Source organism: Oryx dammah, unplaced genomic scaffold (assembly GCF_014754425.2).
Source record: "Oryx dammah isolate SB20612 unplaced genomic scaffold, SCBI_Odam_1.1 HiC_scaffold_10, whole genome shotgun sequence".
NCBI classification, from domain to species: domain Eukaryota; kingdom Metazoa; phylum Chordata; class Mammalia; order Artiodactyla; family Bovidae; genus Oryx; species Oryx dammah.
The window spans coordinates 25,940,891-26,010,341 of record NW_024070194.1 but is presented as its reverse complement, the minus strand read 5'-3'; the positions used below and the strand labels follow the sequence as shown (position 1 = coordinate 26,010,341).

Genomic DNA, 69,451 nt, shown 5'->3' with positions numbered 1-69,451 from the left:
TATTTTAAAATATTTCTGGTTAATTTTTATAATCCTGAAAGTAAAAGCATTTCTCTGTCATAAGGGAGAATATTTAACTTATTTATTCTGAGCCAGTATCCTTGTTGTTTATCCTTTAGGCTGACAGTTTTCATCTAATCTATAGAATCAGTTGTTCAAAATAGCTTGGAGAAGAGTGCAAGAGTATTCTTGAACATATTTCGTTTCTAAACCATTCTAAATCATTGCACACTCCAATATAATAGCTGCCTACTTATCATAAATGTATTCTATGCCTCTGAATCCTTTCAGGAAAAGAAGACAGTGACTGTCTCTTCTTCAGTGTGACACAGATGTGGTTTCCCTCTGAGAAGTCATGAGATTTTATCTGAAGAAACAATTCTTTTTCATCCCCTGGGGCCATTTACATTATCTTTATGGCAATCGGAGAATTAGAGTCATAATGTCCAGTTCTAGAGTCAGAATCTTTACCTTTCTTGATATCCATGTGATTTTCTTTGAAAAATATAATGAAGCCTAAAGTTTTGTGTTTCAGGCTCTTTTCACTTTGCAATTCCCAACTCAGGTTTCCATGACAAAAATTCCATGGACAGAGGAGCCTGGAGGGCTACAGTCCAGAGGGTTGCAAAGAGTAAGACCCAACTGACAACTGAGTGCAGGTACACACATCTTCTTCTTCTCTGTAGATGTACCTGATTTCCCTAAAGCCTTGTGCATCAGCGTTTACTGATATAAATTACTAGAACTGTAGTCAACAGCACAAACTGATCCTGGTAGCGATCCCTTATCTGTAACTCCTTGATAGTACTAAGCACAAGGAGGGAAAATAAAAGGTAAAATAGAGCATGCTTTATTGACTATGTCAAAGTCTTTGGCTGTGTGGAGCACAACAAACTATGGGAAATTCTTCAAGAGACAGGAATACCAGACCACTTGACCTGCCTCCTGAGAAATCTATATGCAGGTCAAGCAGCAACAGTTAAAACTGGACATGGAACAACAGACTGGTTCCAAATCAGGAAAGAAGTATGTCAAGGCTGTATATTGTCACCTTGCTTATTTAACTTACATGCAGGGTACATCATGAGAAATGCTGGACTTGATGAAGCACAAGCTGGAATCAAGATTGCTGGGAGAAATATCAATCACCTCAGATATGCAGATGAAACCACACTAATGGCAGAAAATGAAGAACTAAAGAGCCTCTTGATGAAAGTGAAAGTGGAGAGTGAAAAAGTTGGCTTAAAATTCAGCATTCAGGAAACTAAGATCATGGCATCTGGTCCTATCACTTCACGGCAAATAGATGGGGAAACAATGGAAACAGTGACAGACTTTATTTTGGGGGGCTCCAAAATCACTGCAAATGGTGAGTGCAGCCATGAAATTAAAAGATGCTTCCTCTTTAGAAGAAAAGTTATGACCAACAGATAGTATATTAAAAGCAGAAACATTACTTTGCTGACAAAGGTCCATCTAGTCAAAGCTATGGTTTTTCCAATAGTCATGTATGGATGTGAGAGTTGGACTGTGAAGAAAGCTGAGTGCCGAAGAATTGTAGCTTTTGAACTGTTCTGTTGGAGAAGACTCTTCAGAGTCACTTGGACATCAAGGAGATCCAACCAGTCCATCCTAAAGGAAATCAGTCTTGAATATTCATTGGAAGGACTGATGCTGAAACTGAAACTCCAATACTTTGGCCATCTGATGCGAAGAACTGACTCATTTGAAAAGACCCTGATGCTGGGAAAAATTGAAGGCAAGAGGAGAAGGGGATGACAGAGGATGAGATGGTTGGATGGCATCACCGACTCAATGAGCATGAGTTTGAGAAAGCCCCAGGAGTCAGTGATGGACAGGGAAGCCTGGTGTGCTGCAGTCTGCTGCTAAGTCACTTCAGTCGTGTCTAACTCAGTGCAACCCCATAGACGGCAGCCCACCAGGCTCCCCGTCCCTGGGATTCTCCAGGCAAGAACACTGGAGTGGGTTGCCATTTCCTTCTCCAATGCATGAAAGTGAAAAGTGAAAGTGAAGTTGCTCAGTCGTGTCCGACCCTCAGCGACCCCATGGACTGCAGCCCACCAGGCTCCTCTGTCCATGGGATTTTCCAGGCAAGAGTACTGGAGTGGGGTGCCATTGCCTTCTCCGTGCTGCAGTCTATGAGGTCAAAAAGAGTCAGACACAACTGAGCGACTGAACTGAACTGAACTGAGAGCATGTTTACTTCCTGTACCTTTTTGCTAGTATAATATTTAATTCTACATTGATGTTTTGTCATGTGGACAAAACGTACATGAAAGGAAACAGGAAAAATCAGGGTGCTTCACTAAACTACCATTTCCCTGTCATCTCACAACTTATGGCCCCAGCTTGATGGTACACAAAGACTAACAACAGAAACTGAAATTAATTTTTGTCCCTAAGCTGCATCAGTCTAGTTAAGGGGGAAAAAAAAAATAGGTCCTCTAGTCTCTCCTACTATTTATCATTTAAATATTAGAGCTAATTTTAGAAAAAGACTAAAATTTAAATGCTACTTTAAAGAACTATAGGGTTTAATTATTGGTCTTGCTTGGTTTTTATGAATAGAACATGTTTATTCTGTAGGTAAATCCTATTTTTGCACTTATTACCACAGGCTTGTGAATCACTAAAAGAAAACAAAAAACCTAATTTTCACAGGTGATTGCTTTTATTATTAATGTCACAGAATAGATTTTTAAATTTAGAACCACTGATACGGTCTGACTCGTTATTTGTGATTTATTAAATGCCAGCTTTGTGTCAAAAATATTATTTTTGTGATTAAATGCTTGTACAAAATCATTCACTAAAGAACTTAACCACCTCATGATAGAGATTTCACAAAGACTTTCCAGGGAGGGGGATAATTTGGAACAATTGCTAATACATTTCTATTTTCCATCAAAAGAGGAAAATCAAATTAAAGCTGGCTTGGCCCTTCTTCAGGTTGAATCTGGCAGAGTAGGTAGATGAAAGTGAAGTGAAAGTGTTAGTCGCTCAGTCCTGTCTGAGGCCTTGCTACGCCATGGACACTATAGCCTGCCAGGCTCCTCTGTCCATGGGATTCTCCAGGCAAGAATACTGGAGTGGGTTGCCATGCCCTCCTCCAGGCGATCGTCCCAACCCAAGGATAGAACCTGGGTCTCCTACATTGTAGGTGGACTCCTTACCATCTGAGCCACCAGGGAAGCTTGTAGGTACCCAGATGCCAGTACGCAGCCTGGACTATTCAAGTCTGGGTGTCTTATGTAACCCTAAAAGACTCAGGTTCTTTCCTCTTTGGGGTTAACTTCAACAATTCAGGCTTTGTCATCCACACCCACTGATAACCCCATCCTGAATTCTCTCTCTTAAGGACCTAGCAGAGACATGCTATTTGCCCTAAAGCAGAAGCCAGTTATTCCACCCAAGCAGGTGACCCCAGGGGAAGGGGGAGTAAGAGAGTCAGGTATCTCTCTCTTCAAGACTCTCCAATCATCTTCACTTGTACAGAACACAGTAAGTTCACTCCAACTCTTTTTGTTAAGTTTCTGAATGCTTAAAGCACTTCTGAATCTATTTTGACTGGTAACTTTTGCTTGTCTGGAGGTCAAGCATAAATTACTTTCACGAAGCCACAAAACCTAACATCGTCCATTTAGTTGTTGTTGTTGTTGTTTTTCTTTTCCCCTATAGAATCATTTTTATTCACAGTGAATTTTCACTATTTTTAAAGCCCGGCTTCGGGCCTGACGTCAGGATTCCTGACCTGCGTTCATCTCCCGCGGTGCCAGAGCCCTTTTCATCCTCGCCCTCCTCCACACTCCCCCTACTCTCGGTGACTCACGCTGCCATCACGCAGCATCACTCAGCGCCCACGCGGACGCGGGGCCTTGCTCCGTCCCGCGCAGAGCTGCGTGCCTGTCTCCCGTCTCCTGGGAGGTTAGGATCTGCTCAAGCAATTTCAGAGGCCGTGCAGGGAGAGGAAGATAAAGCAGCCAAGCAACACTTCAGATAAATTACCCACCGAAAAGAAAGCACTGTGAAATTACAGAAGGCGTCAGTGTTTGCGGTTGGGGAGTTAGGATGGCTGTGAGAGGAATATAGAAATGAGTATTCACATCTTGGAAGGACGCGGCAGGGGAGGATGAGGGCAAAAAAACAGGACAGGTTTAGGCTTCCGGTTTCCAACTTCCTTCTCAGACTCTCTTCTTTTCCCAGACCCCAATTTGGGGCGGGGGTTGGGGTATAGCATTTGAGGGTCGTATTTCCAGTTGGATTTGTCTGTGTGGCTTTGTTTATCCTGCTGGAAGGAAAACCTAGATTCTACAGCTGTTTTGAGGGAGTCAGATTTGTACTTATGCATATTGTATGCAATCATTCTAAAGGGATCTTCCTCCATTTGGGCCATTTAGTGTAAAAGGGAAGTCTGCTCACATTGTTTTACCTTGGAAAAACTGTCAGCTTCTGACCTCCATCTGAAAATGGGCTTGAGAGTCTGTGCTCAGTTCACTCATTTTAACAGTTCATCTCCACATTAGGATAGTTTCTGCAAAATAATACCAACCATTAGTTTTCTGTCCACCCCACAGTACACACAAAAAACCATTTTCTCCTGTTTATGTCACCCACTATTAATGTTCTGTAAATGACCTGAGTGGAGATTAAACAGCTGCATATGTATGCAAAATAATACATATGTAAAAACACTTAAAAGCACTTACTCTTTGTAAGTTTATACCTCAACCAAAAATTAAGTAAAATCACCCATTTTTTTCCTCTCTGCACAGCAGCCGTTTTCTTTCTCAATGTTAGTAATTCTATTGCTAAAATAATATTTGCAAATAATTAAAAAAGAATTTTAAAAATCCACCAGTAACTCCTGACTATAATAGAAATGTTTGTTTTTCAGTATCTGCTCTCATTTTGGACCTATAGTTGTGACTGGGAAATAGATGTTATTTTGTATTCTCTTTGTGTTCCCTTTGTAATATTATATCAAATATTTTCCTGTCTTTCATGACCCTCATGATTTTCCATTTTAATGGCTGCAAACTCTTCAGCTAAGTGATTACAACATCATTTGCTTATCCACTCCTCTTGTTTTGGACATCTAGGTGACTCCAGATTATTCATTAAAACAAATTACCCTCCTGTAAACACATGCATGCATGCATGCATGCATACATCCTCCCAGTGGATGGAATATTAAGTGAAGTCCCTGTTCTTTTCAGAGGGTGCAAAAAGGGAATGCAAATGTGAAATCCCCTCTAAGGAACCCTGAGTGTGGTCTGCACCTCAAAGCCAGAACTGCTAATTAATTACAGTGTGGTCCTGTCTGTTGAGAAATGCAGCATGGGACAAAACTATCCCTGAACTCAGCTCCAGCTGGACATGGAATGGCCGATTGGGTATACTTGGCCCACCCAAGTGTGGCCAGCATGAGTCAGCACCCTGTAACTACTCAAGCCTGGCAGCTAAATGAATTAATGCATTTATCTGACCTCACTATCCCAACAAACTTGTTGAGATAGGCATCATTACTCAACAGATAAGATAAGGAAACTGAGTCTCGTGGACAGAGGTACAAATTGTCACAAGAAGAACACAGGGCTTTTAGCTGACGCACATGATTGCGTCGCTCAAACCCTCGGAAGAAACGGAGCATCAGAGAGAAATTAAACAGCTTTCCCAGGGTCACTCAGCCTTCAAGTATTAGAATCAGAAATCAGACCTAGAATTTCCAACTCAAAATTCTGCATTCTCTTCTGATACTATGCTTTTTCTCAGATGTGGGATCATGGAGTTAAAAGGAAGAAGCATTTTTATTATTCTATTTTTAATGTTGCAAATATTCTTTTTTAATATTGCAAATATTCCTTTTATTTCTGTTCAAAAGTATCACCTGTAACATATACAGTTTTCAGTATACTAGCAATAGGTATTATCTTTTTAAATATTTTTGCTAATATAAACTGTTTAAATAGCGCCTATTGTGCATTATTTAACATTTAATTTACATGGAAGCCCAGCACTTTTTCATATCTGTTCTTCTGTACATTGTCTCCCTATGAACTTTGTCTTTTTGTTTATTGGACTCATCATTTCACTGAAGTGTATTGAAGTGGCTTCTTTAGATATTAACCCTTTGTCTTATTTGATTCCTACATTTTTTCCCAAATAGTTGTTTCCTTTTTTATTTGGTTAATTTTTATTTTATAAAAGTGGTCTAGCAGACTTTGCTGGTGGTCCAGTAATTGGGACTTTGCGCTTTTACTGCAGAGGGCACAGGTTCAATCTCTGGTTAGAGAGAATTATCCTTCTTAGGAAATTTATTATTTTCCACAACAGATTGCTCTATCTTCCATTATATCCCTTTATGTGCTGTGCTGTGCTGTCTCTTCAGTCGTGTCTGACTCTTTGTGACCCTTTGGACTGTAGCCCACCAGACTCCTCTGTCCATGGGATTTTTCAGGTAAGAATACTGGAGTGGATTGCCATTTCCTCCTCCAGGGGATCTTCCTGACCCAGGGATTGAATCCATGTCTCCTGTGTTGCAAGAGGATTCTTTACCCATTGAGCCATCAGGGGAGTCCTTATCTCCCTTTATACTTTCCAGTACATTCTTTATTATTTTCATACATCTATCCCTTATTAAATGTATCCTTGAGGAATAGACTTGTAATTAATTTTCTTTTTATAATTTATTTCTTGTTATAATTAAAGAGATATTAATGCTACTACACAAGAATATTATTGACTTTACACATTTCTTCTATATCTGGCAACTTTTTGCAGGTTTACTTATATTTCTAATCACCTGAAATTGAATATTTTGTTTTTATGGGCCCAATATGTATTATTCTTATGTTTTAATTTTATTGAAGAGAATAAAACAATATTAAACCAAGGCAGCACCTTAATTTAATTCTGCTTTTAAAGAACTATCTCTAGGATTGTCCATTGATTTAACACTGTGGCTCAGCTGGTAAAGAATCTGCCTGCAATGCGGGAGACCTGGGTTCGATCCCTGGGTTGGGAAGATCCTCTGGAGAAGGCAAAGGCTACCCACTCTAGTATTCTGGCCTGGAGAATTCCATGGACTATATAGTCCATGGGTTGCAAAGAGTTGAACACGACTAAGTGACTTTCACTTCACTTCACTTGATTGAAAAAAAAATTTTTTTTCATAATATGTTTAGTCCTTTTAAGAAAATATGTGCTTGGAATGTGTATTGAATTTTTTCAGATTATTTTTTAACTTCTATGGAAATGACCATATGTGAATTTTCATTTAACTCACTGATGTCTTAGATTTTGCAATTGAACCATCCTTGAATTCCAGGAGTACATTTTCCTTTCTAATGCAATCCCCTTTTAAAGGGCTTTGTTTCTGATTTCCCCATCTGTATTTATGACATTGGCTATTTGTTTGGAGTGCTTATCCTTATCAGTATTGTATTAAGTGTCTCTAGTCAAGAACACACTTTGTAACATAGTGTCATCTATTTTCTAAATATTTTAAAAATTCAGTCATATTCAGAGACTTTATTATGAAATTGTAATTCTTCTTTGATGACTTACCTGGTTTTCTCTTCTCTTACCAATCTGTAAAGGTTATCTTTGTCTTGCATCAACTTTAGAAATTTTTATTGTATATGGAATTTCTTTGAGAACTACAAATACAGTGGCATACTTTCAATATTTATTTCTTATGGTTTTTATTTCAATAGTTTCTTTTTCCTTTCTAATTTCTACTTTTCAGAGATTTTTCCATTTTTCTTAATTAGAATTATCAGAATTTTTTTTATATTATTAGACTTTCAAGGAATCAGCTCTTGTTTCTGTTCACTCTGTCTTTTGCTTTCCAATTTATGACTTTATCTTTAATTTCTTTCATTGTGTGTTTTCTTCTCTGAGATATTAAGCTGAATAATTTATTTGCTTTATCTTTTTAATTTTAGCAATAAAACATTTAAAACTATTATTGATGTTTTCTCTAAGCACTGATCTTGGTATGCAGGATATTATCACTATATTTTCTAAATTGTCTTCTACTGAGTTCTTGATTTTCCTATTGTCCCAGTTGTTCTTTAGGAGATTATTTTAAAATATCAAAATAATTTACAGTTTTGGGTTTTTTTTATTCTTAGGGCTTCTAATTTTAAGTTTTAGTTGTATTTTGGTTAGAATGTAGCCTATAAAACCTCTGATGAATTTTATTCATTTAATTTTATGTAAACCACCAAGAGGTAAGATTGATAAGTGTTCTTTGAGTAATTCTTTAAAGAATTATATCTTATTTATATATGACAGAATTTTGCTTACTTATTATAGTTTTGGTTATAAGGAATTTAATTCTTCCCTATAACTGAATTTTTGTTTCTACATGAAATTCTTATACTTTTTGCTTTGTGTGTTTTGTTGCTATGTTAGTTGGTGCATATGAATTCACAATAATTACACCTTTAACTATGTACTATGTTTATCTTTGTATAACCACCCATTTATTTCACTTAATATATCTTATCTTAAATTATTTGAAATTATTATTCCAAACTTTACTGTACTTATTATCATTGCTATATCTTTGCAGACATTTTTAATTTTAGGTTGTCCACATTATTATTTTTTTTTCACATTATTTGTTATATGTATGCTATTTGTGAGCAGGACAATGCCAAACTATTTTTTAGAATTCCTTCTGAGCATCTTTGCCTTTTAGTGAGGGTTCCACTTGATGTTTTCTTTTTCTTTTAGTTTCATTCTTTTTCCTTCTAGAAAAGTTTTTAAACCTTTAATTGAATTTGTTTCATCTGAGTGATCATTTTCATCGCTAATATTTTTCTTTGTTTTAAGTCACTTTATAAACATTTTGAAGGAACTGAAGGAGAGAAGATCCCTAGTGTTCCTTATATCATCATTTCAAAAGAGCACAGCATTGACTAATGAAATGTAGGCATCTCCAAGTTTCCAAACTCCCCACCACCACAAGTAGCTCTCTTTTTGTACTGAGATTGTGCTTTCTTAAATTCTATAATTGTAATTCTTCTTTGATGACTTCCCTGGTTTTCTCTTCTCTTACCAATCTGTAAAGGTTATCTTTGTCTTGCATCAACTTTAGAAATTTTTATTGTATTTGGAATTTCTTTGAGAACTACAAATACAGTGGCATTAAAATACCACCTCCATCTTTTCCCCTAGTACTTTCCCACATATTCTTATGGAAAATTTGTCCTGAGTAAATGATAAACACAATTTAAACTCTTCTCCTTATGGCACTAATTTTTTAAAATCTTCCACTTACCTGTAACAACTATAATCAATAGCAATATTAAATTAGCTCTTTTTAAAACCCAGTTTTGTAACTGGTGGTTTTGAAGCATTATTCATGTAATAGTTATGTATGTATGTGATAGAAAAATTGTGGGGACAGGAACACAGAGGAAATAGAGTGTAACCAGGATAAAAAACCATAAGATTAACAAATAAGCATTACTCTGTATTAATATTAGAATTTCCAGCATCTGTGCACCCCCTACTGACTGAAGTTCAAATAAATTTATTTTAAAATATCATTTAGTGCATGTAATAAAAATAAATCAATAGTTACTTAGGAAGAGTTTATCAATTTTCTTCCCAAGAAACTTTGCTGTATCTTCTTCACTGTTGGTAGAGTAACACCACAACTCAGTAACGTGGAACTCAAAGTCACTCATCATCTGAAAGAAGTTTATTTGTAAACTAACAGACATTTATTAAGCACCTAATAAGAACTTGGGAGGACAGAAAGATGACTAACATTAAAAAAAGAAAAAACACTGGAAAGAAAAAGATGACCGACATGGAATCCCTACGTCTTAAGTTCTGGCAGGTAAGAGAATACTGGAGTGAGTTGTCATTTCCTTCTCCAGGAGAATCTTCCTGACCCAGGGACTGAACTCAGGTCTTCTGCATTATAGGCAGGTTCTTTACGACTTAAGCCACCAGGGAAACCCATGAGAGAGAGGGCAACTGCATGAGAGCTTCTGAGCCTCACCCCTTCCTACCCCTCCACATGCCCCATGTTTGCCAGGACACAGCACGTGACAGTCTCACATTAGCCATGCACTGAATCCTCACACACCCCTGACACCGGCCAAGCTCTTTTTTCTCCCTAGAATTCCACCTCTTCTTCTTCTTCCCTCCTCTTGAAAAGCTTGTGTTCTTTCCCAATCCAAACAGGGAATAATTGTATGAACATTTAAGTTTTTCCAAATTTACATTATCACAAATAATTCTGTGATCTAGATCTTTGTGCAGTCTTGGAATATTTAATAACAGTAGTTTCCTGCATTAGGAATCACAAAGAACAAAGAAGAATGTTTAAGTCTCTGAAGAGATGTTGCTAAATTACTCTCCAGAGAGACTGTACCAATTTATACATTCAACAGAATCAGATAAAAGTGCCTGCTTTGCTTCACACTCATCACCTCTGAATAAGAGCTATATTTTCATCATTGTTCATTTCATAGGCAAAAATAATAATAATAATAAAATTGTATACTGTCTTAGTTTCTGTTTCTTCAATTACCAATAAAGCTGAGTATTTTTTCGCATCTTGTTGCTATTTTATTTTTCCACCAATTGTCTGTTTGTAGTGTTTTTATTTTCCAACTTCATATGAAATAGATGGGGAAACAGTGGAAACAGTGTCAGACTTTATTTTTCTGGGCTCCAAAGTCACTGCAGATGGCGACTGCAGCCATGAAATTAAAAGACACTTACTCCTTGGAAGGAAAGTTATGGCAAACCTAGATAGCATATTGAAAAGTAGAGACATAACTTTGCCAACAAAGGTCCGTCTAGTCAAGGCTACGGTTTTTCCTGTGGTCATGTATGGATGTGAGAGTTGGACTGTGAAGAAAGCTGAGCGCCAAAGAATTGATGCTTTTGAACTGTGGTGTTGGGGAAGACTCTTGAGAGTCCCTTGGACTGCAAGGAGATCCAACCAGTCCATTCTAAAGGAGATCAGTCCTGGGATTTCTTTGGAAGGAATGATGCTAAAGCTGAGACTCCAGTACTTAGGCCACCTCATGTGAAGAGTTGACTCATTGGAAAAGACTGATGCTGGGAGGGATTGGGGGCAGGAGAAGAAGGGGACGACAGAGGATGAGATGGCTGGATGGCATCACTGACTTGATGGATGTGAGTCTGAGTGAACTCTGGGAGTTGGTGATGGACAGGGAGGCCCGGCGTGCTGCGATTCATGGGGTCGCAAAGAGTCAGACACGACTGAGCAACTGAACTGAACTGAATAGTTTATGTGAGTTTTTTTGCATATTAAGAAAATTAATACTTAACCCACCATATTTGTAGTAAATATTTCCATACAATATTTTCCTCTCAGTTTTGTTTTTGATGATATCTACTTTTGTGAGTCTGTGCTATTTGTAGTTGAATAATTAGATTTTTAACATTTATCTCTTTAGTTAATTAAGAACTGATTTAGCTGTGTAGCCTGAGATAATATAACTTATTTTTCTGAATACTTAATTAACTGTCCCAGCACCATTTATGTACTAAGCTGTCCTTTCCCCTTGGGTTTGAAATGCTGATTTTAATCAAATGCTAGTACTTGCCAGCAGCCCAATGGTTAGGACTCCATGCTTCTACTGCAAGGGGCACAGGTTCAATCCCTGAATCCCTGGTCAAGGAATTAAGATCTCACATGTCACAGAGTTCAGCAAAAAAAGAAAAGAAATCAAATGTTAAAATATCATATATACTAAGGTTAATTTCAAAGCTCTCCATTACTTTCCACCCATTTTTGCCCAGTATCATGCTGTTTTGGCTACTGTAACTAGATAATATGTTGTAATACCTGGTACATCAAATTTTCCTGTTTGTATTTTCAAAATTTTCTTGGCAGTTCTCAACTCTTTCTTCTTCTAAATGAGCATTAAAATCACTCTGTCAGGTTAAGCTTCCTGTTGGGCTTTTGATTGGAATTTCATTAAACTAATCTTCACAACCCAGATAATCACAATGGTGTGATCACTCATCTAGAGCCAGACATCCTGGAATGTGAAGTCAAGTGGGCCTTAGAAAGCATCACTATGAACAAAGCTAGTGGAGGTGATGGAATTCCAGTTGAGCTCTTTCAAATCCTGAAAGATGATGCTGTGAAAGTGCTGCACTCAATATGCCAGCAAATTTGGAAAACTCAGTAGTGGCCACAGGACTGGAAAAGGTCAGTTTTCATTCCAATCCCAAAGAAAGGCAATGCCAAAGAATGCTCAAACTACCGCACAATTGCACTCATCTCACATGCTAGTAAAGTAATGCTCAAAATTCTCCAGGCTTCAGCAATACGTGAACTGTGAACTCCCTGATGTTCAGGCTGGTTTTAGAAAAGGCAGAGGAACCAGAGATCAAATTGCCAACGTCCGCTAGATCATGGAAAAACCAAGAGAGTACGAGAAAAACATCTATTTCTGCTTTCTTGACTATGCCAAAGCCTTTGACTGTGTGGATCACAATAAACTGTGGAAAATTCTGAAAGAGATGGGAATACCAGACCACCTGACCTACCTCTTGAGAAATATGTATGCAGGTCAGGAAGCAACAATTAGAACTGGACATGGAACAACAGACTGGTTCCAAATAGGAAAAGGAGTACATCAAGGCTGTATATTGTCACCTTGCTTATTTAACTTATATGCAGAGTACATCATGAGAAACGCTGGGCTGGAAGAAACACAAGCTGGAATCAAGATTGCTGGGAGAAATATCAATAACCTCAGATATGCAGATGACACCACCCTTATGGCAGAAAGTGAAGAGGAACTAAAAAGCGTCTTGATGAAAGTGAAAGAGGAGAGTGAAAAAGTTGGCTTAAAGCTCAACATTCAGAAAACGAAGATCATGGCATCCGGTCCCATCACTTCATGGCAAATAGATGGGGAAACAGTGGAAACAATGTCAGACTAAATTTTGGGGGGCTCCAAAATCACTGCAAGTGGTGATTGCAGCCATGAAATTAAAAGACGCTTACTCCTTGGAAGGAAAGTTATGACCAACCTAGATAGCATATTCAGAAGCAGAGACATTACTTTGCAGACTAAGGTCCGTCTAGTCAAGGCTATGGTTTTTCCAGTGGTCATGTATGGATGTGAGAGTTGGACTGTGAAGAAAGCTGAGCGCCAAAGAATTGATGCTTTTGAACTGTGGTGTTGGAGAAGACTCTTGAGAGTCCCTTGGACTGCAAGGAGATCCAACCAGTCCATTCTGAAGGAGATCAGTCCTGGGATTTCTTTGGAAGGAATGATGCTAAAGCTGAAACTCCAATACTCTGGCCACCTCATGTGAAGAGTTGACTCATTGGAAGAGACTCTGATGCTGGGAGGGATTGGGGGCAGGAGAAGAAGGGGACGACAGAGGATGAGATGGCTGGATGGCATCACTGACTCGATGGACATGAGCCTGAGTGAACTCCGGGAGTTGGTGATGGACAGGGAGGCCTGGCGTGCTGCGATTCATGGGGTCGCAAAGAGTCAGACACGACTGAGCGACTGAACTGAACTGAATTTGGGGAGAATTGACCATATCAAAACATTTAGTCTTCCTGCCCAGATGCATGGTAGATCTTCCTGTATTCAAGTTTCCTATTATATTCTTCTGCTTCATGATTCTCTCTATATAAATCCTATACATCTCATTAGGATTTCTTCCTTGGGATTTCATATTTGGTGTTATTTTGAATGGAAATTTTTTATTATTGCTTATAAGTAATCATTACTGGTATAAAAGAAAGCTATTGATTTTTCTATTTTTTGATTAGTTATAAGTTAAGTGTAAACAATTTCATATTAAAATGTAAACAATTTCTTATTAGCTTTTCAAATAAATCACAGTTACCTAAAGTATAATTTTAGGGTACCTACAACCAATTCTACATGCTGATTGACACTGTTAAAAATGTAAACATCTGTAGGTATTTGTGCTGAGCACCAGGTCGGCTGATGGGAATAACTAAAGCTATATGAGGATTTTGTCTTATTTAGAGTTAGTCAATAAAGAAATGTGAAATCACTGAAATGACTTCTTACAGCAGGCTTTTTCTACATTATTCTTTAATGAATAGACACGTCAGGAAAGGAAGAAGCCTGGACATGCCAATATGGTCTCACTCAAGTGCATTCCAAAGATTCTCAACACAGGGCCTCTGGTGCCTCTGTTTCCCATCTGTTAGGTGTCTGATGAATCTAGAATGAAGATCTACGTAAATGTAAGATTCCATCATGATATATCAGTCTGCAGGCACTCATAAACATTTTAACCTTGTTTAGCGTCAAGACGTAATCCGTAAAAGGGCATGTTTTCTGCTGGAATTGATGGTTCCCTCCTGCACCCCACCCGGCCCTTCAGAAACTGTCTGACTTTCCTTTCTTCCCTGGTGGTTACAGTATGTGCATTTGTCAGACATTTCTTTGATGAAAACTGGAAGTGGATGAAGTTGAGTAGGTTTTGGTGCAGTTTGACATTAAACTACCTCATAGCACACGAGTAAAGTAATTCGCAGGGGCCAAATGATTATTTTCTAATCAATCATTTGGGCACTTTTTCTAAGTGGACTGGCACTAACTTAATAAGGACACATGGCTCAGCATTTTTCACCGACAGCTATTCTCAAATGACAGCAGATTGGGCTGCAGGCACATCCTTCCCTCCAGGCCTGCTCTGAGCACTGCCCCTGCTCCTCCCTGCTCCAGCCTCCAAGATCATGCTCCCCCAGTTGACCCATCATAGAGCACTGGGGAGCACTGTTCAGACTCAGGCACCTGCTGGTTCTCTCCCAGTTCCCTTGTGCTCTTTCTAGCTTTCTGCCTTCATACCGTGCCTTGCAAGTTCCAAATTCTTATAACTACCCAGCTTCATAAAGCTTCAACACTGTTACTGACATCCATTAATACAAGGGGCTTCCCTGGTGGCTCAGAGAGTAAAGCGTCTGGCTGCAACGTGGCAGACCCAAGTTCAATTCCCCAGGAAGGAAATGGCAACCCACTCCAGTACTCTTGCCTGGAAAATTCCAAGGACAGGGGAGACATTACTACATGAGGCATAGTGTCACCAAGGCAAGGGCTTGGCTTGCTTTCCTTTCATTCTTCTATTCATTCAACCAACGCTTATTCAGAAGCTACTATGTGCGGAGAAGGCGATGGCACCCCACACCAGTACTCTTGCCTGGAAAATGCTATGGATGGAGGAGCCTGGTAGGCTGCAGTCCATGGGGTCGCGCAGAGTCGGACACAACCGAGCGACTTCACTTTCACTTTCACTATGTGCCTAGCACTGTGCTAGGTCGTGGGTACACACTGGGGACTTGGCTGTCAACAAGACAAACCACCTCTATAGACTGTTCTATCTGTCCAACTGGGTCCCTTGGAACTAAGAAGATCAAAACCCTGGTTCTTATAGGCTGCCAAGTCCCTCTGAGCCTAAATGCTGAGGTCTGGTTTGCCTCACAACCAGAATACTATGAGTTTATCCTCCATAGAAAGGTCTCTTGGCAAATTTCCCACATCATGCCGGAGCATCCAGATGTGAAAAGACCCATTTTCTCAGTGGAGAAGCTCACAGATAGGAAGCTCAAGATAGGAGGGATACACTGTTTGGTTTTGTTTGGGAGGAGGCATGAGAACACAGTGTGGGAAGGCAAGCTGACATCTTGGTGTACTGTCTCTTCCTAGAGGTTTTCCAACCTGATGCTGGGGGCAGCAGGCTGAGCCCACACACTACCAGGGAGGATGACCACCCAGTATCCTGGTTTCCATCTTGGATGCCAATAATCCAGCTTTGTTTTCCTTTCATTAACCAATTGAATCACCTAGTTTAGGGATTGTGTCAACATGAAAGCAACTGACTCCCACAGGTACCTGTTGTTAGTATTCCTGACTCAGGGCCTTGGAAAAGAATCGTCAAATACTCCTCCTGAACCCATATTCCAGAACCTTCTACCCACATGCTGTGAAGCACCTCAGTGTGACCCACAGTATCATGTGGTCCTTCTGTACTAGAGAGTTGAGTCTCTATGATAAAGTTATATATATTTTTTTCAAAAGACCCAGGGACTTCCCTAGAGGTCCAGTGGTTAAGAATCCACCTTGCAATGCAGGGGATGCAGGTTCAATCCCTGGTCAGGGAACTAAGATCCCACATGCTACAGAGCTACTGAGCCTGCACACCACAACTAGAGAGTCCGTGTGCCACAACAAAAGATGCCACACGATATAATGAAGATCTCATATGCCACAACTAGGATCCAACACAGTCAAATAAATAAATCTTTAAAAAAAAAGATCCACATAAGTCATTTCAAGATGTTTCATGACAATCCACTGACTTTCCTCCCATACTTTTGTGCTTGTTTTTCACACAGTTTCTTGAACATACATAAGATGTCACCTTTCTGCAGAAGGGACCTCTCAGGAAGACCATAAGAGCTGGCTCTACCTAAAATTCTGTGAATAGAACCCAGCCAATATTTATTGGACTTCCATTTATGTTCAGAACATTATAACACACCCACCTCCTCACCAAATTAAGAGCAGTCACCAAGCAGGCCAGATTCTGCGATTTCACACCATCCAGCTCTGGGTGGCTGATCTTGCCACCTCCGACCTGGGAAACAAGACAAGTATGTTACACAAGTTCTGTGTTGAGTTGCCCCCTTGCCCTGCCCTCCTTGTCCCCACAACGCAATCCAGTGATGAGAGGACAAGGCTGGCCAGTGGAAGGCACGTGTGATGGAAAAGGCACTGCCAACTCTTTTCTGGCTGTAAAGCAGGGAAAAGTCCCTACTTCCTTTCTTTACAAGATGTCACACTGACCAATGAGAGGATGTATGGGATGGCTCGAGCTGCCTTGGAGAAAGACAAGGTATTTATTCAACCTAGAATTGAGCCCAAACACTCATTACTGAATGGGTTGGACCCCAAGGGGTTCAAAGAGGTGCCAGCTTGATCCTTTGAAACTGTAGTCAGCTGGATCTCTTTCAGGAAGAGTATCGTGGCAGTAATTGCTTGCTCCCTCGGTGTTCACGCTGTCAACCACTGAAATGTTAGATCCAAAAGGTCATCCAGATAAAGTCAAGAGAGAATAGGCCACACAAAAAGAAGCTCTCTGAGTCCTGGGGCCAGTATGTGGTTGCATTTGTAATTCCGTTTCCAAGGTCCCCTGTGGATGAGGAAAGGGAGTCCTGAACAAGGACCCTCTGCTTCTGACTTGGTTGGTCCATATACCTCCAGCAAAGGTGAAGTGAAGTGTTAGTCGTTCAGTGGTGTCCAACTCTTTGCAACCCCATGGACTGTAGCCTGCCAGGCTCCTCTGTCTATGGAATTCTCCAGGCAAAAATACTGGAGTGGATCGCCATTCCCTTCCCAACCCAAGGATCGAACCCAGGTCTTCCACATTGCAGGGGAATTCTTTACTGTCTGAGCCACCAGGGAAGCCCATCAGCAAAGATGAAGAACTAATTTGCCTCCAGCAAAGTGGAAGAGACTGCCAAGTTCAACAGCCAGCAAAGGAAACGCTCAGTCCTCTTTTTATTATTATTTTTTAACTGAGGTATAGCTGACCCCTCTTTTATAAATCTAGTGACTCTTCTCACTAAGAGGTTGGGTCTCAGTGCAGACTGTCACCCCTCTCCCCACCCTTAAAAAAAAAAAGTATTTATTTATTTTTGGCTGAACTGTATCTTCATTGCTTCTCACAGGCTTTCTCTAGTTGTGGCAAGCGTGAGCTACTCTCTAGTTGCAGTGCTCAGGCTTCTCATTTCAGTGGCTTCTCTTGCTGCAGAGTTTGGGCTCTAGGGCACGCAGGCTTAGTAGCTGGGTACATGGCCTTAGTTGCTCCATAGCATTTGAGATCTTCCTGAAGCAGGGATCGAACCTGTGTCCCCTGTACTGGCAGGCGGGTTCTTAACCACTGGACCACCAGGGAAGTCCCACCCCCTCTCTTGATGGCACAGAGCTGAGTTATGTTGGCCATGGTCTTGCCATGTTGACTGTGATCACCAAACAGCAGGTCATGGTCTGGGTGACTTCAAATAAAAATGTCCTTTATAAGAGACAAGAAAAATGGATAACACAGACCCTACCTACATGGAGGTAGACACTGCTATGAAACTTCTCTGGTCTTCAGACACTTGGCAATCAGTTAGGGCACCTCCTTCTACCTCTCCATCTCCTGATATGTTCGCAAGCACCAAACAAAGTCCATTAAATGACCATGAAAGAAGGGTTGCTACAACTGTTCATCTCAGAGACATATGATGGTGACATTTTTATTATCACAGGAAGGATTTCTGGCCAGGTTTATATGTCTTTGTGTGAGAGTGTAAGGGAGTCTTTTCAGAGTTAAAGCTTTCAGCATAGAAAGAGAGTGAAGGTAATTTCAACATGGACTGCCCAGTTATGGGCAGATGGCTCATAAGACAAATTGATTTAGCTTGAAAAAATTATCCTTAATTTCTCAGGATGAGGAATTACTGGAATAGTCAAAGTCCTCCCAGAAGAAGGGATTCATTTCTTACGATAGGAACTTAGGGATAACTTGGTTAGGTACTTAGGTAAACAGCGAGCAGGGGCCAGGGGGAGGGGGAATCATATAGATAGGAAGCTCTGGACAATTAACCAAAATCTGCAATCACTAATGGGAGCAAAATTGAATTGGACTCAAGATACTTGTTGAATGAAAAGTAATGACAGATTCCTGAGATGAGGAGGTGCCCTTTGTAGAGTCAAGCAGGTGGTCTCTGGGGTCCCCACAAGCCTCTGGATCCCTCTCACTTTCTGGCCTCTCCTTCCTGGCCAGTGAAATCCCCAGGGAGCAGAGGCCATGGAATGGTGAAGTCCTGGGCTTGTCATGCAGGTTGATTCTCTCCCGCTTATCCCCTGGCCACACAGAACCTTCCTCTCCATTTGTAAAGGTTGTGGAAAGGTGAGAGTATGGCCTAGACATGCCTCAAACCCCTTCCCTTCCTTCCATCTCTGCTCCTGCTCTTTCTCACCCAAACTATTGAATGCTTCTGCATTTTCCTCCTAAACCATCTCCCTGAGTGACCCCAAGAAGTCTCAGCTCTTGAGGTTTAAGGAAGCCCTCATTCTCAGCATCCATCTGGTATCCAGTCAACCCACTGAGTCCACTTACAATCAACACCAATGCTTCATAGTAAAGAATGAACAGCAAAAAAGTGTGGCTAGGACTTCATCCTGGAAAATGAGACATATACACAGGCACATGTATATATATGCATATATGAAGTGATACATATATATTTAACACATGTTTATATATTGTATGAGACACATACGTGCATGATTTAGGTTAAAACTGTAACTCTATACGAATTCTTCTACATAAGATGAATCAAGGGCTGGTTTTTGTCATCATTTTCCCCACCAAACTGGAAAAAGTGCTACACAATATGTTTGAATTTCACAGCCCAATTACAGGGATGAAGATATTTGCAGAAATATTCAAAGACTTGATTAGTTTTCCCATGGGTCCCTCCTACTCCTTAGCTATTCAAAGCATTGCCTTATGACACACTTTTACTTTAGGAACCATCTCTCATCAATTTTCTCTTCTCAGTTGTTAGCTGCCTTGATTCCACAGGAAGTCATCCACCAGTGGTTTCACATGTGATGGAGGAGGTCTTGAGGGTCACCTGCACAAACCTGATAAAATCCTGCATCTTTCCTCAGAATTGCCACTTCATTTTCCAGCCATGGGTGGTGCACTTTCAGCCATGGACAAGTACTGAGAGACTAACCAGAAGACAGCTGGGCTCAACAGGGTCTAGGCTAGTGTTTTCAGAGGCTAAGTTTCTAAGTGTTTGGCTCAGGAGCAAATACATTCATGTTTTGATGATTCTCGCCACCCAATATGGCCACATTAAAGTAAGGCCTTGAAAAGTGAAGAGTTGAACAAGGAGGCCCTCTAGTCCCTCTAACACAGAGGTTGCTATGGTCTGAATGTTTGTGTCCCATCCCTCCACCCCCAGAAAACAATTCATGTTGAAACCTTAATGTGCTGACATTAGAAGGTGGGGCCTTTAGGAGGTCCCCAGATGAGTGAAATTGATACAAAAGAGGCACAAGAGAGCCCCCTTGCCCCAGTATACACCAAGAGGCTCCAACAAGAACTCAGCAACCCAACCTTGCAGACATCCTGATCTTAGACTTCCATGGAGCCTCCAGAGCTGTGAGAAATATATTTCCGTGGTTTATAAGCCAAGCAACCTATGGTATTTTGTTATATCAGCCTGAACTAATATACACCACCTTGTACTTTACATTGCAGTTGTAGACACATACACACACACACACACACACATACACACACATACACACACACCATGATCTTAAGGTCTATATTAAATGCCAACAGCACAGAAGAAGAAACAAAGCATTGGGCGGTGCAGGGGAGAGGCAGACAGGGTATGGACGGTGAGCATTGCAGCGTCAAGACGGGAGCAAGACTCTTCAGAGCAAATAAGGGGAAAGTGCTTTCTGGGTAGAGAACACCATGTACAGAGTTCAAGGGTGTGGCCTGTGTGGCCTATTGAGGGACAGCTAGTAATTGCTGTGGGGCTCAGGCGACCTGGCGGCTGGAAGGACACAGATGGGTGGAGTCCAGGGGGGTAGACTAAGAGTCTGTTAAACGCAGCTCAGTGGGACACTACTGACACTTTGGCTGGCACTTTTTAGACTTGGGGGAGGGGTTGCTGTCTCTGTCCTGTGTCCTGAAGGATGTTAGCAGCATCCCAGATGCCAGGAGCACCTCCCTCCCTCGCTGTAACAACCAAAAAGGTCTCCAGACGTTGTTATGTGTCTCCTGGAGAAAATCATCCCTGACCATGAACCGCTGCTGTAGAGTCAGCTCCATGAGTGCAGGGAGGACCTAGAATAGGTGACCTGTGGCTATTCGTTGAATAAAAAAATGAAAGGAGCAGAGGCAAAAAGGTTGGAAAGAAAATGTCTGAATGCAGAGAAATAAAGAGTATTGAGATTATCATGGCAGTAGTCCATGGGGTCGCTACTAGTGGGACACAACTGAGCGACTTCACTTTCACGCATTGGAGAAGGAAATGGCAACCCACTCCAGTGTTCCTGCCTGGAGAATCCCAGGGACGGGGGAGCCTGGTGGGCTGCCGTCCATGGGGTCGCACAGAGTCGGACACGACTGAAGCAACTTAGCAGCAGCAGCAGCAGTGCTAAAGAACCTGCCTGCCAATGCAGGAGATATATAGAGACTCAGCTTCAGTCCCTGGGTCAGGAAGATCCCCTGGAGGAAGGTGTGGCAATCCAATCCAGTACTCTTGCCTGGAAAATCCCATGGCTAGAGGAGCCTGGCAGGCTACAGTCCATGGGTCACAAAGAGTCAGATACGACTGAAGCGACTTAGGACAGCACGCATGTAATGAGATGACAAGACATTTTCAAGAGGAGGGGACACAAGTTGAAGAAGCTCTCAGTAAATTCAGAGACAAATATCACGGCTGAGAGGGTCAGAGGTCAAGGTGGGTTTGGAGTTTGAAGAGAACAGGTGAAAGTTGAAGAGCAGTTAAGAAGTTAGGGGGACTTCCCTGCCTTCCAGTAGTGGGGACTTCGCGATCCAGCACAGGGGGTATAGGTTTGATCACTGGTTGGGGAGCTAAGATTCCATGTGCTTCTGGGCCAAACAACTAATATGTAAAACAGAAACAATGTTGTAAGAAATTCAATAAAGACTTTTAAAACGGTCCACATTAAAAAAAAAAAAAAGAATCTTTTAAAAAAAAGCAGCTTGGAAACTGACCCCAATGTAAGACACATCCACTTCTGGACTCTGTGAAAGATGGTGGGGAGCCCACGGACTTACTGTTTGGCTTTAATAGTTATGTGTTACATGAAAACCAGGAGAAAAATGAAAACAATTTTCTAGTGATAGTAGTTACATGAAGTTTCATTTAAAGTGTATTTGTAAGAATGCTGATATAAGAAACTTAATAATGGAACAGATGGTATGAAGACAGGGCACGTTGTGAAGATGGCATGAAAATGATTGAAGTTTGAGAATAAAAGGCGCTGGTGCCCAGCTGAAGTTGGGGCACATGACTCCACCCACTTCTCCTTCGAGGTCTGTCTCTGAGCCCTACAAAAGAACAAAGGGGGCTCTGCTGCCACCGGGGCTGGCTGCCGGTTGCCTCACTTCCCAGCCCCTGATCTGAGCCCAGGATGACAAGGCTTCACCCACCATCTCACAAAAAGAGCTATCTTCACAACCATGGGCCTCTGTTCTGAACACCTAATCCCTCCACCCCCGCTTTAAATGTCCTCTACTTTTTAAAAGAATTATTGAAATATAACTGATTTACAATGTTGTGTTAGTTTCTGGCATACAGGAGGGATTCAGCTGTACATATATTCTTTTTCAGATTTTTTTCCATTATAGTTTATTATAAGAGATTGACTATAGTTCCTATGCTATACGAAAGCACCTTCTTGATGATCTTCTAGTTATTTTCTGACTTGTGTTTTGGCTCAGCCAGGTGTGAAGCTTCTGGTTCGAAGGAATCCCCCACCCCACCCCAGGCACAGGGAAGGGTATGAGGCTCCGGGCATTGTGTGTCACTCTAGTAATTAAGTGCCATAAGAGCCAGTCACCTACTTAAACACAAGTCAAATTAATGACCTGCTAATGACTTCCCTGTTGCTGTGAGAGGCACGGTAAGTGACACAAGGCTTTCTCGTTGTTCAGTCTTTGCAACGTGTCCAACTCTTTGCAACCCCATGGACTGCAGCACACCAGGCTCCTTTGTCCACTGTCTCCCAGAGTTGGGTCAAATTCATCATGTCCATTGAGTCGGTTTCCTCTGTGTGTTTCTAAGCGAGTCTCCAGCAGATAACCTATGTAAAGGTCCAGCTCTCCAAGTACAAGATGGTGTTACTTCCACACAGAAGAGACACTTGGACCTAGACTCCTAGTCTTCCTTTCGCACTCTCACCCCCATCACTCCAGCTTTAGTGAGTAAAATCGATAGACTGACAGAGGGATAGGAGGATAGGCATCATTTAATTTTCACGACTCAAAAAAAAAAACAGAAATCTTAGAACTAAGGGGTTGAATAACCTTCTCTAAAATAAACAGAATAGGGATCCTGGATGGTGAACAGCTTCAGGGATCTCCAGAAATAGCAGAGACAGACTGTTCTATGCTGATGGGTCCCAAACCAGTATTTTAAACACCCAGCGACATTAACTTTGAATCTTAATGGAGGCTGAGGCACTCTCAGCAGCCGATAAAGTATTACCTCCCCAAGACTTCCCTCTAAGTACTATAGGTTTTGTTTTTAAAGTCCTGGCTACCACAAATTACACTTAGCAACTACCCAACCATATTATTTCCTTCCTGTCTAATGTAATTTTTCTGTTTCTTTATATAAAGGACTTCGGCTATTTTAAAAAATTATCCTCACTCCTAAATTAACCTGACTTTTGTTTTTAACAATTGAATGAGCTAAGAACAAGAATGAGGCAGTGCTTCTAACTAGCTTCTAAGAAACTAGATGTAAACATTTTCCTACAGAGCCATCATTTAAAACGGCAAATTGTTCTATTAGAGGGTACAGGTTGTGGAGTGTGGTTGGGACCAGGAAGAGAGGACAAGCCACTGAAGGAGGCTCCTCTGTGGATGAAACCGCATGGCATTCCTTCCCACCAGCTCACCTCTTACTCAATCATTCATTCAACAATGATTATGTAAGTACAGGGAGATTGCTGGACAAGTCTGGCAAGGCCCTCCCCATTAGGAGCTCACAGTCTAGTGGAAGCCAAACAGGTAAACTAGACGATTCCAGTAATTCATTCATTCCACGAAGAATTTTCATTTTTTAATAAATAACCATTGAGTCTTTACCGAGAATCATTATTGAGCAAGACAGGCAAGATCCTTGCACTCAAGGGCTTATGTTTGAGTGGAAGTTAAACAAACAAGATGATCTCAAAGAGTGAGAAGTGCTAAGAAAAATACAACAGGCTATGTAAGAGGATCTAAGGCTAGAGGAACTGCCAAGCTGATGAAGGAGGGTGATGAAGTATATGGGCTCTCTGGGCGCGGGGATGGGGTGACACTTGAGCTGAGATCCATCCTTCAGCCCTGGGATTTCTTTGGAAGGAATGATGCTAAAGCTGAAACTCCAGTACTTTGGCTACCTCATGCGAAGAGTTGACTCATTGGAAAAGACTGATGCTGGGAGGGATTGGGAGCAGAAGGGGACGACAGAGGATGAAATGGCTGGATGGCATCACGGACTCGATGGACGTGAGTTTGAGTGAACTCCGGGAGTTGGTGATGGACAGGGAGGCCTGGCGTGCTGCGATTCACGGGGTCGCAAAGAGTCGCACATGACTGAGCAACTGAACTGAACTGAACTGAGGAGGCTTTCCATCTCTTCCATGAGCACTCGTGCTTCCTAATCTCCTAACCTAACACCCTCCTTCCACTGGACACTAATTGTGCTGCCTGATGTTAGCGTCTCCGGGTCTACCTTGCGTTATCTGCTCCCCGCCCAGGGGCAAAATCTCCGGAAGGCAGGTGCAATGGGATAGGAGATAGGAGGAAGCTCTTAATAGATCACCATGAACATTTGCTCAAACACACAGGCGCAGTCAGGCCTCAGAACCCCAGGCAAGCACGGGCCGGGATGGAAAGCGGTGAGGCGACCTGCCCGCGCGCCAAAGAACCGGCTGGGCCCGGCCCAACTTTGCCCTGAATACCGCGCTCCCGCCTACGCCCTCGAGGGGGCGGGCCGTAGGTCGTGTGCCGCGCCTGCGCAGTACAAAGCCCGCGCCGGCGGCCCCGAGCGCTGCCCTCGAACTGCGCCGGCGCGGTGCGCCTGGCGCTAAGGGGCGGGGCTCCGTTGCGCCGCGCGCAAGGCTGGGGCAAAGCCCGGGCCGGGATAGGGCGTGGGGCAGCGCGTCGGGACGTCCCTCGCGTCGGGTCCGACGGCGCGTGCGCACTGGGTGGCCGGCTGGGCGGCTGAGGGGCGGGGCGGGGGCAAGAGTGGCCTCTTTGCCTCATTTGTGCCCTAGCGCCGCCCGGACACCGTGCTGGCCGCCGACACCATGAAGATCTGGACTTCGGAGCACGTCTTTGAGTAAGTTTGGAGTTGGAGCAGGTTGGCGGGGGTCACGGGGCAACTGGGGGTAGGAGGGTAGTTTGGGCCCGGAGTCGCGGCGAGGCCCCGGCGCACCTCAGGAAGCTTCCGGGCGTCGGGCCTAGTGTGGGGAGCTGGGCCCGAGCGCCTCGGAGCCCGGGAAGTGGGGTCCAAGGTCACGACCCTGGGGACACCCCAGAAATGGGCTCCCAGAGGACACGGCCGGACGGGAGGGGGCCCTTGCGGCCTTCCTCTGGGGGACGCGCCCTCGGGTGGCAGGGGCGGCGCCGAACACGAGGTCCTTGACAGCCCCGTAGCGCCGAGAATCCGGGAGAAAGACGTGGGCTGTCGAGATTCTGGTCGCCCCGCCACCTTCAGGTAGAGTTTCTGAACCTCGGAATGTGGATTTAGGGTGAGCTCAGGCGACCAGGAAGTGGAACTTTTCCAGCAGCTTCTTGCCTTGAGGAATTGCAATTTATGGCCTTGGAATTGGAGTCCAAGGTACAGCCCTGACTCTGACAAGCTGTGTGACCTTGGGGGTTACTCATTTCCGTCGTCTGAGACATGGAAGGTGACGGTGTTGTCAGGGCCTGCCAGCACTGAGATGTCTTTGAGGCCATGTTCATTAACATCTCCTGGTTAGGGGGAAATGTTTACTAAGGAAAAAGGCCTTAAACCAGTTGGATGTTGGGAATTAAATTCGTTGCTGCTTCTGTGATTCATTGTACAGAAGAACCATAACTTGAATCCCCTGTATCGTTTTTGCCTGAACAAATTGTTGATCGATTATCTCATCACTGTTTATTGACTAGTAATTTTTCCTCTCACCGGTTTGAAATGCCGCCTTCATCCTAAAACACTGCTGTGACTTATAATTTAATCCATTTCTGAGCTGTCTGCCCTATTTGACTGATCTTGCTATTGTTGCCACACTGTTTTAATTTTTATAGCTTTGGTAGTATGTTTTAGTATGACCATTTGATTTAAAAACAAAACAACGTTTCTGAAGGCAATGTTAAAACAGGTTGTAAACTGTTTACATTCTTATCAAATCAGACACATGCAGGAGTTCGCTGGATCTTAGAAAGCAGAGCATGTTAGAATCAGAGGGAAGGTTTCTTTTCTCCCTAATGTTTACCATTTTTTAGGGGGGAGACCCTAAATTTGTAGTCTTTTTGATATTCTTTAACTAGGTCAAATTCTTCTACTCTGTTTGAACCATTAGGATCATGGGTGGTTTCTTCTTGGCAGTTTTCTTCTGGGTTTAAATACTTAAGTTCTTTCCACTGTGTCATAACTTTCTTCCTTAACACTCTTCTCCCTAGGTTGTCCCCACGCCTCCTCTCCACTCATTCTGCCCTTTTCTTTAATGTTTCCCTCTCTTTTTCCCCTTCAGTGTTCTGCTGTTGGCCTTCTTGTATTTCATCAGAGATTCTTAATTTTTCTCTTGTTGCAGACTTCTCTGAAATTTGATGAAGGCTCTGAGACTCTGCTCCCAGAACATAGACATACTCACATAAATGCTCTGCATGTTCTGGGAGAAGCCCTGATTCTCCGCAGATAATCTGGACTTCTTGATCAAGGTCCCAGCTGATACATATGCATTTCCAGCAGCCAAATCTGTACCTAGGGCTCCAGCCTCTCTTGACCTTCAAATCCTTATTTTCAGGTTTCAGCAATGTGTCTCTGCTCCAGTGTTCTGCAGGCTTTTCAAACTCAGCATCCCTGAAAATGAAGTTGTTTCTCTCTGCTCTCAAATTTTACACTTTCCCTGTGTTTCCCATCTTAAGATGTTACTAACCAACATCTAAGTTGTCTTAGATGACTTTCTGTGTCTTTCCCATCTTTGAGTTGCCAGACTTCCTTCTGAGGACTAGCATGTAGTTGGTATCTAGTTGAAGTCATTGATTGATTCTTACACCAAATATGAAAGCCCACTAGGCACCAGGAGCTGTTCTTTGGATCGATTCCACTTTGGTAAATAATCAAGACATCATTGCTGCCTACAGTGAACAGTGTTCCCATGTTTTATAGGTGAAAAAACTGGACAATTCACCAAGCCAGCACCAGTTCCACTGGTTGACTGCCCTTTGGCACTATCTTTGGATGTCTTGCAGTGTGAAGTCTTTTCACATGATTACATTAATTCAGTTAAAATGAATTTCTGGGAGATTGTTAATTGTAACATGTAGCCTTTGTGATTTTTGAGCTAGACATGTTTTATAAAGCTAAGTCAACATCAGTGTTTTCAGGTTGGCCCAGAGAGGAGAGAAGTACTGAATTACAAATAACATACAACCATCCTGAAACCTTGCAATTGGTAATTTTTTAGAGGAGGTGGGGAAGAGATAAGTTCCAGGAAGCCAGCTATCCAGAGTCTCTGACTAGATGGAGACAGGGAAGGGCTCACTCATCTGATTCTCATTTTAGATAGTTTCCTTGGTAACAGTCAGAGTGCTTGGCCCCTATCACTTCTTTTTGTGGGGACTGTTTAGATTTGTAAAATAGCTTCGCTTGTATGCCTGCACTTAATGCTGAATAAGGCTTGAGATTAAAAATACAATGGGATTCATTTCTGAATAGTATAGCAAAAATGAAAGCATTAAGAGTAATGGTGGAGTGGGAGGGAGGTTCAAGAGAGAGGAGACATATGTATACCTATGGCTGATGTATGGCAGAAACCAGCACAATATTGTAAAGCAATTATCCTTCAATTAAAAGTAAATTTGTTTAAAAAAGAAAAATGGTATTGGTTGTCCAGGGTTTTGCAAAGTGAATGGGGTTGAGATTTTCCTTCTGTCCACAAAAAGTTATCAGGCTTAGTTCTCTGAAAAGTTGAAATAGATTAGTACCTATTCGTTTTGTTTTTAGAAAAATAAAAAGCCGTGCTGTGTCGTTTATCAGTAAGTGAAGTTTGAAGCACCATCTCCAGATCTTATCTTTCCTTTCAGTGAAGACGTAGAATTAGTCACTTTTAATGTTCATTGTAATTAGTCAGAGGCTCACTTGAAAGGGGTATCTTTTGTATAAGTATATTGTTCAGGTAGGCTGTGAAGAGAACAAATGCACATTATGTTGTAAATCACCCAAGTACATGTGTCTTTCCAGAAATATAAAGATGCTGCAAGTTCCATGATGATGCTGTTGCCATCTTAATCCTTCATAAGCAAAGGCTGATGAAGAGAGACTATTAGAAAATGGCACATTAGGCGTACCTTAGGAAAAAAACAGTATATTGAGTGACCTTTTCAAAACAGATGTCAGAACCACTCCTTGGAGGAAAGTGAAGAATAAAAGATTGGCTGGAGGGGTCATGATTATTTATTACATTATTAGAGGCAAGTACATGTTTAATATGAATCAGTGATTCTTAGAAACAAAATTTACATGTGAGAGGATACTGGTGAGTGGAAAATATGACTCAGGAAACTACTGGAGTGTTCTATAGGTTATTTTAACCTTGCAGGCATCAGCTGTGACACATAGCCTGTGTACTGAAAAACAGACTGAAATCTGTACATGTTCATAATGTAGACTGAGCCCCCTGAAATCATCTTCCGGTCAATATTTCAGAAAATAATTTTCCCTAGGCAAATTAAGTAAACTTTAATGGTAAGGAATAATTTGATGAGTTATATAAATGGGTTAATTTATATACATGTTGCTAAAGGTTTGATTTTTGATTCGTGTCTGCAGCCATCCATGGGAAACCGTTACAACAGCTGCAATGCAGAAATACCCAAACCCTATGAATCCGAGTGTGGTTGGAGTTGATGTACTAGACAGACACATAGATCCCTCTGGAAAGTTGCACAGCCATAGACTTCTCAGCACAGAGTGGGGACTGCCTTCCATTGTGAAATCTGTAAGTGTGCCTTTGTTCCTGAAGCAATGTGACTGCTGTAGAGAAGTTTTCTAAACCACATTATAATTTCAAATAGGTGGTGGGAGCCGATTCTGAATGTCATTTTTGCATCAGTTCAAATTGTATTATAATAAACTTGAGTTATGAGTGTATAATGAATTGGAAATATTATTACAGTCTTCATGAAGTCACCTGATAAAACCTTCTGAAGGAAGCCAGCTAATGCTCTGTGATCTGAAAGTTTTATTCTGCTTTTCCTACCTTGCCAACAGCTTGAGCTATGGCAGCTGGGATTTGGTGCTGGTGGTTAGCGGGCAGCTGCTGGGCAGTGCTATGTTAAGTGAGGCATAATCTCAGTTTGCTGTGGCCATGTTTGTTCCAAGATCTGGTGCTTCTGCCTGTACATTGGAAAATGTAATGCTATGCTCTTTCAAGGGAGCAGGTTTTAGGGATCCAGTCTATCATGATGGGAGAGAATCCTAGTATAAGGACCAAGTTATCTGTAGAAACTCTCCTCATAGAAGGTGGGCCCACGCAGAAAACGAAAGTACATGTTTTTCACCAGGAATGTTCTGATTGCTTCCTTTGTGCGAACTACTGCACTAGATGATGTGGACAGAGAAGTGAGCAGGGTGGGGATGGGCTTGGGGCCAGAGCACGCGAGTGCCCCTGGATGTGCTGTGTTACCTTTGTTGTGAAGTGGCTGGTTTTCTGCCTGGAGAGTAGAGCCACCACATCCTCCCCCTTGGACTGCACCAGGGAAACCCTGACAGACACTCTGAAGCTCTCCTTTCCGTGTTTCCCGAATGTCAGGCTCACCGCTCCACGTCAACCTTGGCAGTTTCCGCATCCTGCCTTGTCCTGCATACGTTCTCACCTGGCTGGTGGCTAAATTGTCTCTGCGGAGGGTTTTTGTGTCTGGGAGTCTCATCTTCTCCCTTAAGGGCCTCCTTTCTGATCTTTGTCTCATTCCTTGTGTTTTTTATGAAAACACATTTTTGGTTCAAAATACTAACACATCTTTACCTACAAATAAAATATTGATAACACTAGTTAAGAAATCCTCCTCTGATCACTAATTCCAAATGTTTTACTTAGATTATTGGTGCAGCAAGAACCAAAACATACGTGCAAGAACATTCTGTAGTGGATCCCATAGAGAAAACAATGGAACTTAAGTCTACAAATGTAAGTAACTACCTGGCTTAGTTTTTTCTTCTCTTGTGGTGGTGGTAGTGGTTTAGTCACTAAGTTGTGTCCAACTCTTGTGACCCCATGGACCGTAGCCTGCCAGGCTCCTCTGTCCATGGGATTCTCCAGGCAAGAATACTGGAGTGGGTTGCCATTTCCTTCTCCATTTCCTCTTGTAGTTGATATAAAAGTGGACATACACTCTTCAGCCTGGTCTAAGAAATTCGTACTCAGATGCTGGACCGACTCTGCCTGTTTGCAGCCTCAGTGCTCTAATGAGCCTGCCTGTTACTTCTAGGAGATAGTACTCAATAAAATGAATTTGGAATCAGTGTATATTATTACTATTATGGTGCTTTTGTCAAGTTTATTACTTTTTTAATAAAAAGTAAGCAATGAATATTGAAAACTTCTATTTACATAGTAATATCAAAGTGGTTTATATGCTGTTTTGCATATTTACCTAGCAAGATTTTTGTTTGTGAGTTAATTTGGGAAATGTCTTTAATCTTGATTCCCAACATTATTTGACTTTTTTTAATTCTGTAGATTTCATTTACAAATATGGTTTCAGTAGATGAGAGACTTATATACAAACCACATCCTCAAGACCCAGAAAAGTAAGTGTAAACTATTTTAACAAGCTTATTTTACAGTATATTTAAATTTTTCTTAAATATGAAAGATGAAAATTAGGTCATCCTGAAGCTATGCAAATGTGTTTTGTTCTAGAACTATTTTGACTCAAGAAGCCATAATTACTGTGAAAGGAGTCAGTCTCGGCAGTTACCTTGAAGGGCTGATGGCAAGTACGATATCATCAAATGCTAATAAAGTAAGTAAGGCTGCTCTCACTTAAGTCGGGGGTGGGGTGCAGGCTTGTGGGATCTTAGTTCCCCAGGCCCCCTGTAATGGAAGCACAGAGTCTTAACGGCTGGGTCACCTGGGAAGTCCCTCCCTGCTTGCTCTTCTTCCTGGGTCATTTCTTAGAAGAGCTGTCCTTGCGAGCTGCCTGAGCCACTGCAGTGTGATGTGTGGGCTGTTCCTGGGGTCTAGTGTGTCTGGGTTCACATTCCACCTGTAACTGACCAGCCTTTCATCTTGGGCAGTTAACTAAGTGAGCCTTTCTCTGCCTCAATTTCCTATCTGTGAAGTGAAGATTAATTACCCACCTTACAGGGTTGGGTGTGAAGAGTAAATGAGTTATCATGGGAAATCTGTGGCTGGGGGCCCAGTACTTGGGGACAGGGGGAGGCGAAGATGTGTGTCACTGTTTAAAGCATAGATTCTCAGCCTGTTTCTCATTATCATCTCCCTTCACCCCCAGATCCACTGTAGATATTTTCTCCTAACTATCCCCACCCTGAGAAATTATTTAATGCCAAACATTATGCCTACAGATGCAGAGATATATGGGTCTGCATCTGTGCTTTGTATGTTAAAAAAATGAGATTTTTCCCCACTACCTCCTGACTAATTTTTGCCCTGTTGAGAATGTATGATTTAAAGTAAAGTAAGTTTAGAGAAAGAGATGCCTAATGCACTGTTTTATAACGTGTAATATCATTCAGCAGTCCAAAGATATTCATAGATGCCTTCTCTATGTCAGGCAGAGTGCTAGGCTAGACTGGGGACACAGCGGGGAGCAAAACAAACGTGGTGCCTGCCCTCGTGGAACTAAGAGGAAGGCGACATTAATCATACAACACGGCATTAGGAAAGGAAAAGTACAGAAAGGTACGAGAGTGCTTCATGAGTGCTGAGTAAGTGGTGTTGCTGCTGAGTTCTGAGCGAGGGGTGGGTAGGCCGTGAGGGGTCTTGCTAGGGAGTGGTCCAGGTGGAGCAGCTGCATGTGCAAAGGCCCCAAGGCCAGAAGCAGTCAATGCTCCTCATTCTGTCCCTCAGGGACAGAGTGCCAGGAGAGAGGGGTTGGAGAGGAAGTTAGACCAGAGCCTCGGACAGGAATTTGGTGTAAAATATGGACATAAAAAGAGAAATGGAGCTTGACCTCACCATCAGAAGGGGGACCGTTCTAATCATAAAGTAAAACATCACTATCATTAATTGTAGATTCTGTTTAGAACATCTTTTGAAAACAAAAACCAGTTTTAGATCAAGCCAGTTTCTCAAAGCATTTGATATTTGGTAAATAACATTAAAGAAGAAAATACAAAGAGAAAAACTGTCCTAGTGAGGTTTAGTTACGCTTGTTCCGCCCATTGTGACTTCCTGACGTACTACTTATGCATGCCTTTGCCCTCACTTGGTATCAGTAAACATACTGGATTTTTTTTTTAAGGGCCGAGAAGCAATGGAGTGGGTAATACATAAATTAAATGCTGAAATTGAGGAGCTGACAGCTTCAGCAAGAGGAAGCATACGGACACCAATGGCGGCAGCAGCGTTTGTGGAGAAATGATAATGGAGGTGGATAGATGGCACCCAGTTCCCCAGGTCTCTACAAGCTGGCAGTATATTTATTTGTTATTTAAAAAATACAACTCTATTTTAGGTAGAATTTTTTTTTTAATAAGCTGAAGAAAAGCTATGTGACTTGATCAAACAGAGGTTCAGGGTTTCTAAATAAAAGGGATCAGCTGAAATTAGTATTGTCTGAAATGACTGATTTTGAGGATTCTAGTATTTATGCACAATTTTAAGTTTTTTGAAAAGTATGCTTGGAAATTGGTATTGGCTGATGAAACCTCCTTCAGGTAGAATTTTAAAGCTTTTCATGCATTGGAACTCTACCTGGCTTTGGACCAACCCCAGAACCAAGCAGAGCCCCTTCTGCATACGCACGACTGCCCTGCTGCGGTAAACTTGGAGAGCTTCCATGAGGGAACTCACTCTTAAAGGAGAAGCTATCGTTTTAAAAAGACATTAATTGTATGAAATAATTTGCTCTGCTATAAACCACCGTTAAAAATCACAATGCTTAAATTTCATACTCAAATGACATTTTTTGGAGTAAAAATTATCATGAAAGTAATGACTCCAACAAAAGTACATTATATTGTGTTATAAAGAGTACTGTACTGATTTGCCAAAGTTTTGTAACTTTGTAAAGGTATTACCTTCCTTGGATTTGTACTTTATGATTTAGTATGCTGTATCGTGGGCTGGTTATGTTAACTGAAAAAATAAAGTCATTACCAGAATTTTGCAGCGCTCTAAACTTGAACAGAAGAACAGCTGTTCACATCTTTTAGCGTTTCACATTTGCCTAACTTATAAATTGCCATGTGTCAGAATCATGGTTCTGTAATTGCTAAAGCATGATATGTCAGGTTATTTGAATATAATTACTTTGTGAAGTAATTATGACCACAAAACATCTTTGTTACCTGAAGGGCTGTACATCATTTGAAATTACTCAAATGATGTCTTGATCTGAAGCATAAATCCCAGGGACTTAATGTTTTTAATAACACTGTCACTGCGGGGGATGGGGGTGGTGGAGAAGAAAAAAATAATAGGATGGGGAAAAAAAAAAAGCATTGGCCTAAAGCACCCTGTGAACTGCTTTGCAGCTTTTATTTATAGGAAATCCTTGCTTTGGATGAACAGTCCAATATGTATTTTGTAGCAGGCAATCAACCACTAAGGAAGAATAACTATGATCCTTGGAATTGTTGCATTCAGAGTACTGTTATTAAAAGGTGATGAGCTCTTGCTTTTATTTCACAGTACTTAATGCTGTAAACTTATAGTCAGTTTTCCTACAAAAGAAACCAGTTAATATAGGTACATAAACCACAAAAATCATATACCAATTTAAAAACTAGTGTTTTTCTACTTAAAAAACTGTTTAACTTGAGGCTTCTTAGAGCATTTGTAAAAGCACATTAAAGCCAATAAGGTTTTTTTTATCATTTTTATAACATTTTTTACAATTAGAATAACATTTCAACTAAACAAAACATTGCTAAATATTGATATTTAATAAATTACCTTGTATAATTTCTGAAAATTATACTTGTTCTGGAAAGTGTCAGAATAGCCTAATGATAAAAAGATTTCTAAACAAAATGTTATCCTAACTTTTTTTATTCTAATCTATAAATTTTCATTTTCCAGTGTAGTTACTTTTAGTAAAGTAGCTGGTAGTTAATGGCTTTTACCTGTTAAAGTAAGCATTTGAGAGGACTGGAATACTGGTGTTCGTGGGTTAGAATTAAGGCTCTCAGACTATGTAGCATATTTTTTAATATTAAAGGTGGATCTTAATGAATCAAGAAACGTCCTGTTAATAAAAACTTCCTTTTAACTATGATGTTTTTCCTGATTATAATTTCTTTCTAATAACTGCAAGGAGTAAAAGAAGTGTTTTATCCTTCTAAGAATTCGCCTAATGCCACGTGCTGGAGCCGGCTCAGCGCCCAAGGTTTAGATTCTAGGTTGGTCGGCCCTCCCTTCCTCCGATGTCCGCTCTGCTCCCCCGGCCGCACTCTGCTGCCCGGTCTGGTTACCCACCCTGGGCCGGCCTGAAACCCCAGAACTGTCGAGGGTCGGCTCTCCATGGTTAACTGTTAACTCGGGACGGTCGTGCTGGCGCGTCGTCAAGGTCCGGACCCGGCTGTCGGGTCCAGGGGCGGGAAAGGGGTGGCGCGCCCAGAACACCGGCCTCGACGCGGTTCAGAGTCCCGCGCTCCCGGAGCCACGCGGTCACGCCTCCCCTCTAGCCCCGCCAAGGCTAGTACGGAAACCCGCGGGGCACACCTGCACTGGGAACCGCAGCATTGGTCGCGCGCCCCTATTGGCTCACGGCGCTGGGAGTATTCTGCGACGAGGCGGTGAGGCCGTCCGGGAAGGCGGGGCGGGACAGGAGGAGGCGGGACTGGCAGGCTCGGAGCCCCGCCCCTTCCGTTTCTCAGACCTGACCTTCCGGCAGTCGGGCCGCGCGCTGAGCTGACATTGATAGGTCTTCGCGATTCGGCCCGACGCGCCCCCTCTCACGACATCATGGTGGCGTACTGGCGACAGGCTGGACTCAGGTAGGCCCAGGCCTCGGGAAGGGCGGACCTTTGGGGCAGGGGGAGGTATGGGGCGGCCCGGGGTCGGAGGTCACGCCGGGCACTTCGCGGATGGGGGTCGGCCCGGCGAGTGAGGTCCCAAGATGGCGGCCTGCGGAGGCTGGGCCAGGGTCACGGCCGCCGGGGCCCAAGCACCTGCCGGCACCTGCCGAGTGTCGCCGAGCACCTGCGTGCCCCCAGGAGCGCCCTCGACAAGTGCCATGTCTTCTCAAGGACGGCTCTTCCCACCCGCGCGGCCTTTGGCCTTTGAATTGGACTCAGTTGAGGTTCTGGAAGTAACAGCTCGAGAGAGCAGAGGGGTTCTCTGGGTGTAACCACGGTCACCGTAGCTGGCGTTTCTTTCTAGAATCATTAAAAATGAACCCCTGTTGTCAGGTTTGTCGGTAAAACGGGTGAAAGCCCTTGATAAGGTGTAAAGAGCTCTGCCACAGGTGAGTGGTGGCTCCTGGGAAGCCAGAATATGGAACACACTGGAGGCCATGGTTTCTGATGAGGAGAAACCATGGATCTAGGTGTCACACCTGGTTTCTTTGCCCGTACACCCGATTGAGCTGCTCACCTGGCTTAGGTTAACACACCTTGTTACTTGACTAGACTAAGTAGCACCTCCTAATGGTGACCTGTGGGTATGTGACTGGGCAACCCAAGAGCTTCCTGATTTTCAAGGTCGAGGCAGAGTTCTGTAAGATTGGAGGCATGATGGTCCCCCTCAGAGGCAGCACTACCACGAGATAGGTGGGGGCAGACCTGCTCATCTCACGTGGTCTTTCATCCTCCCAGCCACCAGTGGGACAAATACTGTATCCTTCTGCTTTGTCCTGTTGTTTTTACAGGTGAGCAAATTAGACAAAAAGATGCAAAGATCACCAATTCCTAGGAGTGGAAGCAAAAATCTGAACTCCTATCTCTGATCCCCCAGAAAACAAACCTGAAAACATGAGAAAATGGTCAGCAGCAAACTCCCCTTCCTGTTTTCAAAGAGTGTTAAAAGTGAGCTTACATCTCCTGGAAAATAAGGTGTTGATGGGAGTCCCATGTAGCAAACAGGAAGCAGGCTGTGAGATACTTTGCTTGAATTGATGTTCTCCAAGGGCCTCTCAGTTTAACTTAGAAACTTTGATTGGAAAGTTATTTTCAATGGCAGACCTGTGAATCAGAATCCAGTATTCTGAGGAAAACCTTTAAATAATCAGAAGTAGAGCTCTTTTCATTCAAAATAGGTGTGTTTTTTTCCTCTTTTAATTATGTATGCTTTATCTTATAAGAATAATAAAAGACAAAATGTTGAATCAAATGGGAAAAAATACAGTCATGTTATACCCTCTGTTAACAATTTAGGGCTGTGCTGTGGGTTTTTCCCTCTAATAAATCTTTAGTTCAAATTAATATGTATTGAAGAGAAAACAGTTCAAAGAAAAATAAAAAATCTCCCATTCTAATACCAGTGAAGGCTTTGATACATTTCTTTTTGGTCTTATTTCTCTTTGTGTATATTCCTTTTGCATCAGTCATTTATTTTAAAGTTCAGTTCTATAATAATGTACAACAAAACCGAAAGTATAGGCAGGAAAACAAAAGCGCAGTCACACAACCAGTCTAGCTGGATCATTGATTATTAGCTTTCTTGCTCTCTCATTTTCTCCCAGCTACATCCGATACTCCCAGATCTGTGCAAAAGCAGTCAGAGATGCACTGAAGACTGAATTCAAAGCAAACGCCATGAAGACTTCTGGCAGCAGCATAAAAATTGTGAAAGTGAAAAAGGAATAATCTGTAAGTTACTGATAACATTTAGAAAAAGAGTTGCACCATAAGTATTTAGAAAGCTTTTAAAAAGCAAATTTCAGCTTTCTGAAATAACTGTCCGTGTTTGGTCAGTTAGTACATTTAGAGTTAGTGGGATGATAATTTGAGGCATACAGGTTGTAGAAGTCCCATGGCTTAATCAAAGAATGTCATTGGGAGGCCCTGACAAGCAGAAGTAATTGCCACGTTGATTTTCAGTTCATTTAGCAAAGCTTAGGTAAAGAGCCATCGGCCATCTTATTTTAATTAAACCTGTTTCATTTGTCTACACAAAATCCAATAATTCGGAGGATAAACTCCCAACTTTTATAATTGTTATTGGAGTTATGTAACTACTTCAGAAGCTTGAAAAATTACACTTCTTTGAGAGTTTATTTTCCCCACATCTGCTAGTGTTCTCAAGAATAAGGGCTGCCAGTACAGGCAAGGGTCCTGATTTCTTATCAAGTATTAAAATCATCAAGACCCTGCAGTGAATGCTGTTTTGCTAAATTTATTATGCTTTCAGAGTTTGGTTCATTTCACCTCTGATGTTGGCATTGCAAAGTAAGACAGTTTCATACAGTTGATAAGTTCAAACTACTAAAGTGATTTGATCTCTAAACCACTTTTTTGACATTATTATTTCAAAGATAAAGTGAGGCAAATTACCAGAGGGATGTTTTTCAGATTTAATTTTCTTGTTTTGCTTTAAAAAAAAAAAAGCTTCAGATCCGCAGTAGCCAGGAAATGTAATAAATATTAATCCTTTGGCAGCTTGTGGTTATGAGCAATTTTACTTATTGGAACTGTCTCCCCCAAGCATTCTTTGTTTTCATTTTAAATTAGTAAATATTTTATTACAAGTCTGGAGATGCAATGTTTTGAATTGAGCCCTGTTTCTGTTGGGACTCTCTGTCTAATCTCATCATTCTGAGGAATGAGACCTTTAGGTTGGGTTGTTTTTGTTTTAACAGTGAGCTAACTGAGAAAAATCACCGCACCTCTGCCTGCAGCATGGCCGATCCAAACCCTGCATCGAATGCCCTCAACCTTGCGATGTCCTCGGGTCCAGGAAGTAGGGTTTGGCTCCAGTAAACAGCACAGTGACCATTGTCTATACCTCATACAGGGAATGACCCCCACTGCCTCAACGTCTTCTAAAGGCAGAGTGTTTCTTAACTGTGGGGAGAGTGTTTGGCTTTACTTAGCAGGGAAGTGCCTCTTTGGCTAGGGCCTCTCATGTGAACCCACAATTTTTACATCTGAGAGCCAAGGTTTATCACCAGCCGAGTGAACTGAAGCTGCAATTGTATTATACAGCTCGTTGTAAGGAAGTTATTTCCCCTATTTGTGTTGGATTTTTAAGAAAACATAAAAGGACCAACAACTTGGATTTTCTCTTTTCCTTCTAGACCCTGAGTACAGCCTGAATGCTGCATGTTCAAGGTGAAGCTGTGGGCACATATTATAGCAGATTGGAAACCATCTCCCTTCATGGAAAAAAAACAATACCTGTCTTGTCCATAGATTGACAATGCCAGTAAATTAAAGTACAGTTCACTGTAGCTGTTGGTTTTTGATTTGTGTCAGACTTCTTCTTTATGGGAGCCATCTGCACTGCTGTAGGAATATGATAAAGGGAGAACAGAGACTTCCTGTTCATCCAGTGGTTAGCACTCTGAGCTGCAGGGGGCATGGGTTCGATCCCTGGTTGGGGAACAAAGATCCCACAGCCGCCAAAAAAAAAAAAAACCCAAAAAGTTAAAGGAAGAAGAGATGTCATATCTAGTGACCAAAGGGATCCAGGAGACATTTTGAAAATGTCTCAAAATAGTGCTCTTTTTCATGACATTAATTGACAGAATTGGGCTCTGTCATCAAAGCTGTCTTACTCCTTATCTTCAAATTGCAGACATCATGTCAGAGCTAGTGGCCAGGGGTGAGGGAGGGGAAGTGGGTTGTCTGCTGGCCTCATCCTCCTTTGCAGGCACCCGTTGTATCCACGTGATGCCACTTAGCCAGTAGGCTAAATGAGAATGATTATTAAAAGCATAGATTAGAAGACAAAATACTAAATTGTAGTATTCATTTCTTATCATGCACTTCAAACCTATAGAGGAGTACTTTTAATGTTGAAATTATCAAGCACAAAATACCTTTCACTTTGTCTTATAAATGAACTTTTATATCCTGGGAGTGTTTCTCATAGGAAACTAGACAAAACCACTCATTAACTTGCTTGTGGAGTTGATGGCTGAGCTGACATGAAAATCTAAGGCTCTGGACTGCAGGTCTCAGGCGTGATCATGACAGCCGTCCACTGTACTTTTTGGGGTATTTCATTTACCCTTTAAATACTTAGAGATAAGAATTGTGGCAAGTGCAGTGTTTCTCTTTCTTTGAAACTTGAAAGCACTTGGCTAAGTAAGATCCCACTGCTAAGCGAGAACTGCTGGATTGTTAACCACTTCTGGAGGATGGAGAAATACAGCTGGACAGGAAATTTTGAAACACTTCAGCTTTTGCCCCAGGAATGGCTCTCACCTTGGTACTTAAGCTCACTATATAATTTATCAGGGCCACTCAGCCACGCTGAGGACGAGCCCAAGAGAACGCTTTTGTTCTTGGCTTCTGGAGAGGACTTCCTGCCCCAAACTCTTGACCTGTATGTAAGTTTTATCTCGTTCTTGGCACAGGGCACACAGAGGAGCGGGGGTGCTGAACAGAAGCAGCTTAGGAGCCCCTTGAGCCCTGTGCCTGAGGCTTTTGTCCTGAGCTTTTGAAGTCAGGGCCTCTCGGTTGTCATGCTTCAGTCCCCACAATTAAGGTACCAGGAGGCATCTTTCATTACTGGGACAGAAACAAATGACTCACAAGGCCATGGGGCCTCTGATACCAGACGAATAAAGTAACTGATAGGCAAAGGGCTGAATCATTTCCAGCCAAGTTAATTAGAGATAAGTCATTTTATTCAGGAGGCAGATGGGATAATTAGAGTCGAGACTTAGGGACAGGCCTTGTGATAAGGAAAGGATTAAAGTTAACAGTAAAGGACAGATTCACTGCTCAGTAGAGATTCTGTGGGGTTCTTTCTCCATGATTAAAAAAATCCTGAACTGTTAACATGAGGCCCTGCGTCACGCCCCACTGGGTAGCTGGCAGGACCACTGTGTCCAGAATACCAGGGGGCCTGGTCAGATCGAGTTGTGGGTATTTCACTAACCACCTGTGTGACTTGTGAGGGATTCAGTCTCCTCATTCAAACAAGGTTCTTGTGTGTGAAGTGAAGGAATCAAACACGCTCTAAAATCCTGAGTCTACCATCTCAGTCTCAAGACAGACCAGGGTTGCTATAACCACTGTACAGCTAAAGGAAGAGGCCCTTCAAAATTGGGACAGATTTCTTTTGGTTTTAGTGTGTTGCTTTTTTTTTAAATCTATATCTACTTAGCTCAGCTGATAAAGAATCTGCCTGCAATGCAGGAGTGAAAGTGAAAAGTCGCTCAGTCGTGTCCAACTCTTTGCAACCCTGTGGACTGTAGCCCACCAGGCTTCTCCATCCATGGGATTCTCCAGGGAAGAATACTGGAGTGGGTTGCCATTTCCTTCAGGGGATCTTCCCGACCCAGGGATTGAACCCAGGTCTCCCGCATTGCGGGCACACGCTTTAACCTCTGAGCCACCAGGGAAGCCAATGCAGGAGACCCCGGTTCAATTCCTGGGATGAGAAGATCCCCTGGAGAACAGATAGGCTACTGCACTGCAGTATTCTTAGACTTCCCTGGTGGCTCAGCTGGTAAAGAATCTGCCTGCAGTAGGAGAGACCTGGGCTTGATCCCTGGGTTGGGAAGATCCCCTGGAGAAGGGAACAGCTACCCACTCCAGTATTCTAGCCTGGAGAATTCCATAGGCATGGGGTAACAAAGAGTCAGAAGTGAAAGTGAGCAATTTTCACTTCACCATACAAAAGAGTAGGATAGTGGGATGCATTTTGAAATATTTTTAACTACTCAGTAAGTCTGGGCAGTTAGGCTCTAAGAAAAGGAATTTATTTAGTCTGAAAGAAAGCAATTTAGCCATTTAAAATTGAATTTCTTTGTACTTTAATGATTACTATTGAGCAAACAAAAATCCTTATAATAATATAAATCAGCAGGTTTTTGTTTTTTTTTTTACTTTAGATCTGTATCCTTTCCTGCATCTATTGAATTGCCTTTTTAGCTTTGAGAAAGTGAAAAAAGTGCCAGAGGAAGCATGTGTATAAATTCTTATGTAATCACAGGTTATAAGTCTTTTTAGCATCTAAAGAAGTTATGAACTCAAGTAATTCAGGTGCAGTTTCTTATTAAATCTGCTTTTGGTTTTGGTGCTTTTTGAACCACAAGTAGAAAGTGTTTAAAACTTTATTTTTTTTTAATTCTGTAGATAAAAGGTATGTCACGATACAAACATCGAGAGAATTTTTCTCTTGGTGCATATTTTGGTTATTTCCTTGTGATATGCATGTGAAGAGAGTGAAGTTTCTCAAAATGAGCTACTATCACCCATCCACTGGCTTCCCTATTACTGCAGGTTACAAAGCAAATAGGAGATGAAAACCCAGTTGCCTGCAAGTAAATAGTTCCTTCCATCACTGGCTGCCCATGGATCCAACTGGATAACTCCGTGGTAATTCTAGAAAGCCATTAAAACCCTTCGGGCGCTGGATGGGATGGCAGTGCAATATGTCAGAAATAGGTAAACTGTAATTAAGAAGTTATGGATGATTTGATTACGCTCTTGTGTACTTGGTCCTGTTGTAATGTGAACAGATTAAAATCATGTAATGGCTAAAGCTGTGTCATCATGCAAACATTTATGGCAACTTCTGCAAATTAATTTGAACTGTAAAAGTTCCCTAATGAGACAGTGTCCTCCATAACCTCAAAGGACACTACAGCCACCGCTGCTTAATTCCTCCGTTCCAGTGGTCGCTGGGCATGTATGTGCCCTTTCTAAAGAGCAGGGCGCCTGCAGAGCCCTTTCAGGAGGGTTTCTGCATTCAAATGAAAAGGGCATTTCAAAATAGCCTTTACAAGAAGAACCAAAGATGATGAATGAATTCCCAGAATCAAACATTAATAAGAAACTTTAAGGTATCTACATATATGTTAAGAGCTATTTATATAGGGCGCTTCCCTGGTGGACCAGTGGTTAAGACTCTGAGCTCTCAGTGCAAGGCATGCAGCTTCAGTTCCTGGACTGAGAACTAAAGAGCCCACATGCTGCACAGCACAGCCAATTTAAAAACATTTTTAAAAGGTGGCTATTCAGACATAAAGATCAGAAGACTGGAGTTGTCATTTTGTGGGGCTTTTTGCCTGGGTATTTTTGGGGGAAGGACTGCCACTTTCCTCTCCTCTCTTGTCCCTTTTGTAGTTGGTACGCTGAAGTGTACACACAATCTCCACAATTTACTAGTGGTCACTGACTCCCGTTTTCCTCTGTGTGGCTCCCAAACACCAGTCACCTGACTTTCCTGGAGGTCAGCAGGTGTGAACAAGTGGGCAGCAGGCCATGCATTAAGCGAGAACCTACAGTGAGAGCCTTAACAGTCCCGAGATGCCAACAAGTACAGATCCCCAGGCACTTACCAGGATAGCTAATGCCTATACAACTTAACCTCACCTGCAGGGGTTCCCCCACCCCATCCACGCAGTCCATCTCCACACACAGCAAGTAGCCAAATCATATCTTTAAACAAAGGGAGCACTTTACAGTTAATTCACCTGCCTATTAAAAAGAATAAAACCAAGCTTGTGCACAGAATAACACACTCAAGACCCTAGTGCCCGTCAATACTTCCCCGCCCCCCACCCCCTGAAGTCCCCCATCAAAGCTAAGGCTGAGTGGCTGCAGGTGGGTCTCTGTGTTGCAGTACAGAACCGGCCTGCCATCCCGGGGGACGACTTGCTCATCCTAATAGCGCTCTGGCAGAGCCAGCCTCAGGCAGGGCCTCTCCTAGTTAATGTTCCTTATCTGCCGGTTCTACTTCTGTTTCTGCCCCCACCTCCTCCTCTTCCACATCCGCTCTGGCATCTTGAAACTGTTGGTATTCGGACACCAAATCCTGGATGTCACTCTCAGCTTCAGCAAACTCATTGATGTCCATCCCCTCACCGGTGTACCAGTGCACGAAGGCCTTCCTCTTGAACATGGCCGAGAAATGCTCGGAAATCCTGCCGAACAGCTCCTGGATAGCTGTGTTGTTGCCGATGAAGGTGGCCGCCATGCTCAGCCCCCGGGGTGGGATGTCACACACGGCCACCTTGACGTTGTTGGGGATCCACTCCACGAAGCAGCTGCTGTTCCTGGTCTGCACGTTGAGCAGCTGCTCGTCCACCTCCTTCGTGGACATACGGCCCCGGAAGATGCAGGCCACGGTGAGGTAGCGGCCACGGCGGGGGTCGCAGGCGGCCATGGTGTTGCGGGCGTCAAACATCTGCTGGGTGAGCTCGGCCACGGTCAGCGCGCGGTACTGCTGGCTGCCCTGGGCCGTGAGTGGCGCAAAGCCGGGCATGAAAAAGTGCAGGCGCGGGAAGGGCACCATGTTCACGGCCAGCTTGCGCAGGTCAGCGTTGAGCTGGCCCGGGAAGCGCAGAGAGGTAGTGATGCCGCTCATGGTGAGGGACACCAGGTGGTTGAGGTCCCCGTAGGTGGGAGTGCTGAGCCGCAGCGTGCGGAAGCAGATGTCGTAGAGCGCCTCGTTGTCGATGCAGAAGCAGGCGTCGGAGTTGAGCACAAGCTGGTGCAGCGCCAGCACGGCATTGTAGGGCTCCACCACAGTGTCTGACACCTTTGGTGAGGGCATCACACTGAACGAGTTCAGGATGCGGTCAGGGTACTCCTCGCGGATCTTGCCCAGCAGCAGAGTGCCCATCCCCGACCCCGTGCCCCCGCCCAGCGAATGCACTAGCTGGAAGCCCTGCAGGCAGTCGCAGCCCTCGGCCTCGGCGCGCACCACGTCCAGCACTCTGTCCACCAGCTCGGCGCCCTCCGTGTAGTAGCCCTTCGCCCAGTTGTTACCGGCCCCAGAGTTACCTGTGGACACAGGGGACTCGGTCACACCCCTCCCCCCGCCCCCCCCCCGATCGGGCGGGGGGGCTGGGGAGGATGCGCACCTCCAGGAGGTGCTCTTGCTCTCTCCCCGGTGGAACCTTCCAGAAAAACCTACCGTGGACAAAGCTGTCCGGTTGGAAGAGGGCCCCCACTCGGCTGGATCGGATGCTGTCCATGGTCCCGGGTTCCAGATCCACCAAGACTGCTCGGGGCACGTATTTCTTACCTACACAGAAAGATATGAAGTTAGCAAACTTCTAACTTGTTTTTCTGAAGGTTCATGTTTCATCAAAGTACAGCCTGGGTGAGGGGGAAAAGTCCTTCTAGAAAGTGTCTTGGGTAGAAAGACGCAGTGATAGCTTGGACCCCGACAACAATCACAGAAATCTGTAAAAAGCTTCAGAAATCACTTCTTCCGCCACTGTCCATTTTGTTTGTTCTCTTGCCAATGATGAGGATTTTGTTCCTGTTGGAACTGACTCTACTTTTTATTTAAAAACCAGAAAGGAAAAGTTCCCTGGCTGTGCAGTGGTTAGGACTCTGCAGTCTCACTGCCCAGGGCCCAGGTTCAATCCCTGGACCAGGAACTGAGATCCCACAAGCCACATAGCATGGCCCAAAAAAAAAAAAAAAAAAAAAAAATAATAAAATAATTAATTAAAAAATAAAAACCAGAAGAGGAAGATAAGGGAAAAAATAAAATAATAGAAACCAGAAAGGAAGGTCAGGGTCTAAACAGTCTGTGTTGGCAGCATGGCCCTCCAGTGACCAGAGACAGCCTTGCCAGGGATATCCTCTGTAGCTCTCAGAACATCACCCGCCTGTCCCTCTGGTCTTGCAGGCCCTCCTGTCTCTGCTGTGTCCCCGGGGCTGGTGACCGAGGCCAACAGCGTGGCGTCTTACCATGGGCCTCATTGTAGTACACGCTGATCCGCTCCAGCTGCAGAGCGCTGTCCCCGCAGTAGCTCCCAGCCCAGTCTATCCCATGCTCCTCTCCAATCACCTCCCAGAACTGAAAGCAGAAGGAGAGAAGGTCAGTGTCCAGAGGGATCCCACTGAAGGCCAGGTTGGAGCCGGTAGATTGAGCAGAAAGACAGGAAGCAAGGGCTCTGGGTCTGCTTTCCTTCCTGAGATTTATCTTTGGGGCCCTTTTCCCACCTGGCCGCCCCTTCCTAAATTTATGCTTTGTCCCTGCTGCTAGCCATGAAGATGAAGACTGCGTTTTATATCCACCTGAACTGCTTCAATACAATGTCAACACATAAAATGTCAAATTGGATTTTGTTATTATGAAATTCAGGCCCTCATGTACATTAATGCTGTTCTTCTAGAATTTCACATCAGACAGTGTATCTCTAGTTCGGCCTTACAATGCATCCAGCTAGCAGAGTATAGATCCCATTAAGTGAAAATAAACTGAATTCTTATCTGACTGCACGATAACATCTCATTCCACTTTGCGGATTTATTTTCATGCAGTTTTTCCCAAAAGCCCATCAAGAGGACACCTATGCATGATTTTAAACAGTGCGCATTTTGGATGATCAGATATGAGCTCAATTCAAAATTATGCATAGCCATTTTCTGGTAACTATTTGAAACATATTATACCTTCAGTTACCTACACATATTATTCATATAGATATATGCCAGGCTTTTATGGATACAGTTACTGAAATGGCCCCTTTTCATTACCCTGGAGAAGCATGAATATACCTGAAAATGTATTCGTTTATGTTCAATCCCCAAGGCTGTTTTTCCAACCACATTTGTGAATGATAGCTCTGCTTTGGCCTTGATCTTATTAATATAAGACTCTGTTTTATAGTAAATTATCAGCATAAAAAAAAGAGTTGTCTGAAACCACAAATTAAATGTCTTGAGTATACTTATGGATGATTCACATTGCTATATGGCAGAAACCAACACAACACTGTAAAGCAATTACCCTCCAATTAAACGTTTTTTAAATACCAAAAAATAAAATCAGGAGTGAGACTAACAAAAAAATATGTCCTAAAAGTTCTCATGGCCCCAAATAATAAGTTTTAGCTAGGTCTTTATCCATTAGGCAGCACATTTCTGGACCCAGAGCTGAGACCCTGCCTAGACCCTGCACTCTCTGCCTGGATCCTATCTTCATCTTATCTTCCAACTTCAGAGCAGTAGGGGCCCATGCCTCCCCTCTCTCTGTGTTTTAATGTTGAACGTCTTATCACTCCAGCAAGGAAGGATGACATCTTCCTTGTAAGCGGTCATTTTCTTTGCCCCGGGTTTTAAACACCTGTATTAAAAGACTTTCATTTTTTCCATAGCTGCATTAGTTACAGTAGCCAAAATTTGGAAACAATCCAGATGCCCATGGACAGATGACTGAATAAACAAACGTGATCTATCTATACAGATGGATTGTTATTCAGCCTTAAAAAGGAAGGAAATTCTGACATGTGCTACAACAGGGATGGACCCCGAGGACACTATGCTAAGTGAAACAGGCCACTCACAAAAGGCCAAATAGTGTTATATGTTCATGAAATTCATAGAGACAGAAAGTAGAATAGCATGCCAGGAGCAGGGGAGAGGAATGGGGAGGCCTTGTTTAATGGTGTGCACCAAGTTTCAGTTGCAAGAAAAAAGCATTTTAAATTCAGTTTTTCAAGAAAAGCATTTTGGAGATTGGAGGCATGACAGTGTGAATGTACTTAACACTACTGAAGTAGACACTTAAACATGGTTACAGATGGTAAATTTTACATCATCTTATCACATATAAACGTTCAAGTTGTAATGCAATAAAGTTTTTAATGCAATTCATACTAGTAGAAGTAATTTCAAAATAGTAAAGAGAATAATCAGACAGCTGTTTCATAGTAGAACTGATCACTTTAAAATGAGAGTTGAAGAGGGCTGCCCTGGTGGTCCAGTGGTTAAGAATCCACCTTGCAATGCAAGGAACACTGACTCGATCCCTAGTCTGGGAGGATCCCACATGCCATGAAGCAACTAAGCCTGTGAGCCACTACTAAAGTCCAGGCTCCCAAGAGCCCATCCTCTGAAACTAGAGAAGCCACTGCAATGAGAAGCTTCCCCCATCCAGCCCGACTGCAATGAAGAATAGCCACCGCTGGACACAACTAGAGAAAACCCATGTGCAGCAGCAAAGACCCACCACAGCCAAAAATAAATAAATAAATCTTTAAAAAGATAAATTTTTAAAAACTTAGACTTGGAGGTATTGGGGTCTGGTATCTGTTTTTTAGCATTGGTCAATAGAACCAAGTACTTTTTAGAAAAATGTGATGGAGGAGGAGAAAAACTTATTTATATCACAAAGGATATATTTTAATTATTTCTGCTGCTGAACTCCCAAAATTTTAGGTTTACCACTTTGATTTTTGGTTGCATTCAAAATAAAATAGTTGTTGATCTTTTTTAACTGGAACATAAATACAGGAGGGGAGGGAACGCTATCTTAGTGATACAGTGGAAAAATTTTCCCAAGAAATTTGGGAAAACTATTTTGAGACAAAATTACTGGTTTTAGATATGAATGCAGAGGTGATCAAAGTAAAAATGATTGACAGGTGTTTTATACACACAGAACTGTCCACAGAATTAACAGGAGTTAGATTTACCCTTTAAGCCTTTTCCTATGCCCTCGGTCTCTTTAACTACTACAGGTGTCATTTGACATCAGTAAGTCAGACACTGGGCAAGTGCATGGATCTACTGGGCGCAGGTCCTCCCTGCTACCTTAGGGGCTTTTCTGAGCTGGCTATGCTGTGGATCATGGACAGGCCAACACTAGTAACTGGACATTCCTTACCTTGGCTCCAATCTGGTTGCCACACTGGCCAATCTGGATGTGTACAATCTCACGCATCCTTGCTCTGTGCCCAAGGATCAGACCTGCTGGAACGAGTCCCCAGTCTGGGAGAGCTGCTGGTAACTGCCACAAGCCTTACACAACTCTGGTCGTCGCAGTGACAAGACCCACTGACCAGGCTGCCTCCCGTAGTGACCCAAGGGTGTGTCCAGCCTGGAGGCCCAGCCCCTTGCCCCTCTCTGCTCTGTCACCCTTGTGAAGGGGGAGTTCTTCCTCTCCCAACACAGAATATTGCCCGATCATTTCCTAGAGTTCAAGACCAAAGGCTGCTGTTGTGTGCGGTGCCTATAAGACTGGCAATAGGCCTTGGCATTGCATGGTAGACTCTGGGCACCAGCACTGGCTCTGGGCCCCCAGTTGGTCAGACTCCTAGCTCACTGGGGCGACCAGGACCACCTCCAGAGACCTTTCCCACCCAAGCCAGTTGTATTATTAGAAATCCTTTTGTCTAAATGCATCGCATGACAGATGAATCCACAAATTCCAGAGTATGAAGTGGCTTCACTACAGCCATACATACAACCAATTAGACATCGCCCCACCCTCCTCTAGAACTTGCCATGGCTCCCTCGTCTTCAGCTGTGCTTTGTCTAAAAGCCACTGATGGCGCTGAGGTGGAACATGGATGGACAGTTCTTATTTTTATGTTGCATATTCTAATGTTAATAGAAAAAAAAAAAACTTGCTAAGTCCTTCAGTCGTGTCCAATTCTTTGCAACCCTATGGACTGTAGCCCACCAGGATCCTCTGTCCATGAGGATTCTCCAGGCAAGAATACTGGAGTGGGTTGCCATGCCCTTCTCCAGGGGATTTTCCCAACCCAGGGATCGAACCTAGTCTCTTATGTCCCTGGAGGTTCTTTACCACTAGCGCCACGTGGGAAGCCCAATAGTAAAATGATAATAAGAGAAAGTCTGCTTTTCCAACTTGGCCAAATTTGTATGGGTGACATGTTCTTGGGAGTTTGGGAAATCAGAGTGGAGACGTAAGATCTAAACTCCCCGGCTTGCCATCAAGGCCTTTGCTAACCTGGCTCCAGGCTTCCATCTCAGCAACCCCTCCAGACTTTGGTCCTGCGTGGTCAGGGTTCTGGAATATTCCCTCCTCCACACTGGGCCGTGGGGTTTTCAGCCCACAACTGCTCTCTCCCAGCACATTGTTCATACTGGCGGTCACTCACCCCTCCCTGACATGACAAGGCCCCTTTTAACGTAAAAGCCTGTGACTGCCCCACCCACCTTTCTGCCCAGGACACAGCCTGGCTGCCCCTTTGCACCGGCACCGCCCCCAACTCTGCTCTGTTGCCCCTTTGCTCTCGGCATGGGGATCTCACTGACTTTGGTTCCTTTACCAAATGATGAAGTCCCTCAGATCCAGAGTCCCAGCCACATTTCCCTGACACCCAGTGAGGGCCAGCCACACAGGAGATGCTCAGCCCCGCGCTCCCAGCAAACCAGGCTCACCACCAGCCCCCTGCCCATCACCTCTCACCCTGCAAGCCCCAGCCTGACCATCAGCTGCTAAACTGCATGCCTTCCTACAGGCCTGGGGAGACCCTGATGTGAGGTCAGTGACATGAGCAGGGAAGTTATCCCCAGTGGACTTTCTGGGGAAAATAGTCTCCAGTCCTCCCAGGAGTTCAACCACAGAGCCAAGAGCTGAGGTGAACACTGGGAGGGAAACCCACAGGTAGGGAAGAAGGACTTCGTCGCATGGTGCCGGCCGCAGGCCCACTCCTGTCTGTTGTCCGATGATCTCACCCATCACGTGCAGACTAAGAGCCCCGTGACCCTCGGTCAGGTCCTGGACTAGGGAAGAGTTGCTGTAAGGACGCGAAGGAGACAACTGTGGACGACTGAGCACAGACTGTGTGGATAGGATAATAACATTGCAGCCACCTTCTATTTCCTGAACTTGATCTTGGCCTGGGGACTACGTGCATGTAAGCCCTTATTTTCAGGAGACACTTTGAGGTATTCAAGGTCACCACGCAACTTTCTCTGAAACAGCAGGGCAACAGCAGTGACACATGGAGAGGGAGGTTAAGCAAACTGGGACGTGTTAAGAGTTGGTGAATCTTTCCAAACTTAGAAATGAGGACTCTTGCGACATGTCTCTTAGTTTGTAAAGTTCTTTCTGCTCCAAGTTGAATGACCACATCATTCACACCTGCGTCTGCTCCAAACTCGGCTGCCCCCAAGGTAAAGAGGAGACAGTGTAAATCTATGAGAAGAAATATGCATGTGCTTAGCAGTATTTTTCACAAAGTAAAAAATATACAGCAGGTAGGGATAAATTCAGAAGTTGAGTTTTCCTTTTTTTTTTTTTTTTGGCTGTGCTTTGTCTTAGTTGCAGCATGTGAGATCTATTTCCCTGAGCAGAGAGTGAACTCAGGTCCCCTGCATTGGGAGAGCAGAGTCTTAGCCACTGAACCACCAGGAAAGTCCCAGGGGGTTGGGATTAACAGATAAACACTACTATATATAAAATAAATAACCAACAAGGACCTACTGCACAGCACAGGGAACTCTACTCAATAGTTTGTAATAAACTTTACAGGAAAATAATCTGAAAAAGAATAGATATTTATTTAAAAAAAAAAGAATCACTGTGCTAAACACCTGAAACTAACACAATATAGTTAAATATATATTAAGAAATATACACACACACACACACAGAATGAGCCTTTCAGTGCCCACGGATGTCACCCCACTCGCTTTTACTCCTTTCTCTTCCCTTGGTGCCCCCACCTGCCCTCCCCACCCTCCCCCGGCCTGGCAGGCCCCTGCGTCTCTAAGGCCGGAGCAGGAGACAGACCCTGGGGGGTCAAGGACACCCCCCTCCTCCGGTGGCCCCAGAGCTTTGGTGGCAGTTTCCAATGCTCAGCCCTGTTTGCTCATCACTTATATTCCTGCCTTATCTCCCCAACAGCCTGAGGCTTGCTGCATCGCTTCACCTTCGAGTCCCCAGAGTGCCTCAGTCAATGTTTGCTGAGTGCAGACCAACAGCTGGGCGAGGGTGAGCAGCCCCACTCAGAAGGGTAAGCTTCCCCAGGGCCAATAATGTGTTTACTCAGGAGTGTGTCCTAACGGGCGGGGCAGGACTCTCTCCTCCTTCCCTAGGAAGTGGTCCAGGCTGACTGTTTGAACGGTTCCAGGGAACAGGGATGGTACGTCGAGTCAGCACAGACCTACTTTGGAAAGTTACAGGGGGCAGTGGGGGGCAGAGCTGCTGGGAGGGTCTGGGGGTGTCCTCCACCTGTGTTTTCAGTCCATGCCAGAGGAATGCAGTCCAGCAAGCTGGGCGCCCCCAACCTCCACCTTGGAGCACCCTCCTTGGGTCACCTGAGTTTGCCAGAATTCCAGATGAGCACTTAAAAGGTTTTTCTGTTAATGGTGGCAAAAAGGGGGAAGAAGAGGAACCCTGTTTGCTCTGATTCCAGTGGGGCCAGCGGTGTTTACTCAGCCTGGGCGGCATGAGCTGTCAGGGGTGGGGGCTAAGGGTGGGGGGGTACGGATGCCAGGCAGGGAGGCTGAGATTGGGGGCCTACCTCCCTCAAACCTGGAAAGCCCAATAGTGGTCCCAAGGCCCAAGTCTGAGGTAAGGACGGAGCAGCGCTCAACCATTGCACCGGCAGTGTTTTTCGAGTCAGCTTCACATGATGGAAGGCAGTGATGCAACTGACTGTGTAGATGCCGCTGTCTCCCGGGCCTGAGTCCTGAGCACCTACTGTGTGTCTGGCCTGAGCTGCTGCGGGCACAGGAGTTAGCATGTCAGTTTGCACCACCAGGACATGCGGCGGGGCTGACACCAGCCTGTCTCTGCCTCTTTGTCCTTATTTATGAAGGTACCTGCTCCCCTGGGGAACACGCAGCCCTCTGGCTGCCAGGTTATCAAGAGCCAGTGAGGCGGTGAAGACACAATGGCTTTCTCAGGCCCCTAGGAATGCCCCCTTCCTGACACACAGGTGAACAGGCCCCCCTGGGAGGCCAGGCAGAAGGTGACCCCTTGCCCTGAAGCACAGCAAGGGGTTTAAAGCAGCCACCTGTGATGAGTGACAATGCCATCTTCTCCCCCGAGAGAAGGCAGTTGACAGTGATAGGGCCTGAACTGAGCTCCACGGGGGGCAGAGGGCAGGAGTCCCCTGCATGCCGGGGGCGACCCCATACACCCGAGGACCCTGGAGATGATTAAGTACCCTCAGGCCAGCCCTTCGTTGTGAGGAGCAGCCCTTGGCAAGATGCTGTGGCAGAAAGCCCCTTCCTGGATGACACTCAGGTCTATTATTGGAACAGGACCAAGATGATAAGGAAAACCAGTGTCATCAAGAAACCCCACATCAGCTGCTCCCAGACTTCCTGCAGAGGTGACTCCCATGGTCAGACAGAGCTCTCTGCATCCTCCACTTGGAAAATGAACTTCAAGTAGGAGAAAAACAAAGTTCTCAGAGAATTCATTGATTTCATCTGCCCCGAGCTTCCACTTCTGAGCACATCAAAGTTCCTTGCATAACTTAGAGAAGACTGGTGAATTACAATGTTTGCTTGTGATTCAGAGGCAGAAATTTTTCCAAATGTCTTAGTAAGAAAATGACATCTGAGGGGCCATTAGGAGTGACTCAGCGGATGTGGGCAGATCATCAGATGAACTGAGTTCCACTTGCTTGTACTCTCCTCCTCATGCATTCTCCTACTGTAAAAGAAAGTTCTGGGAGAATGATTAAGTAACTGCAAGAAGAGAAAAAGTAACCAAGAAACTAGTTACTGTTTTTCTTTAAGCCAGGCTGCCCAGCTCCACGGAGGAATTTGAGACCTTCTCTCCCTTGGGTACCGCATGCCGACGGCTCCCCATCCCTCTCCAGCCTCACGTCCGAAGTGGGGATGATATGCCGTCTCTTAGGTACATTGAGAATCAGCGTCCTGGGCTGTGGCACCTCTTGTTTGCAGGAGGAAACACACACACACACACACACACTTCCCGTGAGCCGCCATGATTCTGAGGTGTACGGAAACATTAACCTTCTCGTTCATATCTCTCCCATCTCCCAAGGTGTGCAGCTCCCTGATAAGCCACGTTCAGTGGCAGAAAGAGAGATAAGCACAACACGGATGAAATCAAACAAAAATATATATTTCCTCAAGCCCAGTGTTTGTCCAAGCAACCTCTGTTGTACAAGCCTCAGAAATCTATCTGTTTAGCCAACAAATGTTGGCTGAGTACTCTTTGAGGAACTCAGAAGAGCTTGAAGGACCTCAGAAATGCAGGAAATATAGTTCCTGGCCTCCAGGCAGGAGAGACTCACGTGCCAAACCTCCCTTCTCTGTCCTTTACCAAGTGCTCTGCCACCATCTCTTGCTGCACCCACCTCCAGTCAAAGGTCCGTAGAGTCAAAGCTGTGGTTTTTCCAGTAATCATGTATGGATATCACAGTTGAACCATAAAAAAGGCTGAGTGCCAAAGAGTTGATGCTTTCGAGTTGTGGTGTTGGAGAAGACTCTTCAGAGTCCCTTGGACAGCAAGGAGATCAAACCAGTCAGCCCTAAAGGAAATCAACCCTGAATATTCGTTGGAAGGACTGATGCTGAAGCTCCAATACTTTGGCTACCTGGTGCGAAGGGCTGACTCACTGGAAAAACCCCTGATGCTGGAAAAGATTGAGGGCAGGAGGGGAAGCAGGGGGGCAGAGGATGAGATGGTCAGAAGGCATCACCGACTCAATGGATGTGAATCTGAGCAAGTTCTTGGAGATAGTGAAGGACAGAGGAGCCTGGCGTGCTGCAGTCCATGGGGTCACAAAGAGTCGGACACAACTTAGCGACTGAACAACAAGTCAGGGGATGGTCTTTCATTTGGTGGAAGAGACTGAAGTTCAGAGAGGGGCCTGACAGGTTGACACATGTCGCAGGATGACATGGCAGAACCAGAGATGGTTCTAAAAAGATGATTCCAGGTGTGGAGAGGCAGGTCGGCCAGACAGCCTTTAGCCAGGCCTCCTCCTCACCTCTGGTCCATAACTGGGTCCTGCCAGCACTGCCACCCATCTCAGCATCTCTCCAGCAGAATCAGTGACCCACCACCATCAGCAGCTCTCCCGCCCACAACCGCAATAGCCTCTAACTGACCACCACCCCCCAGCCTTCCATCCTTCCATCCTTCCTCCCAGAGGGAGCTCATAGAACATAAAGACCTCACCACTGCTCCCCAGGAAACTAGCGGCCACCGGGTTAAAACCACCCCTCTCACCGCAGCTGATATATTGTTCCGATTGATGGGGAAACCCCTGGGGTGGGTGGGAAGCAGGAAGGGAGCCAAAGGAGGCGGAGACACAGGCCTGACCCAGGGAGGGAGGGACAAGGGAGGGCTGGGTGGGACCTGGTGGCAGAGGAGGAGCCCTGTACTTGAAGATAGTGGCCTCTGGGAAGCAGGAAGCTGGCCTTAGATCCCAGCGCACAGCAGCTGAGAGGTGCGTTTACAACCCAGGGACCTCGCCCAGCCTCCTTCTTCTCCAGCCATCTCTGAGGCCACTTGGTCACACCTACCCAGAGTGTCCGCCTTTCAAGGTCCTTGCGCATGCTTGAAAAGTCCAGCACTTTCCATAGCTGCGTCCTCGTCAGTCCATCCCAACTCGCAGGATGGCTAAGAGAACCACCCCAGAGCAAACTCCCAGAGGCCCCGTCTCTGAATCCAGCTCTTTCTCCTTGGACACTCTTCCTGTTTCCACGTGGCCGCTTACCAGAATGTCCACTCCTGGCAGGCAGGGACTGACACTCCTGCGTCCCCAGGGCTGGGACAACGACGTGGCGCATCCTAGGTTCTCAGTGTGCTTGCCAACTTCCCTTCTGGGTCCCAGAAGACTGGATTTGGTGAAGGAGGCAGGCCACGCTCCAAGGGCTCCTGGGCAGGCTCCTGGGTGGGCCTGATGGGGCCTGGTGGGTGGACAGTGGGAGGCATGCTCTGAAGGTGAGACTGACAGGCCAGTCTCACAAATGTGACCCCCAGGAGGCGAGTCCCCTCCCAAGCCAGCCTGTGTGACCAGCAGAGGATGTGGTGCCAGTGGCGTTTGGGGACAACATTCACAGCACAGGGTCAGCGTGAACATCTAAGTGAGTGACTGTGTGGACAGAGGAAGAGCTGGTGAGGGACCCATGTTGCCCACGAGCCAGACATGCCTCCCAGCACACCAGCACCCATCACAATAAAGGCAGTATCCAAGACCTGGCTCAGCCCGGGAAGGTGAGAGAATAGAAAGTGTCTGCCGTCTGCCGGTGGAGGGCAGGCAGCATGGCATGAGCCAAGAAGGAGGAGAGGGCTCAGAGGCAGGTCCACAGTAAATGAAAACTCACCTGTGTTCTCCTTGTGCAAGTGGGGAGGCTGGGTCGGCCCCAGCCTGGCTGTAAAGTGCAAGATTTCTTTATCAGGACAAGGGGACAAATCAACCTTATTTTTAGAAATGAATAGGCTTTTGTGTCATGGCGTTGCATCACATGTTTGCCAGGAGACTTTATGGGGCAATAAAAAAGAACAGCCTAGATTCAAACCTGCCACCCATGAACCTCAGTCTGAGTATAGGTCTCCCGTCCTCTTTGGAGCCTCAGTCTCCCCACCTGTAAAATGGGTGACAGCATCTGATTCCCACCTCACAGGCTTGTGCCAAGGATCAAAGGAGAGAAGACTTTCCCAGACAGGAGTTGTCTAGACTGACTTTGTATCTGCCTTCAAGCACGGCTGAGCGGCAGGGACGAATCAGTTACTCAGTTACAGGCAGGCTCCCTGAGCCTCTGTCCCAGGCAGATAAGACGAGTCATTATCCACAAAACACCCTCCCAGACATGCAGAGCAGTGGTGGCGTCAGGAAGAGACAGAGCTTTCATATCCGCAGGGTCCCCAAACCTGCAACCCAGGTGCACCTGCTCTGGGGAGAGACGAGCAGGTGGGCGGGGCAGCCAGTCCAGCAACTCCTTCCTCTCTGCAGTCCCAGCAGGTTTTGAGTTTCATCCGTGCACCTTCAGAGAGCTCCTGGAGTCAAATGCCCCCTCTCACAGCGGTGGCCAGAGCTAGGGCCCCTCCCTCAACAGACCACGGCACTGAGGGACTCCCAAAATGATGCAGCCGGCTTATCCCTCAGAGCTGGGAGCCAGGCAGACGTATATCTGTGGACCAGAGCCAACTTCATGGGGAAGAAACGGCCCAGAGGCTTGACTCCACGTGGTGCACGCATCACAGGTGGTGAAGAAGCAGAGCGGGTCACAGGAGAACTCACTCGCTTCTTCTTGCCTTGAAAGTTGTGGTTTCAAATGTCTGGGCTCCCTCCCCGCTCCACCTGCTAGATTTTCCCATCATCCTCTGAGTCTGCATAGCCTCCAGGGCAAGGAAACCCTGGTACACCACCTGTCAGCCTGAGAATGTCACTGTCCCTCCCTTTAACCTGCCTTCTCCAGGGCCCAGTGTGTGACCACTGCCCCACTCTGACCCTTCTTCAGACCCTGGCCTACGGAGGTTGCGTCATCAGGCAGGCCCAGCTCCAGAATGTGCAGCTCAAAATGAAAATGGGGGCCTTGGCAGACCAGCATCTCACCAAGTGCTCAGGGCCCTGTTGAAGTCAGGTGTCACACGCCCACGACACCGGCCCTGACCATCATAATACCGATGCGAGTGGGCCTCCTACGAGAAGCCCAGAACACCTTCAGAGCATCCAGGTCCCCCAACACTGCAGGAATGGAAGAGCTTATAACCTGGCACATTTCCACCCAACATCAGGGATGCAGCCCCAGACCTCATAGCACTCCCCTGAGGTGGGGCCGAGGGGCCATCTGTGTCCCGTGTTGCACTTCTTGGGCCCTGACCATCTATGGGCACTCGGGAGGTCCCCACAATATTCATCACCCTACAGTGACCACTGTGGTCATTCTTCAGCAACTATGAGCTTTCATGATTTTTTTTTCACGTTTATTTATTTATTTATTTTTGACTGTGCTGGGTGTTTGTGTCGGCTCAGGCTTTTCTCTAGTTGTGGTGAGTGGGGCCTACTCTCCAGCACATGAGCTTCTCACTTCTTCTTCTCACTTCTTCTCTTGTTGAGGAGCACGGGCTCTGGAGCACAGGCTCAGTAGTTGCCCCTCATGGGCTTAGTTGCCCCATGGCATGTGGGATCTTCCTAGGTCAGGGATCAAACCCATGTCTTCCGCATTGTCAGGCAGATTCTTTAACACTGCATTACCTGAGAAGCTCGTATTTTTCTTTAAAGGAGACCCAAAACCCACCTCTTAGGAAGACCTCACCTGGATGGTAGATGTCACCGAGGTCACTCAGGGACAACCCCGCTGGCTTGTTTCCTCCTATGGATGGAGGACCACTGGCTGGTTCACCTTGGCTGTGGAGGAGAGAGGTGAGAGATGGGGAAACCCCGGCTGGAAACTCCCTTCCCACACCTGCTGCACCCAGGGAAAGGGAAAGGCTTTGGGACCAGGCCCAGGACACATGCTGGGGCAAGCACCAAGGAGCCAGCTTTCCAAGAAGATAAAGGACACCTCAGTGGATAGAGGCCGTGTCTACATGTCGCCTCAGAGACAGCCTCTCGGGAGCAGGGACCAAGCCCTACTGGGATTCCATGGGCACCTCAGGGCTTCCAAGGGCGGCCACAGAAATGGCTGGAGGTCTGCAAGGCAGCTACTGTGATTTCTGTGTGCAGGCTTGGTGCCAGCAGAGCAAAAGACAGGGACCAGGGGGAGGTGTCCATGTGGTAAGAGCAGGGTGCCAACATCAGAGGACCCTATGCCAACACTGGACTCTAGGACAAAAAGCCTGAACCCTTTTCTCCCAAGACCAGGGAGGCCATTCTGTGGCCAGCTCAGGTCACGAGGAGTCACGAGGAGCCAGAGGAGGAGGGAACTCCTGAGTTATGAAACCCAGGCCCCTGGGGTCGCACTTCTGCTTTCGGTTGTTTGAAGATGAAATGCTTTGTTAGCCGAAACCTCCCCAGGCAGCTTTGGAAGTTGGCAGGGAGAAAGAAGATTCAGGCTCCAAGTGAGACTTTCCTTGAGGGGCCTTTTCTAGAAGGATTCAATCTTCCTTCTCTATGTAGGAGCAACTTCTCTCCAGAATGGGTCTTAGCCTCATGGAAAGCTAGGGTGCTCAGGTGCCTGGTCATATCTGACTCTTTTCAACACTTGGGACTGTAGCCTGCTAAGCTCCTCTGTCCATGGGATTCTCCAGGGAAGAATACTGGAGTGGGTTGCCATGCCCTCCTCCATCAGGAAGCTAGAATAGGGCGCAGTTCTGCCGGGAGACCCCTGCCCATCATCCGTGGAGGCTGGACCCAGGCGGGATGCGGGGATCCGGGGCATCTCTCCAGACCGAAGGGTCCCAAGACGCCAAGGCTGGGGGCGGGGGGCCCTAAGAATGAATGAGATCTGATATATCAGAGGCAAGAGGCAAGTGGCGGGGTCGGGGCGGGGTCCGCCGAGGTCTGGCGCGTGACCCGATCCCGGACGGGCCGGGCGGCCGGGCGGCCGGGCGGGGCGGGGCCGGGTCACCGGGGGCAGCAGCGCGCCCCGCCCCGGGGGAGTGTCCCGCCGGGCGCAGACACCTTAAGGGCCTGTGGGCCGGGGAGGAAGCCTGCGGAGGGGTGACCGGCGCGAGATCTGAGTTAGGATTCGAGTCGGGGTCCGATAGCACCGGCGAGGGAGCCATGGCGTCGTCCGGGCCGCTGGTGCCGCCGCTGCTGCTGCTGCTCGTGCTGCTGGCGGGCGCGGCGCGGGCCGGCCTCCACTTCCGCCCGGGCCGCGGCTGCTACCGGCCTCTGCGGGGGGACCGGCTCACCCAACTGGGGCGCAGGTCGGGGCGGCTGGTGGGGGGGCCTGCCCATCTCCCGGGGCTGCGCGCGCTCTGCCACCTGGGGAACCCTGCCGCCTCCTTGGGGTGCCAGCAACCAGGGCGCCCTGCTTCCCTTGACCTCTGCGGGTCAGGGCCAGCCCCTAGGCTTTGGGAGCTCTCTCTTTCACTTGTGCGGGTTTGGACGGGCCTCACCCTTGCTGGAAGCAGGCCAAACTCGTCGACTTGCGTTTGGGGCGTTGCTGGCCAGAGCAGTCTTGTTCCTGCATTGGGGGTGGGGGTGGGGGGGTGCCCTGCCAGCTTCAGAGTCTGAGAGGGCGGGGATCTCCCGGTGTGAGACGGGTCGCCCGCATTCCCTCTCACCCTTCCACTGGGGAAGATGTCTGGGGCCCCCACCCCCACCCCGGGAGAGGGGAGAGGTGCCCAGCGCTGATTCTGTTGGTGGTGTCTGTTCCCAGGACGTACCCCCGGCCTCATGAGTACCTGTCCCCGTCGGATCTCCCCAGGAGCTGGGACTGGCGCAACGTGAATGGGGTCAACTACGCCAGCGTCACCAGAAACCAGCACATCCCTCAGTACTGTGGTTCCTGCTGGGCGCATGGCAGCACCAGTGCCATGGCGGGTAGGTCAAGGGCCAGCGAGGCCCAGCCAGCTGCCTTCCTGTCGGCATGGGCCCCGGGGACTCAACCTGGGATGGGCGGGGCAGGGGGTGTCTGTGTCAGGCCTCCAGAAGCAGATCTGGGGCCTTGTGCATGCCCAGCGTTCACAGAACTGAAGCTCCAGGACCCTTATCTGTCTCAAAGCTTGTGACCTGGGCCACTGGGGCCCAAACCACAGACTCGCCCAACCCCCTGCTGGAGTTGGGCATGTGAATGTGAAGCTGCTTTTCAGGGTAGTTAATATTTGAAATGAATGCTTGACCTGGGCTGGGGCTATTGAGAAAGGCCAGCTTTCTTCTCATCTGGACCTTAGCCACCTGGCCACAGTGAGGGCCGGAAGGCTTGAGGCCTGGAACGAGGGGACATCAGAGGTTCACATCACTTGAGCAGGCTGCTGGGCCTGCCTGGGAGGGTGGGTTGCAGACTTCACACCAGCCTGGGTCTTCTGGCAATGCAGGTGTTCCACACTAGAATCTATGAAACTCCTGCCCTGAGGCACTGTGCTAGGCAGACTGATGTGGCTACTGCCGCTGGCCAATGTTCCACGTATCACTGAAGTTCCTGACTGCCCTGTGATTGCTCCCACTTTGTAGATGAGGAAACCAAGGCTCCTGGCTGAGCGGTCAGGAGACTAGGCCTTTGTGTGAGCGTGAGTGACAGCCGGGACCTGAGCCCAGAAGCTGGGCTGCCTTGAGGGTGAAGAGTTGGGTGGAGGGGTGGGATCTGGACCCCAGGGTCCACCACTGTAGCAGGAGCACCTGGAGGGTCTCTGAGGCGGCCCTGCCCCATCTCTCCTGGGGGCTGGATGGTACTTCTGACCCTTCGGGAAGGAGGAGGGAAGGGGTTGGTAGGCTGAGCCCCATTTTTAGCTGGGGAGGCCCCCACTGACTGGAATGGAGATGGACAGGGCCCCCTGGAGAATGTGGAGCCAGAGGCTTAATCAAGGAGCTACTGGGAGACATCTGGGCTGGGCAAGCAGGCAGGGTGTGGGCGGCCTTGAGCTCAAAGCTCATGGCAAAGGCCTGGCAGGAATGGTGCTCACTGGCCTAGAGGAACTGAGAGGGCTTTTGTGGTGGGGGCCTGAGGGTGCGGTAGGGGAAGCTGAAAAGGTCACCAGAGGCCCTGCGCCCAGGGGAGGGGCCTGGCAGAAGCCTGAGGGATCTCAGGAGGGATTTACAAGCCAAAGCTTGCATCTGTAAAGGAACACAGTGCCTGGAAGGGCTGTCTGGTCCATTGACCTTTCCCTGGTCAGAGGTCAACCCTCCACTGACCGGAGTGGACCCTCCTGGGCAGACAAACAATGGCTTCCCCCTCCTGACCCTCAAACATACTCCCTAGCAGCAGACATCCTCTTCCTCTTTCGCTGAGAAAAGAGAAGCCCCCAAAAGGGGACTTCCAGGGTGCCGGCCCAGCTGTTGCCTACCACAGCTGGTCATAGTTCGCCTGCCCTCCCATCCCTGGGTGACTAGCATCTGAGCCCCTGGCCGAAGCCACCCCTGCCAGTGCCCACCCCGCCCATCACTGAACCCCACTCTGCCTCTAGCTGCCACCCCACTTCTGGGCTCTCAGAGGTGCCTGCAGCCCCCACTTCCTCTCTTACCTCCTCAAACACCTCCAGCCGCACCTCCAGCTCCTTGCCAAGGTCTCCAGCATGGGGCCGCCATGGGCAGGCCAGGTGGTCACCGCCTGGCCTTGCCCTGCCTGATTGTACTTGATCCGTGACCCCCAACCCCAATGCTTTCCTGGCTTTCAGTCACAGTGGGCCACTGATCTCTGCCTCCCTGGCCCCTTCAGACCCTCTTACCGGCTCCTTATCCTCCCAACTTAACTTCTGAACGTTGGGTCCCCAGGACCCTAGATCTGGACTTGGCCTTCACGTCCACCTGATGCTCTCCCTGTCATTTGGACGCCTGACACCTCAAACCTCACCTGCTTCTCCTTTTCACCACCACCCTCACCCCCAAACCAGTTCTTCCCCAGCCTCCTGATCACTCCAGGAGAACGCCTTCCTTCCCTCACTCTGGCTGAAGCCCAGAAGCACACCAGCCACCTGCTTTTTACCTTCAGACAATCAGGCCATAGGGCTAGGCTCTCCCTTCAAGGTATATCGAGGATTCTGCTGGAACTGGGCCCTGGCCTCGCTGCTGGAGCTGTCTGACTGGTCCACCTGCTGTTCCCCTGCCGCCCCACCTCAGAAACAGCTCCGACCCAGGCTGTCCTGGGCCCCTTTCTGTCCTGCTTGAAACTGTTTTAAGACTTCAGGCAGATTAGCCAAAACCCTGACTTGCCTGCAGACCCTATGTTAGCTGACTCCTTATTTGGTGTTGGGACCCAATTTGGATGTCAAGAGCTGAAGAACGGGAGGGTGCCCTCAGGCCCGGCCCTTGCCCCCTCCCATGGGTGCCCCCCAACTGTCTGTACCCCCCATCCTCTCCCCTCTTTTCCTGGTAGCACTGCATCCACTGCTACCGTGGCCCATCTCCCCAACCACATGAAGCTCACAAGGTGGGAGCTTTGTTTTGCTCACTGAACAGGGCCTGGCGCACAGTAGGTGACGAGGCAGCCTTGGATAAGTGGGGAAGATGAGGGGCGGAAAGGGGAAGTGCCGAGTGCAACCCTCCGGGGGTGGCTCAGGTGCAGACTGGTTGGGAAACAGCAGTGGGGGCGAAGGGGGCCCTCATCCCACCTCCAGGCCTTGCCCAGCGTGCGGCCAGGATGGAGAACCTCCGCGTTCATGGCAAGGGGGCTTCCAGGGTGAGGCTGCAATCAGTGAAACCTCAGTGAGTTCATTTAGGCAGCTGGTATTTACTGAGCAGGCTTCCCAGGTGATGCAGTGGTAAAGAACCCACATGCCAGTGCAGCAGACACAAGGGACGTAGGTTCGATCCCTGGGTCAGGAAGATCACCTGGAGTAGGAAATGGCAACCCACTCCAGTATTCTTGCCTGGAGAATCCTGTGGACAGAGGAGCCTGGCGGGCTACAGTCCATAGGGTCGCAAAGAGTTGGACACGACTAAACGCATTTATTTACTGAGCACCAACAATGTGCCAGACAGCTGAGGAGCTACACTATGCCAGCACTGCAGGAGGCAGATGGTCCATTAACAAGGGGGCTAAGGGGCAGGGCTAATGGGTGAGATGATGTCAGCTGGAGGGCCAGCAAGGCTGGGGAGGGATTGTGAGGGTTGAGAGCAGACGGCTGTGGGAGGCTGCTGAGAAGGGGCTTGGGGAGACCTGTGGTGGGGAGGGGTTGGCCACGCAGGGCTCTGTAGAAGTGTCTGCAGTAGGGCCCTGGGGGAGTGTGGCCCAGGAGCTGGGGAAAGAGCTGGGGCACTGCTGGTAACTGGTTGTGGGTTCCAGGAGGCCGAGGGCAGGTCACAGGGGCGGATGTAGAGGCCTGTGGGCCCAGAGCCTGGGAGGTGACCCCAGCGATGTAGGGGGCATGGGACTGTGGGAGGGAAGGAAGGAAGTGCCTGGAGGGGGCTGCTGGGGGGTGGAGGACCTGGCTGCTTGCTCACTGTAATCAGGGAAAGAACAGGCTTGGTGAGTTCCGACTTGGAGGTGGGATCTCAAGATGTGGGCCGGCGTGAATGGTTGTGGGATCATCACCTCAGGCGGTGGCAAGTGAGGTGGCCGGCTAGGGTAGGACTGGCTGGGGGTCCCCACGGACTCTGCGTGTGCAAGGAAAAGGGTGTGGCCACCCTCAGCTGCCTGTGGGGTGTGTGGGCCTAGGCGCGTGGGGAATGAGAGGGGTCACCCCACTGGCCCCTGGTCTGGACTTTCCAGTGCCCTAGAGGGGGCTGGTCACTAGCAGCCTTCAGGCAGGACACCCCTGGAGCTGTCCTGGTAGTTGGCGGTGGGGGTCGGCATCAGTGCTGAGAGGGGCATGAGGAGAGAGAGCAGAGGCCCCGTGGGAGGAGGGGAGCGTGCTGCGGAGCGGGATGCAGGGGCCCCCCCGGAGCAGCAGGAAAGGGGGTGGGCGCCGACCCATGTGGCTGTTGCCCCTGCAGAACAGCAGGAAAGAGGGTGGGCGCTGACCCATGTGGCTGTTGCCCCTGCAGACCGGATCAACATCAAGAGGAAGGGGGCGTGGCCGTCCACACTGCTGTCGGTGCAGCACGTGATCGACTGCGGCGACGCGGGCTCCTGTGAGGGGGGCAATGACCTGCCGGTGTGGGAGTATGCCCACCGGCACGGCATCCCCGACGAGACCTGCAACAACTACCAGGCCAAGGACCAAGGTAGGCACCTCTCACCCCACGCTCGCCCCGAGACACACGCACATGGGCACATGCACGCCTCCCTCTTCCCAGGGCAGGGATGGTCCAGAGCCCAGGCCCACGCACTTCTCAGGTCCTGTGGCCGGCCCCGGGGGAGGATGGAACAGAGTCCCCCGGGTGGGGCTGGGGGGTCAGGAAATGGGGGCCTGGCGTCCTTGTTGAGAAAGGACTTGGGGCGGGGTTCTCCAGCCTGCACATACTGTGGCCAGGCCAGGCCCTGGTGTTTGGATCTGGCATTTTAGTGGTTTCACAGCCTTTGTAAGGGAACATGGGTCCAGGGAAGAGTGTTTCCAGGAGCCGGGTGGGGAGAGCCAGCAGGCAGCAGGAGGACCTGGCCTGAATCACAACCCTGGACCAAGGGCACTACATGGACCAGTGGACACAAGCTGGCCTGCTTGTGCCTCCAGTCCCTGGAGCTGGCACGTTCCTTTCAACCTGCTCCCCTTGGAAACCAAAGGAGAGAAAGAGTCCAAACCCCAGACCCACAGTGGGTAGTTTTAAGTGTCCTGTCTGAGCTCCCTCGTAACCAGAGCACAGAGCTGGGGCCAACTCAAAAGCCCTTCTGAGACAGGAAAGGGGAGGATGGGGATGAACAGGGGACCAGGGAGGGCACTTTTCTGCCATCCCCCACCCCATCTATAAAACGTATGCTCCCGCCCCTGAGCCTTCTGAAGGCGCCATCCCACACCCACGGGTGCCCCCGCCTTGCCTCCCGGTCATACTCCCAGCCAGAAAGCATCCCCCCAGACTGGTTGAGTGAGTCTTTTGAAGCGGTAGATGCCACAGGGGTCAGAGGATCAGGAAGAGGTGCCCAGGGTGAAAAGGAGAAGGGGGGCCCCTGAGGGCTCAGAATTGGGGACCCAGGTGGTCTTGGGGCCCCGCTCTGCCCAAAACTGGTCATGTCCATCCTCAACCAGGCCCTCGAGCCCACCTAGAACAATAGGGCCAGATGGAATTCACCAGCCCCTGGTTGTTTGCAGTAAGTGGTCTTGCCTTTGTGTTAGCAAATGTGGCCACAGATCCACCATGTTTCAGGGTGTCCTGGGCATTTGGTGTCCAAGGGGTGAATTAAACCAACAGTTTAATCCTCAAAAGAGTTTACTGTCCTGGGGGGAGGAATCTGAACAGACATGAAAATTATGGCAGAAATAGGTAACATGAAAGCAGTAAAGAGGGGGCTGCGGGCTCAAGACGGTGTGGAGTCTTCCAGATCTAACAGCCGCACCTTGTTTTGAACCCTAATTCTTGATGCCTCCTCAAATGAAGAAAATGCTTACTTTCCCCCTAGATGTGTTGACCTGTTCACTAGCCAACAATATAATCTTATTAAAAGGCTGCTCCCCCTGGAAATCAAAGGAATTACTAAAAATTATTAAAAATTAAGAATTTAATTACCCTCTATTCTCAGCTATAGGGTATTACGCAAAGGCCTTTCTCCTGGCTTTCAGGAAAAGTCGAGCTTTTGAGCGCCTACTTTGTGCTAATTAGTGTTGTCTTTTTGCTGAGAGCTGGGGAAGGAATGGTTATCGTGACTCCTGTAGCTGAAGGAAGAGGGTAATTAAACACCTGAGCACAAGGTAATTTATGTTATTAGCTAGTGGATGGAGCACTCAGCTAGAAAAGTGAAGACTGGGGTCTGGGCGCGCTGCTTTGTTCACGTGTTAACGAGGAAAAGGTCTCACACTGCCTCTCCGTACGGTCCCCAGAGTGTGACAAGTTTAACCAGTGTGGGACGTGCACTGAATTCAAAGAGTGCCACGTCATCCAGAACTACACCCTCTGGAAGGTCGGTGACTACGGCTCCCTTTCGGGGAGGGAGAAGATGATGGCAGAAATCTACGCCAATGGCCCCATCAGGTATGGAGCTGAGACCCCTGCCCTAGGTGGGCACGCAGGCTTCAGGTCGAGGGGACCCAAGTCATTTTCACCCCTTTTCTTCTGGCCAACTTGACTCACAAGGCTAGAAACAGCTGCCATGGGAGTTTTCTTAAAATTAAGCTCAGGGCTCTCCCAGTGGCTCAGTGGTAACAAACCTGCCTGGCAATGCAGGAGACAAGGGTTTGATCCTTGAGCTGGGAGGATCCCCTGGAGAAGGAAATGGCAACCCATTCCAGTGTTCTTGCCTGGAAAATCCCATGGACAGAGGAGCCTGGTGGGCTACAGTCCACGGGGTCACAAAAGAGCCTGACACAACTGAGCAGCTAATCAAAAGTAAAGCTCAACCGTCTGTGCGCCCCTGGTAGGATTATTGGGAAGGAGGCACACGTGTGTGGGAAGGTCCCAGGGCACGGCCCATGTTGTGGGGCTGCCAGTAGAGCAACCGTAGGGGGGACGCCAGGTGAGTAACAACAGAAGTTTGGACAGTACCGTCAGGTGTGAATTATGTGATTTGTTCCTAACTGTGGTGAACAGTGGCTGCCGAAAGTGTGCATTCTCTAAAAGTGCGCATTCTCTCCCTGCTTGCTCTCAGCTGTGGCATAATGGCAACAGACAAGATGTCTAACTACACTGGCGGCATCTACTCGGAATACAATGACCAGGCCTACATAAACCACATCGTCTCTGTGGCCGGGTGGGGTGTCAGCGATGGCGTGGAGTACTGGATTGTCCGGAACTCGTGGGGAGAACCATGGGTAAGACAAATCTACTGGGACTGCTCTCACTTGGATGGTTTTGGGGGGTTTGTAGCTGAGAACTGCAGCCCTGAGCAGTGGGGCTTCAGGCTCCAGTTGTGGGGCTGGGGGCATTCTGTACTGCATGGTGGGGGCAGGGGTCTTGTCCTGGGCATCTCAGTGTGTTCAGCAGCCTCTTTGGCCCTTACTCATTTGATGCCAGATGCTCCTTCTCCTTTTCCCGGCTGTGACCACCACAACATCCCCACACATCTCATGGGGGTGGGGAAGACCCTGGCTGAGGAGCCCTACTTTAAACGTTTCCATTTAGCTTGCTTTATTCCTTTACAACCATCTCATTCTTTCTCTTGTTATATTTTCTGGTCTCCTAAGTAATAACCACGGTTTCCTCAAAAATACCTTTTTTTAAAAAAAATTAATTTTGGCTGTGCTGGGTCTCTGTTACTGCACGGGCTTTCTCTAGTTGCAGTGAGCAGGGGGTACTCTTCATTGCAGTGACTTTTCTTTTGGAACCCAGGTTCTAGGCACTCGGGCTTCACCGTAGTTGTGGCGCGTGGGCTCCGTAGTTGTAGCTCCCAGGCTCTAGAGCTGACTCAGTAGTTCTGGCACACAGGCCTAGTTGCTTTTCAGCATATGCAGTCTTCCCAGACCAGGAATCGAATCTGCATCCCCTTCATTGGGGATCTGCTCTACCACCAGGGAAGTTCAAAACACTATTTGAGTTGGGTTAAAAAACCCAGGGGAGTTACAGCAACTGCCAGAATTTTCATTTCTGAGATCTCATATTGATTACAGCTTCGGACACTAATTCATTATGATGAAATCCAGGGAAGATGATTTATGTCAAAGTGATGAAACGTCAGTATTTTTTATTCAATGACTATAACGGGGGGTGTTAATAGGTAGTCCAGACATCTGGCTCACAAGAGTCAACATTTTAGCTACATTAATTAGCTCTAGGTATACAGACCCACGTACCCTTTGTGTTAAGGATTAACCATGTTTAAATATTTCACGAAAGCGCTATCTGAATGGGGGTCCTAGGAAAGGGGAGGGGCGGCTAAGTGGGTGCCTTGGACACTGCGGGTTCCCTAAGTGCAAGGTGGATTGAAGAGGGAAGAGAGGGTCTGTCTGCTAGGTAGGAGATGCAAGGTGTGGGGGGGTCCCCAGTCCTCACGCACAGTCCCACTCCTCACAGGGCGAGCACGGCTGGATGCGGATCGTGACCAGCACCTACAAAGGTGGGGAGGGCGCCCGTTACAACCTGGCCATCGAGGAGAGCTGCACATTTGGGGACCCCATCGTTTAAGGCAGAGCAGCTCTTACAGAAAGGATCGTGAGAGCCGGAACCAGAGGGGATCCCATTGTCACAGGCACCAGGGTGGCGCTGCTGTGGTCTGAAGGAACTGGGGGTTGACGTTCACATTATGTGACAGCCAGTGATGGCCCTGAGCACCAAGGACAGGCACGGTGGAAATGACAGAGGGGCAAGCTGGGGAGCGGCCTGCTCCGCGCCTGCACTGGATGGCTTCCTGCCGCGAGAGCCTGGAGAAGCGGGATCCGAGGGGCAGTGAACAATGTGACCTCCATAACAGATGACTTGGCAGCTGTGGTCTGGGAGGAAAAACAGCTCGCACTCACCACCAGTTCCTTTGTCACCTTGAAACCAATGGGGCGCACAGGGGGGAGATGGCAATTTCGAGTTGCCCAAGTGATGAATAAAATGCACACTTCACACCAGAACTGAATCTGAATGCTTTATTTACACATAAGAACAACATGACATCAGGATCCACACCTTCCCACCACAGAAAAGCTTTTATATTTCTTGGAAAATAAAAGTAATCACAATAATATGAACTAACCAATCAGATCTTGTGCAAAAACAAAAATCAACTTTGAAAACAGTTCATCTGAGTGTCTCAGTCTCTGAATTCTCCCACCCCAGGGCTGACGGCTGGTTACATCCTAAGGGGTCTTGGGAGCCCAGTCCACTACCAGGGGAGGTGACACTAGACGGGATCCAGGGGGCAGTCCTGGACTTACAAGGAGAGGGCCCATTCCCAAGTTTTCCCCTTACACTGCTAACATTTTCCTTTACACAGAAGTCCTTCACCTCCTCCCATCAGAGCACATTTCCAAGACGCTGACGAGGCCTCTTCAACAACGGCTTCTGCACAGGGTTATTCCACAGAGGTCTCCCAGAGGGCCTGGCTCCACTCTGGGGATGCTCTGAATCAGTTCACCAGGATGAAGTTAGACTTGCAGTGAGCTGTAACAACAGAAGGGACCTGGGTTAGAAACGAGGGAAAACAATGACATCAAAACTGCAGCCCAGAGATGCTCACACCAGCCTTACCTATGAACTCTGTCACGGGGTCATGTTCACCTTCGGTTTTAATGGTGCCAGCAATGCTATCATTTTCCAGGATGGGGAGGAAAAGCTGCACAAAGTCAGAGGTGTAGGGGGGCGCAATGACATCCAGCACCTGTGAGGAGCACCTGGTCAGATGGCAGCAGTGTGGAGGGACCCTCACCCCTGTCCTCACTCCCACCCTCTTCTTCCTGGAGACCATCCCAAACTCCAACATGAAGATGGTCAGGGGTCATAAAGGTATAACAGCTCCTGCGGATAGGAGGTGCCTGATAGACCAGTATCCAAATCACTGTCATCACCGTGACTATTGTTGGGTGCAAGGTGACATCATCAAGCCCAGAGAGCGCTGCCAGGACACTGACCTCAGTCACAAAGTGGCGAATGAGGGAAATGTCAGTGTCCAGCTTCTCCAGACACTTGCGGATGTAACTGACCACGGGAAGCACGTAGCCCCGGCTCAGCAGGTGCACCATCCTGTCCAGGAGCGTCTTCTTCAACTCAAGCTGTCGGTGTGGGGTGACATGTTTGAGAAGGGCCGTCTCCCCGCTGCCCAGCTCACCCCAGGTCACCACTCACCTGCTCCATCACGTCCAGCTGTGAGTGCTCTGTCTCGAAGAGC

General features: G+C 46.6%; 5 protein-coding genes across 7 annotated transcripts in view; 3 read left to right on the top strand and 2 right to left on the bottom strand.

Moving 5' to 3' along the window:
* Positions 1-25,000: 25,000 nt before the first annotated feature.
* PRELID3B (PRELI domain containing 3B) lies at positions 25,001-34,518 on the top strand. Of its 3 annotated transcripts, XR_005722536.1 has the most exons (7): positions 25,001-25,186; positions 28,883-29,051; positions 30,150-30,239; positions 30,792-30,862; positions 30,975-31,077; positions 31,852-31,979; positions 32,542-34,518. XR_005722536.1 is itself a non-coding variant. In XM_040248700.1 (6 exons), exons 1-6 carry the CDS (start codon positions 25,155-25,157, stop codon positions 32,659-32,661), a joined length of 585 nt encoding a protein of 194 aa, XP_040104634.1. In that variant the 5' UTR covers positions 25,001-25,154; the 3' UTR covers positions 32,662-34,518. The 3 variants fall into 3 exon arrangements, 2 of the variants coding, with proteins under 2 accessions (XP_040104634.1, XP_040104635.1); XM_040248700.1 differs by lacking the exon at positions 31,852-31,979; XM_040248701.1 differs by lacking the exon at positions 32,542-34,518 and having other exon boundaries at positions 31,852-31,987.
* Positions 34,519-35,083: 565 nt separating this feature from the next.
* ATP5F1E (ATP synthase F1 subunit epsilon) lies at positions 35,084-38,628 on the top strand. Its single transcript, XM_040248699.1, has 3 exons — positions 35,084-35,239; positions 36,925-37,051; positions 38,479-38,628. The coding sequence occupies exons 1-2, from the start codon at positions 35,208-35,210 to the stop codon at positions 37,046-37,048; spliced, it is 156 nt and encodes a 51-aa protein (XP_040104633.1). The 5' UTR covers positions 35,084-35,207; the 3' UTR covers positions 37,049-37,051; positions 38,479-38,628.
* Positions 38,629-43,061: 4,433 nt separating this feature from the next.
* On the bottom strand, positions 43,062-48,171 carry TUBB1 (tubulin beta 1 class VI). Its single transcript, XM_040248697.1, has 4 exons — positions 47,991-48,171; positions 45,068-45,176; positions 44,280-44,390; positions 43,062-44,146 (listed from the first exon to the last, which is right to left on the bottom strand). Exons 1-4 carry the CDS (start codon positions 48,045-48,047, stop codon positions 43,071-43,073), a joined length of 1,353 nt encoding a protein of 450 aa, XP_040104631.1. The 5' UTR covers positions 48,048-48,171; the 3' UTR covers positions 43,062-43,070.
* Positions 48,172-58,590: 10,419 nt separating this feature from the next.
* On the top strand, positions 58,591-68,198 carry CTSZ (cathepsin Z). Its single transcript, XM_040248696.1, has 6 exons — positions 58,591-58,886; positions 59,342-59,505; positions 63,604-63,783; positions 65,529-65,679; positions 66,293-66,455; positions 67,654-68,198. Exons 1-6 carry the CDS (start codon positions 58,741-58,743, stop codon positions 67,762-67,764), a joined length of 915 nt encoding a protein of 304 aa, XP_040104630.1. The 5' UTR covers positions 58,591-58,740; the 3' UTR covers positions 67,765-68,198.
* A 7-nt stretch (positions 68,199-68,205) lies between these two features.
* Positions 68,206-69,451, bottom strand: part of NELFCD (negative elongation factor complex member C/D) — a 10,522-nt gene continuing 9,276 nt past the window's right edge. Inside the window, exons 12-15 of the mRNA XM_040248695.1 lie at positions 69,409-69,451; positions 69,195-69,335; positions 68,815-68,944; positions 68,206-68,727 (exon numbers count right to left, since the gene is read on the bottom strand). The exon at positions 69,409-69,451 is cut by the window's right edge and continues 53 nt beyond it. Coding sequence (XP_040104629.1) covers positions 68,693-68,727; positions 68,815-68,944; positions 69,195-69,335; positions 69,409-69,451 — 349 coding nt within the window. The 3' untranslated portion in view covers positions 68,206-68,692. The remainder of the gene's footprint in view (positions 68,728-68,814; positions 68,945-69,194; positions 69,336-69,408) is intronic.

Coding starts and splice junctions, on each gene's coding strand:
- TUBB1 (XM_040248697.1), bottom strand. CDS start 48,047: ATGCGTGAGATTGTACACATCCAGATTGGCCAGTGTGGCAACCAGATT. Junction 44,391..45,067: donor GTACTACAATGAGGCCCATG/GTAAGACGCCAC, acceptor CTTTCTGTGTAG/GTAAGAAATACGTGCCCCGA. Junction 44,147..44,279: donor ACCGGACAGCTTTGTCCACG/GTAGGTTTTTCT, acceptor CTGTGTCCACAG/GTAACTCTGGGGCCGGTAAC.
- PRELID3B (XM_040248700.1), top strand. CDS start 25,155: ATGAAGATCTGGACTTCGGAGCACGTCTTTGA. Junction 25,187..28,882: donor ACTTCGGAGCACGTCTTTGA/GTAAGTTTGGAG, acceptor TCGTGTCTGCAG/CCATCCATGGGAAACCGTTA. Junction 30,240..30,791: donor TGGAACTTAAGTCTACAAAT/GTAAGTAACTAC, acceptor TTAATTCTGTAG/ATTTCATTTACAAATATGGT.
- ATP5F1E (XM_040248699.1), top strand. CDS start 35,208: ATGGTGGCGTACTGGCGACAGGCTGGACTCAG. Junction 35,240..36,924: donor TGGCGACAGGCTGGACTCAG/GTAGGCCCAGGC, acceptor ATTTTCTCCCAG/CTACATCCGATACTCCCAGA.
- CTSZ (XM_040248696.1), top strand. CDS start 58,741: ATGGCGTCGTCCGGGCCGCTGGTGCCGCCGCTGCTGCTGCTGCTCGTG. Junction 59,506..63,603: donor CAGCACCAGTGCCATGGCGG/GTAGGTCAAGGG, acceptor TTGCCCCTGCAG/ACCGGATCAACATCAAGAGG. Junction 63,784..65,528: donor CTACCAGGCCAAGGACCAAG/GTAGGCACCTCT, acceptor TACGGTCCCCAG/AGTGTGACAAGTTTAACCAG.